The 60,948-nt window shown below is 39.2% G+C and overlaps 1 protein-coding gene across 2 annotated transcripts; it reads left to right on the forward strand.

The window, feature by feature from the left end:
- The first annotated feature begins 2,182 nt into the window (after positions 1-2,182).
- pdgfd (platelet derived growth factor d) lies at positions 2,183-56,685 on the forward strand. 2 transcript variants are annotated; one of them, XM_040009096.1, is made up of 7 exons: positions 2,183-2,867; positions 32,024-32,234; positions 35,177-35,354; positions 44,099-44,158; positions 45,721-45,937; positions 51,599-51,816; positions 54,913-56,685. In XM_040009096.1, exons 1-7 carry the CDS (start codon positions 2,750-2,752, stop codon positions 55,045-55,047), a joined length of 1,137 nt encoding a protein of 378 aa, XP_039865030.1. In that variant the 5' UTR covers positions 2,183-2,749; the 3' UTR covers positions 55,048-56,685. The 2 variants fall into 2 exon arrangements, with proteins under 2 accessions (XP_039865030.1, XP_039865031.1); XM_040009097.1 differs by having other exon boundaries at positions 2,184-2,867; positions 32,045-32,234.
- Positions 56,686-60,948: the final 4,263 nt, after the last annotated feature.

Consider the following 60,948-nt stretch of genomic DNA (forward strand, 5'->3'; position numbering starts at 1 on the left):
TATGTCTGGGATCCTGCCCTGAAAGTACATTCCCAACTCCCCTGGCCCACATGCTGAAGTATCCTTGGACAAGATGATGAACCTTATATTCCTCCCGATGCATCGATCTGTGCAGTTCCTCCATTCTGCCAGCAATCACAATCATCTACCCACATTCACAAAGAACTGCAACAGACATTTGGCCCCTGCATGACCCCATTATATACGTCAAGCCAAGCCCCAATCTGGGATTACATGACGAGACAGAAGCGCAGCCTTAATCTGCAGAGGAACTGTGGGAGAAGTCTACCCTTAAAAATATTTTGGTTCACATGTGATTTTGTTTTTGAAAATATTTATTTAACAGAAAATTAATAAGATAGAAATGTTTAAAATGATAAACTTAAAAATAGAGGCTCTAACATGCAAATATTACTAACTATAGTATTCCTAAATATATCTAAAATTTTCAGAAGGCTAATAGTGGATCACCTCTCTTGGACCAGTAACAAAACAGTGGCGTTCAATGGGTTATAATCATTCATTCATAAGTCATTCATTCCTGAGCCCAGTTTCATTTTGCTACCACTGAGGACATCCTGGTAAACCAAGGGTGAAATCAACATTCACTGTGGACCATCGAGATCACCCTTAAGCTAAAATCATTGTTTGGAATATTCAGACTTTAAGGCCGAAGTGTTGCTTCACCAGGCTCAGAACTATGCAGAGCTTTGCTCCAAGTAGCTTCCAAAGTTTCAACAGGCCTGTCAGTGCTTAAGATTAAATCAACAGATTAAGAGGATAGCCCACTGCACCCATAAACAAAGACACACAAGAGACATTAGTTCTACAGCACATCCATACAATGCATGCTTGCTTTAGCAAAAAAAAAATTTACTTAGGCTGACACTTAAAGCAGGCATGAAACACAAGTGAAAAGACAATACCTGCTACTGTAACTGCATTTTAATGTATGTTTGTAGTCTAGATAGAAACTAATGACACAGATTATCATTATTTTAAAATTCATGGTAATTCAGTTGCATCAACATGGCTAGTTGGTCTCAGCTGTCTATGTTTTTACATATGAGCAACTTATGTTCATTTAAGATCCAAATATTGCTACCATGTTATTACATTCTTGGCAGGTTAAAGTTTTAATACCATAAGAAGATTTCATGTCTGTGTGCGCATGTGTGCGTGTCCATACACATTGTGTATGACAACAACCGATCTCTACGTATACAGTACTTACAAATTCACTCCCGTGGTGCATATGCCTTTGAAGCTCAGCAGGGTAGTCTAATAGCTTTTAATTTTAATTAAATTTCTCTCCCTATTAATAACCTATATAATTCCCTAAGTGGTTTCAAGTTTTAGAGGTGCTGCATTAGTCATTAGCCAATTGCTCAGTAATGGGTAGACTTTCTGCTGACTCAGCAGAAACCTGAAGTTGGCAAGTTCATCTTATAAAGTCTAAATAACTCTGATAATTTTTGTGACTATGCACATGAACATGGTGCAAAAGAAATGAAAGCAAACATGACATGCTAACAGTATTTGTGTGACCAGGGAAAAAGTGATAAAAACAACAGTGAGTGGGAATTAGTCAAGTCAGAAACACACTCATATGATATTTTACGGTGGTGGTTAGATCACTGTTAGGGAGTGATTCCAAACAGTTCATTTCCAGATTTATCACATGTGCTGTGTTATCTTAGATGGGTCGCAACACCTCATTTTGAATTACAGAAAATATATGACATTAACGTCGCTCAGGCAGAGCAAAGTGATGTTGTCACTGCCAAGTGATGAAACGTTTCTCACACTGAAAAACACAACATAGATGCTCAGGTCCAGCTTTCCTTACCCAGATGATCATGCATGCATTGCACAATGCTGTCACTTACTGTGACTGCTTGGTTAAAACTTGTGTAACAGATCTCATCCCCTGGATTTACTTGTATCTCATATTTCGTCAGCATGATTCAACATTTAAGACCTGAGGCAAGTAAATTTCCCAGTAAGTCCTGGACAAGTTCATGACACGTTTCCTTTCATGTAACTGGTGACACCCCCCATTTCCTCTGGATTTTCTAAAAAAAAAGAAAGAAAAAAAATTGCGTTTGCTCATTTCCTCATTCCATTTTGCAAAGTGTGTTTTAACAATCAAGTACTTAATTACAATAATAATAAAAGATGGATCAATAGACCCGCACACCCACAGCAAGCTGGACGCTCACACACGGTGCGCACGCGCCACTCATTTGGCAAAGTTTGACGCCCCAACTTTAAAAGTGCAGATGCATTAGAAACTGGAAAACTATGCGGGATATTTCTCAGTGGCAGAATAGATTTTTTTAGTTGTTCCACAGAGATAAGACGTCCGGCGCCTACAGTCTCCAGTCTGACCGTGAGCGTGGCTATATTACCCTCCACCTGCGCTGAGCTATTTCAGAGTTTTGCACTTGGTACGCCTGTGCGCGCATAACTTTTTAAAGAAAGCAAAGACTTCCATATTTTTTGGCACTTTGGAACAAGACGGGGCATAGAGTGCGTCAGACTTCAAGCGTTGGAATCAACAAGTGATTCCAATTTACGGGTAAAGGAGAGAGCTACTCAAAGCTCGCAGTTATTGCAAACGTTAATGGAAAGCTTTAGATAACTTTTGAAGTACATCATTTTTCGCTTAAGCCACTAGAAGACGAAGAGGACATTTACTCATTTTTACCGCTGTCGTTTTTTTTAACGTAGCATCATTCTCAGCAACATGAGAGGAGCGGTGTTTTTCCACATGTGGACGGTTCTAATTTTGGGAACTTTAACAGGAGTCGTGAGGGCTCAGGTCTCTACGACCAAAGTGATGAGGGGCAACAACAGAAAAGACGGTGAGATCACCTTTTTTTTAAAACTTTCTTTAGCTTTAATATCGATGTAGCTGTAATAACATGTTTTGTGGTGCACAGTGTGTACGTGGATTTGTGTGCAAACGACTGAGTTGGTGGTGAAAGTTAAGTGATCTAAAAATAAGCGATGGAGAAACAGGAAGCGCATAAATTCCGTTGAATAACAATTGAAAATTTTGAAAATGAAATAAAGAACGGGCATCACTTTGTCCCACTGGGTGTTAAACACCTTTTGTAGCATAATTATCATGCATCTCTACATAATTTAAGATAAGGTCTTCATATTCTCAGAGTCTCGTGGCTGTATAAATTTCTGGATGTGTGCCATGCTTACTTTGCGCTCGTGCCTGAGGGCAAAGTCGTGGTGAAGTAGCGCTGAGTACCACGCGCGCGCACACCCAAACAGCTGCAGCGTTGCTTTTGGCTGGAAAGCATGAAAATACCTCTGTATTAGGTTCTGACCTGGATAGCTGCCCCTGAGGCCTGTTTGACTAAACTCTCTCCTGTGTGGGTGTAGAAAACACAAGGTTGCATGGGGAGCTCAGCCATGAATGAAAGTCTGACACAATAAAACCCTATTAGACACGTCTTAAACTATCTTTAGTTTATTATTATTATTATTATTATTATTGTTGTTGTTGTTGTTGTTGTTGTTGTTGTGGTTGTTGTTGTTGTTATTAGCTTTTTTCATCATTTCCAATTTTATGAATCATCTCAACCAAACAACAAAACGTCAGTATTTGAGTTTTATCATTTGAATCCAACAGTGTAACATCCACCCGAAGGACGTTTCATTGTACCCCGTTAGATAAATGCATGTATTTACGGCAAACATCACAATAGCCATTGCAGTGCTGTAGCAGCATTATGAGAACAAGCAGACGGAATAGAAAAGCGTGAGTGATGGAAGAAATGGTGCAGATTAAAAGTTGGTGCTTTAAAAAGACAGCAGCTGCATCAGATCTTTTTGGGCGAGGTTCAAAATAGCAGCAGGATGAAAAGTGTTTGTTCCCTCACAGAACAGGAAAAGAAACGGCATTAGCTGCAAAGATCAGAAGAAGGCAGCGTTAACACTGGAGTAAGTTTTCACAATACTGTTAAAATCTGCGTTTTTAATACGTGTTCCAACTTTTGTTTTTCTTTTTACAGCTCTGTAGAAAATCTCCCTTGGTGGTTGCTATTGTTGCTATTGTTTTCAAGTTTTATGTTACTGAAGTCTGTCTCAGACTGCAATTGTAAACACAGTTGTTCTACTCTTTTAGTATTCCAGACACAGTATTTAATAATAGTCTTTGACCTTCATGACCTCTAATAATATATTTACAGTTATTTTCTAACAAGCATTTATAACAGCTGATAAATGAAAATTAAAAAAATAAAGAAACAGGAGGAACACCCTCCAAACATACTATCAGCGTCAGCATATTTGTTGAAACACCACAAACACAAGAACGAGCTGATATGAGTTAAGTAGAACCTTGTGGTGACATTAAAACAAGATTATTTTTAAAATGCACTGTCATATTATCTCTGTAAGAGCATATGAATAAATTCACATACAAAATGTTACGGAAATCCTTTTCATCTGTTGAAAAGAAAAACAACATCATCCATTACATTGGATTTTTAAGTCACAAACGACTGGTAACACTATCAGTCTTAAAGTTCCTACATCAGTCGAACTCTAGACATCATTGTACAATATACTGTTATTTATGCTCTTGTCCTTCTTGAAATTATTTGACAATAACATAGCTAACCATTGAATGGTCTTGGGGAACTTTTCAGCTTTAATCCTTGTCCAGGGAGGTTTGCTGCAATACCTCAAGTTTCAAACACAGAAATTATGATACCAGCATATCATGTTTACAATAAAAGATTTTTCTTTTCTCTCTCAACTTTTGAGACACCTCACTTATATCTGCTTTAAAATGGGTTAATCAAGCAAATTCAGTGCTGCTTTAGAGATCCCTATATACTTTTTGCAACAGCTTTGTATTGTTGCAACTATTAAATGAACAAAGTCAGGATAAAAAGTTTGAAGCTTAAAAATCAGTCCCACAAGTCAACACATACAACACATGCATGCGAGATTATTCATAAATTGGTAAATTGTTTTTTTCTCCCACAAACTGGTTTTACTCTAACATTTAAAAAAAAGCTGTTATACTAGAGTCTCATTGTTTCCCATGTATTGTAATCCAAACTCCTTAGTCACTAAAACAACAGCGTCTTATCAGTCTAACTTTTTTACACACTCACACTCAATGAGATGAGGTCAGCCATTCGATAAGAGAGCCTCTTGACACAGTTGTCAAACCATCCATATTTTCTAATAATACCAAATCAGACCGATAAGATCAAAGTGAAGTCGAGTCATGTGGAACCGAAGCTGCTGTCCAGTCAGCCTGATTGCAAGATGCTTAGATTCAACAGCTCTTTAATCCATTGCAGAGTCTTAAAATAATACACTGCTACAAAGTTATCTTTACTTGTGTGTTTGTGTCTAGTTTTTGCCAAAACAACCAGCTTATGTGGAATATGAGAGCTTAGTTCTGTTATTTGATTGACTGTAGCTGATTAGAGTTGTTTCCAACCTAAAGCTGATAGGGCCTCCACAGCTTTCTTTCATCCATTAACCATTGCGAATCTGCTCATATGTGCGTATTTGTGTGTAAATGTTCTGACAGAATGTCTTAGCTCATTTCAAGGAATTCACGCCAAGGTTTTGTTTTATTTTCCTCCCGTGTTTGTTCAGCATTTTTCTCATTCTTTTTGCCTGCTATTGAAGTGAATCTACGTGTGCTTTAAAGGGGTTTGGGTGGTGTGGAGATGGGGGGGTGGGGGGGGTTAGCCAGGGAGACGGCGTCTTTGTGTAGAGAAGGAAACACAAAAATACACATGTAAACACATACAATAAAATAAACACTATTTGGCCTTTCTGCTCAGAGGAATTTGTCATCTCCACTGAAAAGACCAGATTACCCAAATACAATAAAAACTAATACACAAGCACAAACATATACACAGACTCGGCTACTACCATCGAAAACATCATAAAATATCACAGATGTTCAACTATTTCCCATACTGCTTATATTCTGTGAACCGCTCTAATATTGCTCAAGATATTTATTATTATAATAACAATTTACAACAACTTGTTAATATGCAGGACTAATAATACAGCGAAATGTTGAGCAACTGATGGTAAAGGTGACTGCTCTGCACTGGTTTTTAACAGAGGTATAACTTAACTAGGGGCGATTGTGGCTCAAGAGTTGGCCATTTGTCTTGTAATCGGAAGGTTGCCAGTTCGAGCCCCGGCTCCGACAGTCTCGGTCGTTGTGTCCTTGGGCAAGACACTTCACCCGTTCCCTACTGGTGGTCAGAGGGCCTGGTGGCGCCAGTGTCTGGCAGCTTCGCCTCTGTCAGTGTGTCCCAGGGCAGCTGTGGCTACAATGTAGCTTGCCATCAGCAGTGTGTGAATGGGTGGATGACTGAATGTAGTGTGAAGCGCTTTGGGGTCCTTAGAGATTAAGTAAAGCGCTATACAAATACAGGCCATTTACCATTTAATACAGTCAGAGTCACCTCAGTATTCATCTCAGAGAAATGATATCCTTAGGTATTGAGAATGCAGCAGATGGATGCAAAGCCCATCCGACATCACATAGAATTGCACATGATAGAATGGCATAGATTCAACAATGTATTGGAAGCATCCATCAGAGATTTTAGTCAATGTTGACGTGACAGCATCACACGATTTGTTGCCTGCAGATCCATGATGATCCCCTCCTGTTCCACCACATGCCAAAGGTGCTCTATTGGATTGAGATCTAGTGACTGTGGAGGTCGTTTGAGTACAGTGAACTTATTGTCACATTCAAGAAGCCAATTTGAGATTATTTAGGCTGATTCATATGGTGCGTTAACCTGCAGAATAGATACACTGTGGTCATAAATGGATGGACAGGGTCAGCAGCAGTACCCAGGTACGGTGTGTTACTCAGCTGGTACTGAGCAAAGTCCCCTAAGCGTGCCAAGAAAATATCCTCCACACCGTTACACCATTGATTGAAGGCAGGATGGATTCATGCTTTCATGTAGTTTATGTCAATTGCTGAACCCGTCGTCTGAATTGAGATTCATAATTTTTTCAATATCTTATTATCCTATTATTTAGTGAGCCCATGCAAATTGGAGCCTCATTTTCCAGTTGTAGCTGACAGGAGTGGCACCCTCTGTGGTCTTAAGTTGCTGTAGTTTATCGGCTGTAGTCCTTATGCTCTTCTGCATATATTGATTCCAATGAGTGGCTATCTAAGTAACTGTTGCCTTCCTATGAGTTCAAAGCAGCCGGGTTTTTCTCCTCAGACATCAACATGGTGTTTACTCCTAGAGAACCGCTGCTCACTGGATATTCTTTCTTTTTCAGATGTTTCTCTGTAAACCTTAGAGATGGTTGGGATGGAAAATCCCAGTAGATCAGCAGTTTTTGAGATACCCAGACCAACCCATCTGCCAGCAATAACTGTGCCACATTCAGAATAATTTCAAACACTTTTCCTCCCCATTTTGATTTTAACTTCAGCAGGTCGTCTAAATCATGTGTACATGGTGTGTGTGTGTAGATATGTTGTGTATATGTGGAAAAACAGAAAAAATGAGACGGACATTTGGTGAAATATTAATCTTTTTAATACACCATCAACAATCCTTGTGAGACTCCTCATATCATAGCCTAAAATTTATTTTCTGCGTAAAATAAAACTGCTGACGTCAGCTGTAATGAAAATGTCAAAATGGTAATTTTAAGTTATTTACTCCATATATATTATATTAAGATTTCTCCTTGTAATATTACATTTATTAGTGCAGCTGGGCTAATCTAAATGTACCATGGTGTGTTTAGCTACTTAGCATACTGAAGTCTAAGGCAGACAATATGTGACTTTGAGAGAATGCGGTAAAGTGAAATTCTCTAGCGATATAAGAGCACTGATGTCTTCTTTTTAACTGTTTGCTTCAGGATTAAAGTTACACTTTGGAGCTTAATATGATAGCATATTACATATTCAGGGGGCTTGTATTATACTGCATTTGTACACTCTTGTCCCTTTTGCTTGCGTGTAATCCTCAAAGGAGACAAAAAGGGCTTGAAAAGCACAGGCAGAGGCTATGATGGACACTTTTCCTTGTTTTTAACAGTCACTTTAGCTCTTTGTATGTTATACATGCAGCCAATTGAAAGACTAACGACAACAGAAGTGTGAGTTGCCCACAGATTGGTTGTTTGTAACACTGCCCCCTGGTGACACTAAACAGTTGTAACATGTGGATGATTTGCAAAGTTGTGCGTAGGCTCTGTGTAGGACCAAAGGACAACTGTGTTTGAGCCATTAGCACGAACGCTAACATGCACCACATACAGAGTTATACTTGGAGTATGAAAAATAGAGAGTAACCATAATTGCAGTTGGTCTCAGTGATAACCAGCTCTCTACTAGCAACAGGTTAGACATACAGGTTTCTGTGTTTTTGTCATAAAACCATCATTTAGTCATGGAGTGCAACGGGTCACTTTGCCGGACAGAGATTAGAAGTTACGCATCTTGTATTGAGCACAATATTTTTTTTATGAAGAGTCGTGGTGTATCCTTCTGAATCCTTCTCTTTCTTCCAATAATTCTTATCTTTGCCGTCCTCTCAGTGCCGTCTTATCAGTCTGTGCCTCGCTACATATCACTTCATCTCTGCAGATCCTCCTCTTTCAATCTCTCTCTTTCTCATGTCTGTCTCTATCGCTCAGCCTTCACCCATCTGTTTCAGCTGTTTTTAATCAAAAGCTATTTCACCCCGTTGGCTCTGTTGGCAAATACAATGTGACAAACAGTGTCACAGACAGGCATACTAAGACAAAACAGAGACACCTGCACAAGGATAACACATTTAGTCAAATGTATTCTATCAGACACTATGGATGCACTTGATAGACCTTTATTTACCTTTGTATACTGAAAAAAGGGCACAGATTATGAGAAAAAAGCAAAAAGCCACAAGCTGCACAGCAATTCATTTAGATATTTGTACAGATAATGTCCTCACCTGTTTGCATTATCAATAACTGTGATGTCCTGCGGGCCCTCAGTGTGTATGAGTGCTCAGTGTGGCCAGGGACACACAGAGGCACAATCACACCCCCATCAAAACAGTCTTGTGGATTGGTGCACCGCTGGACTTGTAATACACTCGTGGAAACCCTGTGAAGAACAGTTCAAAGTAGAGATTCATGTTTGACTAAACAATTTCACCTCTGTATCCGTTGGTAGATGTCTTGGAGCTTTTCCAAATGTTCACATTCTTATGGAACTGTGTATTCCATTTTCCATTTCCTAGACCACTTTTGGCTTCTTTTTACTCGTGTTGGCTTAAAAGTTGAGATGCAAAGTTTGTACATACTTGACCTTCTTAAGCATCACCTGTGAAAATATATCCTCTCTAGTGTTCATTTACTAGCTATTGTGGAACTTTACATTAATAAAGCTATTTGGCAATTAGACTCGGATCAGGAATAGGATAGGAAGTAGGACAGGAGTCTAAATGCTGGTGGTGGTGAAGATGAAGATAGAGATGTGAATGATTTCCCTTGTTGAATTTAGACAAATGCTTCACCAGGATAATGATGAAACCAAAATTCAGTGATTCTGTTTTGTGTGTTACATCACAATGTCACACCGACTTGTGATATCACACAAGCCTGGCGAAACTGAATAATGACAGGATGTAAATGGGTTCCAAATGTTTTTCTGGGACTATATTAAACACAGGGGTGACAGCAGGGAGGATTATGACTGAGGTTATTTGGAATTCATGAGTCACATTTAGGACACCCAACATGAAGCTACTCCCCACCCGCCCACCCAGGCTGAATCAAACACAATTACAGGATCTCCCTTTCAAGGGAATCCCCCAATAAACATCACGCACATACAAACACACGCATTCTTTGCCACACACTTTGCATGAGCCGAAGTTACCCCACCTCTAAATGTTTGGCAGACGGTCTTTTCCTCCCCTGCACAGAAAAAAAAATAGGGCGGTGACCACTTGGACAGTGTAGTGGGAGAGGAGTGTGTGCTGTTTGTGTGGCGAGAGAGAGAGAGTAAGGGAGAGAGAGAGAGAGGCAAAGGGTGAAATGATGGCTTGGAAATTGAGTGGGTCTAGGTGTAGAGCCATGTATGACATGGTGCTCATATTTTAGGAGGAGGAAGCGAGGGCGGTGGGAGAGAAGTGGTAGTTTTAAAGGAAGCTTAGAGGGCACAGAGGAGGAGAACGGGGAAAAGGTGTGTAGAGAGAGATATGCCAAGTTAAAAGACCTGTCCTTCTACTTTTCTGCCTCGTCAGCTTCCAAAGATATATAGTGAAACCAATTGCAAGCCAAATGGACAGAGAAGATGAAGGTAAGCAGAACTGATAGAGGAGGGAAAGATAAGCTATTTCTGACGAGGGAGGGGGGGTCAAGATCAAGAACAGTGCCAAACACCAGCAGATTATCTGATATCTCAGTATTTGATTAAAACTTGCATGATGCAACAAAAAAAAATTCCTTTCACCCCTTCTCTAAAATACTAATGTCTAAATAAGAACAATGAATTCCCCAATATTATCCAAAGTTTACAGGAGTTTACAGAAAGAAAGAAAAGAAGTAATGACAGGATCTAATACGCCCCATTAACCACAGCAATGTGAGAACTGTAAATTCATGATTTAAAAAAAAATTAACCGTGACCGTGTCATCTTGCAGAAATGTGATTATACTGTAACAATTTAGAAAAACGCGATGACAAAAAAGTGGTGATGAGGAAAGTTTTGCAGTAAATGTTACAGTTTTAGGAGCATGTTTATAATCTAATTCAGTCGAGTGAAATAGCTTGTTTGTATTTGTACCAATGCCAAGCTTAAACATTTTCATTTTAGCTTTATTTTTCTGATGTGATCATTTATCTTTATCTTTCTTGCACATGAACATATTACAGTGTTTGGGGAATCCCTGTACACAGTTGCAGACATTTTCTCGAAGGTTGCACACAAAAGAAGATCAGTTGTGTTCTTACTACTAAAAAATGCTCTGGATGGTTTAAGTGAGAGTGCTAGATGCATGGGAATTACCAAAATAATGAATATACATAATTTAAATTATGTGTTGGGTGTAACACATTACAATGCATTACTGTACTAAATCCAGTAATTAAATGACAGTTGCAACTATGTTATTACTTGCTTTAAAAAGGTGCTTACCAAGGTGTGGGGTGGATAGAAAAAAAACAAACCACAAAATTATGTGTCAATGCATTTAAAGTCATTTTACGGAGTAATCAAAATATAATGTAAAGAGTAGTGTAACAAATTAAAAATCCAGAAAATATACCGCATTACTATTACGAAGGTAACGATTAATGTGTAATAGATTACTATTTTGACTAACAACACTTCCATTTGAATATTTATATTCTGATGTTTTCCTTATCTTATCCCCCATAAGAGGTGATATATGTATGAGGAAAACAGTTGACATATTTAATGTTCCTCCAGCCAAAGTGAGCTGAAAACATAAACTCTAATGTGCGATCATGCCAAAAGTGGGATAATTCAAAAGTATTGGTAGAATTTTTTGTAATACTTTCTAGTCTATACTGTGTATAGACTTTGATTACTTAGGGTTCCCATAACTGGCAACTATGGCACTTGTTAATGCAAGCTTGTTATGAGTTGTGCAGAATCATTTATCTCTGTTGATGTGCATTGTCTTCCTTAGCTGTAATAACTGAATTTACAAGCCAGCAATGCACTTTTGAAAATGAGCTGAGTTGGGGACTCAGTAGAGGAGAATTAGAGAGCGAGGTAGAGAGAAAGGGAGACAGATGTTTAGTTCTTGTAGAGTGTCAGTCTTGGCAGCTGAGCCATCGGACTGCCAAATAGCAGGGTGCAAATAACAGAGGAGGGAAAGAGCAAGGAGGTGGAGGTGCACAGAAACAGAAAGCAGTTGGAATAGTGGGTGAAACAAAAGAACAGATTCAAATAAAAGACAGAGAAGATAATGAAGGTTGAATAAGATAAAGTGAAGGTAGCTAAACAAGGAAGAAGGGAAGCTAAACAAGTAGAAATGTATAACTATATAGAAGGTAAGAGGTTGACTGGGGTAAAACAAAGAGGAAAGGCTCAAAAAAGGGTGGTGAGAGATGCTGCATTCTGCCAGTGTGTTACAAAAACAGCTGACAAGCAGACGAAAGAGAGAGCTTGTGAAAGTAAGAGGGATAACTTCAGACAACAGAAACCGAGTGATTGATATGGAGAGAGACTGTAGAGGTGTGAAAAGAGTGATATAGAGTGCATGGCATCAAAAAGGAGAAGTATGAGTGGGAGAGGGTTGTGCTGAATAAGCAGTGAATGTGAGATAAACAAGAGATTGAGGGATAAGAAGAGGATAGGAGGAGACAAAAATTTGGAGAGAGAGGAGGGAGGGAGTCTCTGAACAAAGATTCACAGCACCCCCTCAACCTCAGAGAAACGCAGATGAATAAGAATGAGGAATATTAATAGGGAGAAAACATAGTGTGAAGAAATGGAAGTGTGTACTTTGAAGGTAGTAGATTAGTTGCATGGTGAGCTTCTCTCATGGCATTTAGTCTGCTCCAGTCCTTCACAAACAAAGCTAATGTGAGTCAACAGTTCATGCATGAGAAAACTTCTCATCTGTTTGTATGAGTGTGTTAAAGATACAAGAGAGGAGGACTGCATCTGTGTAGGTATGAGTCCAATAATACCTAATGGGCTCTAAAAGTTTTATTTATTGATCTAGATTTACATCCCTTCATTTTCCCTAAAGCTACTCACCTGTAAAACAGCATTTCAGCTCAAATGTTGTCTATAACATGTGGAAAAGTGAAGTTTACATGTTCAAAGCTTAAAGAGTAATTAAGTAACACGTGGAACAAAGTATTAAATGCAGTAAAATGAATAAATAAAAACATAAAATGCCTGCTTAAGGCGCCTGCCTTCCACGACCTGTCAGAACAGCTTCTGCTTCCTATTTACACAAACAAATGAACTCTAATTAACAACGCCACTGTAGTTGTACTTGCAGCAGGTGTGTTAATTACATCGATGTCCCTTGGTGCAAGGTGGTACTTTGAAACATGCTCTCTGAGGGGATGGAGGGTGCAATTAAAAGAGTCTGTTGTGCAGCTATTTGGCAGTCATTTGGAATTGAGTTGGAAAGCTGCTGATCTATATCACGCTGCAGATCATAGATGCATAAAACCAAAAGATGACAACATCCTCAGTTTGGCACAACAAGAACTGAAACCGAGTGAAAATGATTTCCTGCTGAGCTGCTTTGAAGCAAAATTTGACCTTGCCATCACAGACCTCTTCCCTTATGGCTCTGTAGGGTTTAATTATTGTATTTTAGGTAATATAAGGTGTACGTTTTTAGCATGAATGCATAAATGGTTAACTTGGGTCTTAAAAACTGCTCACAGTTGGGTCAAATTGCTTATTGCTTAATAAGTCATTTTATACATGGGATTAAGAATTAAAACATAATTTTTTTTTTTTTATCTTTCCTGAGTTATTTCCAAATCAAAGACTACAGCTATTGCACTATAACTAAGAAAGGGAAGACAACCATACAATGGTGAGTTATGTAGAATGGTTTCATGAAGTGCATAAATTGTACTGTATTGCATACTATCCATTAGAGATGTCACAGTAGCAGAAATTTAATAGTCAATACCAATATCAGTAGAATTGCACAACATTCACATGCAATATATTTATTTATTGAAAATAGTTTATAATACTGACATGGTGGTGACAGACTTTAAAAATGTTAACATATTTGACACACACACACACACACACTGAAATGATAGGATGGTTGTCAAGTAGCTTGCTAACGTTTTGTGGTTTTGAATCAGGAGCTGTTTCTTTCTCTTCATAATACTTTTCTATTCTCATAACTTTATCTTGGTTTCATGGAAAGAGTTTCGTGGAAAGAGTTTGTGACCTTCTTGTTGTTGAGTGTAACCAGTGGTTTGCAATTTGCTGTATTTATATTCAGCTGGGCAGTACACTATTTCTTTTTTTTTTATCTGATAGGTTTATTTTGTTTTTTAGGCCTAATAAAGGACTAATTTTACCACTGGACCTCAAATTTAGAATTTCAGCAGAAAACAAAGCTCCCAACTACAAGTTCAACATTTGGAATGAACTCCAGATCTTCTATCTTCTTAGGTTGTGACGAAATAGTGAAAGAGCAGGACTCACTTGGCAGTCCAACTACTTGTCGGTCAGTTGGCCAATTACTTCTCAGAACTGGGAAAGTCTGTGTATATAAATGGCTGCAATTACTAAACAGCTAATGCAATACCTTTTTGATAAACCCAGTAAATTAAAGCTGAAAATCTGCATTTCAGTCACATCTTGGTTGTTTGATATAAAAACCACTGTGGTGGCAACAGTACAAAAATAATGTGTTACTATCCTAAAGCTTTGCAAAGCCTATTTGCTACCATTTATCCACCTATTTCTCTTAAGGGCTGGGTTATCCTTGGGGAAAAATTATTCCCATCACTCCTCAATATCTGCTGTGCTGACCCTGAAGCATCCTTCAGTGGTTTAATGAGCTCAGTGCCTTAGGACCAATAATCAACTCAACATATCCTGTATTCTTAAAACAATCTGTGTCAAACTTACCAAGTTATCTTTTTTCAGACTTGTGTTCATACAAATCTTTACAATACAGTTTGCCAAAAAAAAAAAAAAAAACAGTGGGCAGCAAAAAGAATTTACTTCAAGCATCGTGTACAGTGAGAACTCATACAGGGTGCTGTGCAAAAATGATGCAGAATTTAGCATTCCAGTCATTAATCGTGTGTGAAGGGTTGCTTATGGGTCACGTTTGAGGGTGAAAGGTAGGTAAATGGTGGTTAGATTATTTTCTCAAACTACACAAAGGTATAAAGTCTTTCAGATGTTTTCAATGCCTGCTGAAACTTGAATGAGGGGGAGAACATGACAAATGTCAGAAGTGACACTGCAGAAAGATGAGAGCAGGAGCTGCTCTCACCCCAGGAGATTCGTCCCTGCTGAAGGAAAGAGATAAACACCCTGTGTATTTATGTTTCGTGCTTTTTATATATATGTGTGTTTGAGTGTGCGAAAGGGAAAGTGTGTTTGACAAATCCTCCAGTGCACTGTGAGAGCTATGTCTTTGTTACTCTGACAATGGCGCGCTGACACAAATGAAAAAGATTCCTTTTTTCCTCCTCTGTCAAACACTTTTATCCTTCCTTCCCCTACTGTCAGCGTTTCTGCCCCATATTCACTCTCTGTCTGATTCTCAGTTTGTGTATCTCAGCATTCCTCACACTGTCTCCTACCCTCTACCCCTGTCTTCCCTCTTCTTCATTAGCTTTCCTCCTCTGTTTTCATTTCATCATTAACTCTATGAATATTGGTATCTGAGCAGCAGAGAACGAAGAGAAGGGAGCCGCAAGTGTTGAGGGGGAGAAGCAGGGACTTATTAGTGCAGAGAAATGGGGATAGGGGACCTGGATAGGAGTAAAGGGAAATGGCATTGTTAGAGGGCTATCAAAGAGGGAAAATGAGAGAGAGTGGCAGAAAGATTAAGTTGAAAAAGAAAAGGAAAGAAGGAGAAACTAAGAAAGAAATGACAGGAGGATGGTACCGTGTGCTACTGTGGAGCCTGCAGAAGGATAAGTGATCCCAGTGGTAGATAGAAGGTCAGATACTCACTGACAGTGAGACCACTGTTTAACCCTGCACTAAGACCACACACACACGTGCACACACGTACGGCTTGTGCTTGCGCGCATGCTTTCTACAACAAACACGAATGCACATTTGCAGACACACACAGCTGACGTGAGGCGGACAGACTGAGAGCAGGATGGCTGTCAAAACATCAGCATCTGCTCAGGATCACACACAGCGCTCAGAGCAAACACACACACAAGCATACATCGAGCAAACAGCATCCAAGCCGCCCCTAGAGGGATCGAGTCTGATTTTTAATAAACTTGCGCTACTCCAGCTGGGGCATAACAAACACACATACACACACAGACACACACGGGAAGATAGTGCCACAGCCCAGCACTATGTCTCCTCATTTCTTTTTTCATACAGTAGAAAAGTTAGAGTGTTTTTTGGAACGGTGACGAAATTTCAAGATAAAAATGCTTTTTTTGCAAATAAAATTCATTAGATGTTGATCATGTTGTATATAATGTTGTTTATAATACAATACTGTATAAGGTGTGTTTAGATCAGTGCGCATCGGTATGCAACTATCACTGTGTGTGTATGTATGTGGGCAAATCAGGGCTAATTGATTGTCCTCGTCAGCCCTGCTGTTCAGACTGCAGTAGCTGTCAGCAGGAGCCAACTGCTTCTCTAACAAGCCTTACAAACACACACTTTTATATTCTCACAAGCTCACGCATTATCACATTACCTCTTAATGCAGAGATGCACAGACTTGTGATAAATGTAGAGTCACAGGACATACAAATCCATGCAGGCAGACAGCTTAAGAGGTCTATAAAAACCAGATGTCAGTCCTAATATTTACCATTTGTATTTGTATGACGGATTTTATCTTAAGAATCAGTTTTGAGCTGTTTACCTTCTATTTGCCTTCAAGGAACAGTAACCAACAGTTCACAATGTTACTTGTAAAGGTACCTCATCAAACAAAGTGAGTATAATGGAATATAATGAAAATGGCAAATAAAACTCTGTATCAAGACACACTCTCATATGGGGACGGTATTGCTGATGAGGGCTTAGTAAATGCTCTGCATCAAGGAGTTAGAGGCCACGTCGGGACGAGCCCCTCTCATCCCTCATCCTTCCCTTCTCCCTGTCCCGCCCCTCCCTCAGAACCTCCTTAAAATCTGTTGTTACAACTTGAGCTGACTCTCCTCACCTACCTGCTTTCTCCTCTCACTTTCTCTCCCGCTTGCAGGCACAGATTCCTCTCGTGTCTCACTCAGTCGTCAACCTTCCAACATTCTAGTTCTTTCCTCCTGTCAGTCTTACTTTTAACATAATTACAAGGAAATTTTTGCTTCATCTTCCTTATTTAGCAAGATGGGAAAAGATGTCAGACACCATGCTGTGATTCCCTCTCCATCCTTCACTTGGTGCCGCACTGTATTTGTGTATGGCACCACACAGCATGTACAACACTGTGGCCAGAAAAGGATTTATTCATGTTATGCATAAGCCACAATCTGTATTCAGCTTAGATGTCGGAGAAAAAAAACTTCTGACGGATATACCCACAAGTTTTAGTTTAGTTAGCTTGTTACACTTCTACGTTCTTGTAAAGTAAATGTAAAAGTTATAAAAATGTTTTTGGCTTTAGTAATGCTGCATTTTTGTGTTTATTTGAATTGTATTTAATAAAGGAGGCAAATATAATTGAAGTTACTGACATAAATTGGGCTCTAATATGTGTAGTTAGTATGCCACGATGTATTGGTGAAGTGGTTGGAATGTGTTGACTATGAAACATGCTTTAATCTGCATTGATTATGCATTTGAGCCCCATCTCCCTAATACGATCTCTGTGTTTATGTGAATATGTCGCGTCTGCTTATGCGGACTGCCTCTGCATTCATGTGTCGAGGCTGCCAGAGTCGCTAAACCACAGTGTCTCCGCTGACCTGTCCTCAGTGCTGATTCAGCGAGTGTTTCCCCCCACTGCATTATTCAGCGAGCTTAGCCAAGGTGTTAAACAGGAGCACATCACTGCAGAGGATGGGAGCATGCTAAGTGGACTGGCAGAAGGCGAGGAGAATGTAGAGATGTTAACTTAGTGCTATGGAGAGATTAGCTTATAGAAACAAGACTAAAGCTGTATCCTGTTTGGATTTACAGATGTTAAAAACCCACGGTAAATCAGCTTGGGTATTTAATTCAGATTAATACATTATCCTTCTATGTAATGCATAAGTAATGTGGGAGATTGTCACAGTCAAAATAAGATTCTCTAAGGGACTTAAAAACAAGTAATGTGTCTTTAAACGCCCGAAACACTGGCTTGTCTTGATTTTAGTTTGAAAAAGCGTGGAAATTGTTTGTGTGCAAATCAGGAGGAGCATGAAGACTGGAAATAACATTTTTCGCTGTTGATTTAATGCTACTTATTCAAGTTGTTTACAACTTAAAGGTGCTGTTCTCCACTGCTGAACAATGAGGCAGTTTTCACAAAGAGCCACTTGTAAGAGTGACCCAAAAGGAAATCAAAGCCTGTCCCATGACTCACACATTAAAATCCCATCTTAACAGTAGAAGTACAATAGTAGCAGCAATGACAAAGAAGCCATGTATCGAAGAAAGAAGTTAAGTTCTTTTTCATCTAGTTTTTTTAAAATTGTCTAAGGAGTTTGGAAAGAAAAGCGTCTGGACTTCTTTGAGTTGCTTGAAGACGTTTCACCTCTCATCCGAGAAGCTTCTTCAGTTCTAAGGTCAAATGGTGGGGAGTCCCAGATTTAAACCCAGTGGGAGTTTCCCCCCAAAGAGGGACAAAGGACCCCCTGATGATTCTCTACCTAATCACATGAGCCAAGGTTTGAAAGCGGGTGTGGGTCACAATCAGCCAGGTTGAGGTGAGCTCATTGTGAAACCTGGCCCCACCCTATCATGTGATTTCCTGAGGTCAGATGACCCAGGATGTGAGTGGGCATTAAGGCCTCTGGGAAGGGAACTCAAAACTGGATTATAGATGGCAGACAGGTTGGTGTCGTAAACCACCGCCTCTGTTCAAAGATGGTCGCTCACAGTGGGCATAGATGGCTTCTTTCACTCCTCTTTCAACCTATCTGTCCTCTCTGTCCAAAATGTGAACGTCGGCATCCTCGAAAGAGAGACCTTTGTCCTAAAGATGCAGATGGACTGCTGAGTCTTGTCCTGTGGAGGTGGCTCTTCTATGTTGTGCCATGTGCTTGTGAAGTGGCTGTTTGGTCTCTCCAATGTAGAGGTCTGGGCATTCCTCGCTGCACTGTACAGCATACACCACATTGTTAAGTTTGTGTTTTGGAGTTTTGTCTTTTGGGTGAACCAGTTTTTGTCTACCAGACAAAAACTGGTTCACTACGATGACCTGGATGACTGAGAACCTTTTAATTATAAGTAAGATTTCCTACATGTTACAGCAGCACACAGGACAACAAAGCAAATTAGAGATATATTAGAAAAATAAATAAGAAAAATAAATAAGAAAAGCAGTGCACAGATAAACTCATACATGCAGTAACCTACATACACAGAGATTTTTTATGTGCATAAAGTGCAGTTGAAGTGATACATGTATATTTTAGCAAGCATGTATTGTACCGTCCGACTGGAATGAAGTACCTATGATAGGGCTTGGTACTACATGCTGGCTGCATGGAGCTGTTTAGGGCCACTGCAGTCTCATGTAGCAGGTGAGAGGTGTTGTCCATAATGGAAATTAACTTGGCTGAGATCCTCCTTTCACCCACCTCCTCAGTTTAGGAGACTGGCCAGGACAGAGGTGGCCCTCTTTACCAGTCTACAAAGTCATTTCCTCCTCCTCTCTGTGCTGCCACCCCAGCAGACAACTACATAAATGATTGCAGAAGCCATCAATGTGTCATAAAAGGTTCTCAGTAATGTCCTGGACATCGCAAAAGACATAAGCATGCCCAGCAGCTGGCTTTGACTCTTGTACAGAAATGGGTGTTTTATTTAGAGATTGTAAAGGTGAAAAGCATTTTAGAATCCACTGATAAACAAAGGGTACTACAAAAAACACAAAACCTTATACATCCTAATAATTCATTTATTGTAGAAGAGTTTAAAATCAATTTTAGATCATGTGTTTAAAAGAATTACACAAAAACCTCATTCAAAATCGAATCCACGGGCAATCTTTTCACCTTCACATTGTGCTCCACTCCTGTTAATTAAAAAATCTTTGCTGGGAAATAACATGTTTAGTCACCTGACCTGATCTAGTAGAAATAAAATATAAAGTCTTTCATTCTTGATGGATGTGAATAACACTGTAGCAAAGCACTCCACAGCTGTGAGATCCCTCCACATTTTTCATTTATTTTGTGTACAGCGCTGGTTTCTGCTGCTTTAGAAAAAGTGCATTAGGGGCATGTTGGCTATTCTCCTGAAGCGATCGTTAGTCTCCGAGTTTAGTGGACACATATCTTTGAACAAACAGTATGTGATTGTGTTGGTGATTTCACTGCATCTTTGTGAGCTACAAGAATACACCAATGGGCTGTACAGACTCACATTTATGGATGTGTGAGTTGATGTTTGATGATTCACCTTAGCAACAACCACCGCATTGTTTTTCTTGTCCTTCACTGATTATACTTTTTATGGTGTGTTTTTTTAGATGGTTGAATAAGTTGCCTTTGCAGTGCTTTGGTTAACATCACAAAGTATTTCCAAACAACTGATGATGATCCGCTTTCAGGGACAAACTTTTTTTTGCCCTCTGCTTTGCCAGATGTTAGAGTTTTGCTTTAAGTCTGTCTCCTAATGTAGTTTGACTTGGCCAGGCTAGTCCAGGAAACCTAAAGCTACACAGAGAAGATGTGATCGGCACGGTGATTTAGGGAGCGCTTGATTGACTTTGTGTTCAATTGGCAGAGCACGCATTTTCAGTATCAGTCAGTTATGTTCCTTTTATTGTGGGGAGCCAAAATCACGATGGAGATTAAAATTTGATTAATTGTGCAGAAGGCATAAAAAACAACAAGTTCACTGTGAGACAGGTTGAACAGCTCACTGCCTACATTTTAAAATTGATCTCACAGTTGGATACAACAAAATATAAAAGAAAAAAATTATTGTAAAAGCAGAACAGAAAAAGTTTATCATCCACATCTGTCTCCTGATCACCAGACCTGAGGTCTCTCTCTCATCCACTGTTCCCTCTGCTCTGCTTTAGTCTGCAGCCCTCCTCAGTTCTGCTCCTCAGGCCTGACACATGTCCATCGGGCTGCCCTGCTTCAGATTTTCTTTATTATTAGTTCATATTAGTTTTCCACACCCTGGACTCTCTGCTCAGTTCAACTATAGCTCCCCTGCTGCTCTGCACAGCCAGCAATGTACCCAGTTCTCCACGTATCCAAATGTGTAAACAATTCGTATTTTTTCTTGAGCACAGCATTTTACATTGATTTCTATGGAGTCAAAAACATTATCAGTGGTTTTACAAAAGACCATTTTAGAAAAAAGTCACGTAATATCAGTTGATGGGCTTTATTTTAACACTAGAACTGGAGGGCAGTCAGTTTGACCCTGTCGGAAGGCATAAAAAACAACTACAGTCCCCTGTTTATTTTTTAATCAATCATATTCACCTAGCTTTGACTAATGTTATAGCAACAATCATATTGCTTGGAAATCCTGCAGTAGTGGTTTTAGATTCATTTCTATCAGGTCAAAATGACGTCCGCTGTGATTCTAGGTAAAATCTGTCATAATTGTTTTCTTCCAGACACCCCAAATTTCAGAATTTGGTAAATAAGTCTGATTTAGTAAAAGTTATGAGATGGTGGATTTAATTTTAACAGAGTTACAAGGTTTTTAACAGTGTTAACATGACTTTAAAATCCCAGTGGGTCAAAATGACATGTTGGTGGTTCTAGTGATATTATTAAAGAAGAAATAAAAAGGTTTTCAGCCTGGAAAACAAAAAAAAAACCAAACAAAAAAAACAAAATCAGCTTAGGACTCCCTTCTCTTTAAGGCAACTTTACAGAGTGATCTTTTAGATTGGAGTTTCAGTCAGGTGGGTACCCTTACTGCCAAAGCACCAAACTTTAACCTTAAAAGTGTCATCCACAGAATACTGGGTTATATGATGACTTTTTTGCAGTGTATAATACTTAACATCCTTTATCATACATATCAATAAACATCATTAAGACATTTTAACATATTATCTTTTCAACTCAAACTTAATCCCTGATTTCCACTCACTCAGGCACAAATCATTGAGAGCTGTTTGTCCCTTTTCTTTGTATCCATTAGACTAATTTGCCCTCATCAACAGGTGTTGAGTCATAGATGCCTGAGAGCCTCTTGGAAAAGTTAAGTGGATGCTAATGCTAATCAAAGGCCTAAAAGGATCATTGAAACTCACTGGTGAAGATGTGAGGGCCAGCTAAAAAGCTCCAGTACCGAAGGAAATTGCGTTGCGAGTCATGGCTTTGCATTGATGTTTTGTCTTTGTTTATGCCTTTGAAATAGATGAAAAAAACAAGATAATGATGAATTTGCACAAATCTGTGCACATCACAACAAAGCAAGTGGAACACTTACACAAACATACACACAGAGTCATATATATATGCACACATAATAATACATTTTTTGCATATTTATGAGCCCAACTCAGATATGCTCTTTTGTGTAACTTACACAGTTTTCATGTGTTGAGTTATCTTGGGGCTTCTCTTGTTGTTTTCGCTGCACAGTAGTCGTGGCCACTGCTCCATCTTTCCTTTTTTGTCCTGACCATCGTTTCCTCTTTTACTCTTGTTTTTCTCAACATCCCAGAGTTTCCCAGTTTTTCTCACACCCATTCCAGCTTTTTTCATCTCTACTCCATCTCTCTTATTGTTTTGCATCCCATATCTTTCTCTTCCCCACCCTACCGTCTTTCCCTGTGACGATGTCCACAAAGAGTTTTCTAGCTCAGTTAACAATATTTGATCACATCTGTTTGTCTAACCTCATCTGTCCGTGTCACAGGGCACGCCTTTGTTTCAGCTTCAAAGGGCCACGAAACTCTTTCTCACACATATTCACACGTGCACATCCCCTGAAATGAAAAAACAAAACAAAACTTCTAAATCCACCCTATAACTCACAAACTCTTTCTTATGCTCTGTTTCAAATGCTCATGCTGTCACCCTGAAAACATCCACCCACACAGACACTCACAGTGGGTGTAACTACTGCTGCGAGTGGAGAATGGAGAGAGGCGAACACCCTACAGTGTTTTGGAATTGCCCCCAGGCAGGAGGTTATAAGGATAAGTGCCCTGTCAGTTTGGTCATGATAAGTTTGGTCATGATAAGCATTTTCACAAGTGACAAGAAAAATGGATGGATCTGATACACACTGTAGTTTTACCTGCAGGAATCTGAAAAAAAGAGTGAGAGCGTGATGTTTGCATGTGAAAAGTTAAATATGCATGTAAATCAATGTATTTACAGCCCTGACACTGATATGACTCAGGCACCAAAAGCTTTGAAATACAAAGTTCTGCCTGATAATGTTGCCTAGCAACTAAGAGTTTTCTTAGCAAATGTTTCAAAAGTCAAACGTTAGTGTGTTGCACACATTTATAGACCAGACGAAGTATTTGCCTCACTTTTTACCTGAAAAGAATCAGAATGAAGGTATGATGATCTGGCAGGTATTGTACATAGTTTTGAGCAAAGTCACAGGAAAGCAGTTGAATGACAGGTTGTTGCAAGAGATGTTTAGTCGTCTTCCACAGCGTGTAACTACATCGTAAGCGAGTATATCTCAAGATATTTTCCCCTGTTTTCCAGCAAGTAGATGTAGCTCATGTTAAATATAAGCATTAACCTGTGGGCCTTAAAAATGAAGCCAATGTGGTGTAAAAATTGCAGCTTGAAACTGGCTTTAAGGGAACCAGTACCCATATGTGTTGAGGCTGTTACTCAAAATAATATATTACAACATTGTATTACTTTAGTTTTTTTGTTTTTAAGTGATGCATGACATTACTAAATTACTCATTTGACAAAGTAATTGTTGACTCTACATTGGACATTACTCTTACATTACTCAGTAACAGCTTTCATATAGTTACCAGTTAATAATAATAATAATAATGTTTATATATATATATATATATATATACATATAACTTTACAAAGTCCTTTTCAGAAACAATTAAAAAAAAGTACAAAAAAAGAAGAAAATTATAACTCAGCTATATTAGGCCAATAACATGAACATCAGTTCATCAGCAAACCTTATCATAATGAGGACAAACGGGATCTTTCTTTAAGTCTTTAAGTAAGTTATGAAGCCCAAAGAGCACTTCACAGTGATTCTTTTATAGATACAGGTCAGGGTAGAAATACGAGGTTATGGGCCTGTCTGCTCATCACTGCTGCTTGGTTACCTGCTGAAGATCACACTGGCTGCGTGATGGGGTCAGCATACTTATCTTTAATATCACTCTAGATTCTTCACTACTAGTTTTGTATTAGTGTGTTGTCTTTGTAGAGGCTTCAGAAGAGTCAGTGTTGTGATATCAGCAGCAGGTTGCTCTTTCTGACCTGGGCATAGTTTCCACATCATGTTCTCGTCCTTTTTTAGAAATAAAAATAATTTCTCCACTCCTCAAATGTTGTAGAATGCTCCTCTATTTTCCTCCTTCACTGAAGTTTGCATTAGCAAGTGTGAAGGAAAAAGGGCATGTTATTTTTCCCATCTGCCCATTGTGCAGACATCGTAACAATAGTTACAACAGTAAAAACAGTAATGCAATACTGTCATTACTGTGTTATAATTTTTTTTTTATGTCATTACAAAGTAAGACACTACACTTAAAATAGCCGGCATGTTTGCAGCTTGGTACAAACATTTTTTGGTCTTTTACCCTTAGGAAAAGCTGTGCAAGTGTGACTTTTTTATGATCATCTATTTATAGTTTTTTAATTCTGTAGTGACTGAACCGAACCTCTTAACTCCTTGGTAACTTTTAAAGCACTTTAAATGCAAATATTCTTATATATATTAATGCACATATTCTTTGGTGGTTTTTAATATGCAGTACATCTAAAGCTGGTTGATATACTTTCTCACCACAACTTGATTGCTTACAAATATGGCAGAAGCTCTGTTTTGTGTGAGATAATAAATGTAGTGTGTCCACGCTACATTTGCCTTGGCACATGCATGCCCATGTGGGCTGGTTAACACTACACCCTTCTATTAAACACATATTTTCATTCTTGATCATCTCACAGATTATATCAAATGATTGCCGTCTTTTCTCTCAGTCAATTCAATTCAATTCAACAACAGTCACCTCAAGGCGCTTTATATTGTAAGGTAGACCCTACAGTAATAGATATAGAGTAAAACCCAACAATCATATGACCCCTTCATGAGCAAGCACTTTGGGGACAGTGGGAAGGAAAAACTCCCTTTTAACAGAACGAAACCTCCGGCAGAACCAGGCTCAGGGAGGGGCGGCCATCTGCCTCGACTAAGAGCCGTTTCTCTTTGCCTCCTTCATAGTGCAATCAGTCCACACAAATATCCCAACACCACACACTTTGACAATGAATGCAGAGGGAATGCATCAATTTGAATAAAAGAAAATGGCACAGATTAATGTAGGCCAGTAATAATCGTAAAGAAAATGTAAAATATCAGAAAAAGATGTAATATAATGATTAATTATAGTTGGGTTTTTTTTAACTACATACACCACAGGTTTGACCTGGTCATGATTCATGAAATATTATTAAATGTTAAATATAAGACTTTACATTAGGCATCTATTACTAGGGAAACAAGGAAAAAGTGATTCATCGTGATTAGAAACAGAGTGAAACAGAGGAGATGGTGCAGAAATGAGCAAAGAGAAGAAGCCAAGAGGGAGTAGATATGTGGGGTAAGAACTGATGCTGACCAAAGCTGACACCCCTCGGCATGCACTGTTCACCCCAGGATATATATGTGTGTGTGGGTGGGTGTGTGTGAGTGTGTATGTGTGTGACTTTTTCATGCCTTTGTGCTTGTGTTTTGAGCATGACAGAGAAACAAAGGGGCATGTTTACAGCTGATTTGTCATGAGAAAGTGGTAAAACAATGAGCCTGCATAAGCATTACAGTGAAGCACACACATACACACACACACACACACATACATATATATATATATATATGTATATATATATATATATATATGTATGTATGTGTGTGTGTGTGTGTGTGTGTGTGTGTGTGTGTTTGTGTGTGTGTGTGTGTGTATGTATATATATACATACACACACACACACACACACACACACACATATATATATATATGTGTGTGTGTGTGTGTGTGTGTGTGTGTGTGTGTGTGTGTGTATATATATATACACACACACATATATATGCCTTGAGCATTTAGCCAGATGGAAAAGGCTTTGGTTATTTCTCATGGGTGGAAATACTCTGAGCATGTAAGTGCAGCTCTCACATCCACAAACAATAAACACTCACATGTACACAAACACAGAAACAGCGACCCATATATACCCCAGTTCCTAACAGATATGCCCATATGAACCTATTGCATACACATAAACAACTAATGATAAAAACGAATACACAGACGCACACATTTACACATGCTCGCTGTGTTTATCAGCAGTTTTGCTGTTAATGGGCAGTACACTCTGTTACCAAACACAGATGAATAAACAACTCAGCAGATAACGCAGATGGGTCTGTCGTCAAAATATTTTGGGGGGTTTTTAAGCTAATATTTGAAAGATCATATTTTTTATTCATACTATGACAAGTATTTTTGTCACCGTATGAATAAAGTTGGCCAAAGTGCTGCATACAAACTACTACGCAACATACTGAATGGTTTATTGTTAGTGTTTCCGTTTCTATACTTTTTGAGGCACATCTATCTAAACTGATCATTGAGTGCTTTCATGGTGCTGTCGTTATAATATCCTTGCTCTGTTTGCGTACTCAGTCCAGAAATAGTCCAGGGCTAGCATTACTCAATTCTACACACAGCTTTATTCTTATCTTTTTATGTTTTTCTAGACACCAAGGTGAGATGCTTCACCAAATTGAAGTGATGCATATATTACCTTTTCCAGACTAGCTGTTTCTCTCTGCTGTCAATAAACTAATCAGCTGCTGGCTGTAGTTTTAACAGACAGTGTATCACTATGTCATCTTAACTCTCCGATAGAAAGCAAGTAAAGCACATTTCCCCCCCCAAAAAAGTATTTTGACCTGTCCATTAAATACTTAACTGTGATTTTTGAAACATGCGTAAATACTTAGTTAATAATCGTGAAGCACATCAAAAGTAAACACCTGCTTTTTTTTTTTTATTAAAAAGAGTAATGCCACCTTGAATGAAAACAGGTAGATTTTCACAGCTGAAAGTGAATCCATTACGTGTGTCCTGCTCTCTTGTATATGTGTGTGTTTGTGTGTGAAAGTTATGAGAATTCATTGTTAGGAGATGAAAGTCAGACAGGATATGTTAGACAGGGGATGGCAGATGTAAGAAATGGGGTCGCCTTGTTATAGGTAATGTCCTCTGGGACTGTGTCTCTGTGTGGGAATTCATCATACAGTATGTAAACTGTCACTCAAGAAAAACAGAGTTTGCTTCACACAGAACAGACACTTGAACTAAAAAATAGATTTACTTTTTAATATTTACTCTTTGCACACCTGTGACTTCACCAAAATCTGATTTTAATTAAGAGAGAAATATAAAAGTTTCATATCTTAGCTTCAACATCAGATCCCTCCGAGCAACTTCTCTAAAGAGCTATTTTTCCTTCTGTGATGCATCATGTTGCTGGTGATTAGAGTGTGATTGGCACTGGGATCAGAAATAGATTTCAGCACCATGGAGAACATTACACTCTGACACTGGAGGTGGGAGAGTTAAATTTAATTAGGGAAAAATTAACCACATACATCCTTCAAGACATGCATGCATCCAAATACACACATGTATAGTCTGAACCTTTTTCTTGTAACCTGCCACATCCATAAACACACACAGCCATGTATCCATGACTTCAGAGGACATTGCATTAACTTCCATTCATCTGATAGAAACGTACCCTAAGCTTATCAAAACGCTAATGCTTTACTACAAACCCTAATCTAAAGCCAACTTTATAAAGAGCTCTTCATCTCAAAAGGGAAGGATTTAAATTTAAGGTACTTGTTTTTTTGTCTCATAAGGAAGACACAGACCCATAAAGTAGCAGGTTGTAGGTCCTCGCAAAATGATTAACACACACAGAAACTGACTGCCAATTAAACTCTCAGACTCCTGATCTGACACTTAAATAACTGTGACAATGATGCTGCGTGACTGTGTGGTGAGTTTGTGAGTGTGGAGCAGACGACAATGTGCGTGCGTGTTTGTGTGCGTGAGCAAGATGGTGGGGGTTGGAGGGGGTGGCTAAATGTAGGATTTGAGTCAGACAGTGATATTATCAGCACAATATCATTTTCTGTGACTGCAGAATGTTGACTTCCTGTCAAATACATATGCCCAATTTCATTTCATATAAATTATATGACTAGTTTAGATTAAAGATCCTATAATCAATAAGTTATAATGTGACTGAGGCTTATGTCTTGCAAAAATAGAAATAACAACAGCAAGGAATAATAATAATTAATGGCAGATGGGGTGGAGTGGACTATCACGTAGCAAGATGTTACAACTCCATCGCAGGACTAACACAAAGATCCCTATATACATTCACATTCCTACAGCCATAATCACTAATTAAATTATTAATATTGATATTTTAAATAATAATAATAATAATAATAATAATAATAATAATAGAACCTACACTGAACAAAGCCACGTCACCGTGGAAACAGATTGAAGTTAATCTTATCAGAAAATGAAAATTTTAAATATAAGTACAAACCTGTGAAAACCTGAGCTAAATCTGTCCCTGTCCTAATATTTCCAGACTGCACTGCATATCCATCTGTGCCCGCTGATATGTCTGCTGGTTTCCGGATTCTGCTTAGTCCGTGTGAGCCATTTACCGAAAATCCTCAGCAGTCTGATAAATTGCACCAGTTAGTTTCTCCCACTGTTGATTCTGTGGACTGGATCTTTAATAGAAATTTCCTTTCTAATCACTGTATCATTTGCATTAATTTGCAACAGTGTCACTGACATCACTGCATGATTTATATTAAGGTCATGATGTGACTGCAGAACATCATCCAGAAGAGCTCACTGCTTTTCAAGCACATTTGCATATTTCCTCATTTTAGTGTCTGCCCTCTTCTTACACACAGATAGACTCATACCTGTGCGCATGGACAGGTGCATTAATGGATGGGTGCATTAATTGGGTTGTGGTTTTACAGCAATTATGTGCTGGATTATTTCATGGTCAGAAGCACTGACTTCTATCTCTTGATGTATTTCAGTAGATAGATGCTTCATGGTGTGATAAAAAGTGGCGCTAACGTGTATTTACGGTTATATGTATTGGACATTGTAAGCAATGCGCACGCTGTGCTTGCGACCACTTGCAGTCACATGAGATTTAATGCAAATTCTTTATGAAAAGAACTGAAACAGACATACTCTGTTCACCAGGGATATAGTTAGGTTAGAGTTCCTCACATATAAGCACTTCTTTTGACTGAGTGGACTTACACAGCCAGGCTTCTGATCAGCAGAGTGGAAGAATTTCATTACAAATAAAATTGTGCCCCAGCACACGCATGCAGTCACATTTACACACATGCTCCAGACTAGAAGTACATGCTGCATTAATGCCCGCTGCCCATGATACACACTGGAGTGCTGTGTTAACTGTTGGAGCCGGAATTAGCAGACTGTTGAAAAGAGCAGAATGACCGGTGACTGAGGCGGAACTGCGGCACTGTAGAGAAGAGAAACACAGAGAGGAGGTGAAAGGTAAAGACGGGGCTGAGCAAGAGGGGGAATTAAGAGAAGCTCAGAGTGAAGAGGAGGAGGAGGCCAAAGCTTCATCATCACCATCAACTCCCAGGGGTGCAGGCTGTGCCTTGATTATGCATTCAGTGCTCTAAAAAACACACACCACTCAGAAAATACAGCCCTGTCAGCCTACTTCAGCACACAGCCTGACCTTAGGGAGTGTGTGTGTAAGAGCTTTTTTTTTTCCCCTCTTGAATTTTCAGGAACTCGGGAATAGATTTAGATTCGTGAGGCCAATTAATGATTATTGTTATCAAATGTCAAAAATAGATTTATGATTGCATTGATTAGTTGGGGCAGCATTTTGAGTGGTTGTAATTTCAGGTTCACCACCAATGAGCAGCCGTTTTACTTAAAGCATAACTTTAGAACCTACCCATACAGCTTCTGTACATATAAAGTTGTTACCTATATATAAACATGAAGCAAGAATATTTCTTCCAGATACTTTAAGTATTTTTGTTACAATAGATTGATGTGTTCACACAGATAATACTCCTCACCTAGAAGGCGCCCAGGAGGCAGCTTAGTCAGATACCGAACCACCCCAACTGGTTCCTTTCGATGTGGAGGAGCAACATCTCTACTCTGAGCCTCTCCCGATTGTCCCGAACTCCTCGCCTTATCTCTAAGGGAGAGGCCAGCCACCCTTTGGAGAAAGCTAATTTTTGCTTGTGTCCACGATCTCATTCTTTCTGTCACTATCCAGAGATCGTGATCATAGGTGAGGGTAGGGATGTAGACCGACCGGGAAATTGAGCGCTTTGCTTTTACGCTCAGTTCTCTCTTCACCACGACAGACCGGTACAGCGTCCGCATCATGGCTGCCAGGGCACAGACCCTGACGGTTCGGTCCCCGGCTACCAAAACTAGCAATGACTCTTGGTTCCAAGAGAATTATTCTGAATGATTTTGGTGGGGGACCAGTTATTGTTGATATTCATGACCTTCAGGGAATGCATGTGAATATTTTTTGACCTTTTCTGCAGAATAATAATAGCAAGCCAAATTTAGTTAGTGACAAATGTTTACTTGAACTGAAATATTCAAATGTAATCGGTGTGAAAAGGTCAGACAATAATATTGTTATTTGATGGACACCAGTATATAAATACATGTTTGATAGAAACACAACCAAGTCTTTGCCCTATCTGAAAGATATCAGACTTTTTTCATACTAAAACCCACATGTTATATTATACACACTCATTGTACACTTGTTAGACATTTATTAAGTCCACAGTATTAAGTATTAAGTTCCACCTTACATGGAACTCAAAGCATTTGTAGAAATGGTTGAGACAACCTCCTGAAGTTCATCTTGTTGGAATAATATTTTCTTGGCACACTTTGGGCCCTTTAGTACTAACTGAGCACTGTTTAATTATCATGTCCTGACTATGTGCACCACTGTATGACCACAGTATACCATCTTCATTTGGCTGTTTTCAGCAGAATAATGCATCATGTCACAAAACTCAGATGATCTTTTACTGGTTTCTTGAACATGACGATGAGTTTGCTGCACTAAACGGCCTCCACTGTCAACTGATCAGTATTAGCGTAGCGCAGTATGAGCATATGTCATAATTAGGTTTCGTAGACATAAAATATCTTGACATCAAAATGATGCATTGCTTGTAAAAAGGGTTAATAGGATGCAAAAATGGTAAAGATGGTTCACTTTTGCCATCAGCAGGTGGTTTCTCAACAACATGATGATGTCACAATATTTGATGTAGATACGAACCTTCAGGGGCCAAGACGTACCCGTGTGCTAAGTGTACCCACTGAAGTGTGGTCTCTTTATCATGTATGAGAAAATCGCGGGCAGACAGACATTTGATGTATTATAGTTGGCTAGTCTTTGGGTAATAGTATATATGTGGGCTGATTAGTAGATACAACTGCAGTATGGAGGCGCCTGTTTAAAGATTTCAGATACAAAGAGTGGGGAGAAGTTTCGAACTGTGAAATGGCCTGCTGGGTAACTACCGCAGTCTCACTTAGAAAACAAAGATAAAGATAAACCCAAACAAATCTACGTGATCCATTTCAATATGTGTGCTCGGCACGCTCTTATTTAAATTAGTCTTTCGTTCTTTGCTGAGGATTGTTTCTGTATGAGCTGTTGTTTATATGTTTTGTGCTCCTCTTTTGCATGTCTTTGTGGGTGCCGACGTCTAAAAAAGTTTTTCTCTTGGGTGTGAAATTGCATCTGTGAACAATCTGCTTTGCTTCTTCTTCTATTATTAAATTGACTAACTAACTGATTAGCTGTAACCACTAACAGACAGCAATCGCCTCACCACAGACTTGTACCGCAAGGAGGAAAACATCACAGTAACGCCACAGGGTGGAGTCATCCACAGCCCACGCTACCCCAACGCTTACCCTCGCAACCTGCTGTTGTCATGGAAACTGCTGTCACCACCAGGGAGCCACATACACCTGGAGTTTGACGGACACTTTGGACTGGAGGAGGCTGAGAATGGAATGTGCAGGTAAAACTTGACACAATACAGCACGCGATCTAGAGAAGTAAGGAGGGCGACGTGAAACCCATTCAGGAAAAAAAAGACAAGAGTAGTAGAAAAAGTAGAATACCGGAAACAAGGATTAAGGCAGTGAACAAAAAGAAGAGAGAACACTGATCATTTCTGAGCAGCTGTAAAGGAGAAACATCAGATGAAGGAAGAGTGATTTAGAAACCCGAGCAGGAGATAGACTGATGGAGAAGTGTGACAGGGAGGACAGGAAAGTGTATTGTGTAAAAGCCTCGAGTCTGAACAATAGCAACGGTAAAATATGTGTGAATTATTTGGTACTGTAGTCACATGGCCCCACAATAAATTGGAATTTAAATGAACTGAGAGAAAATAATATTAAAAGGTATAAGGTGCTGGAATCACTGTAGGAGAGATGGATAGCTGAAGTTTGCTTTCTTGGCAAGAACTATAAGAAGTTTGTCCTTGAGGGCTGCAGGGAGAAAATAGACTTTTTAATCCCCATATGCAACTCAGCCGTCTTTGTAAGCACTTTCCTGAAAAGACAAGGGGGAGCAGCAGGGGGGGGGGGGGTTGAGAGGAGGAGGAGACAATTGAAAAGGTAGTAAGAAGGAGAGAGAGCTTTGCCCAGTCTTTCAAATCTTGTTTGTCACATTGATTATGTGTGTGTATCTTTGTGGGCTTATTATCATGCAGTTTATGGTGATGGTCTGCTTGGCCGAGAACTCATCATAAACTTCTATCATAACAAGTCTGATTACTCAAAGTGCCTCATAACCCTAAAAGTTACCTGAACCATTACAGAGATGGAAGTGTCCATAAAGAAAAATTAGGCTTTATTCCAAAGTTGGTGTTATTTGTCATGCTCTGCATTCAGTCTAGCCATCTATCTACCAGCTGTTTGTGAGATTGGCACAAAATTGGAACAGAATTTCATGGTTGGCGTCAGTGACTCGTTTAAAATTGCTTCATCAGCCTTTATGTCATGAAAATATTCAAAGTCTAGCTTTGCCCGTGAGGCTAGTTATAGCCATGGTGATGTCATATAGACAGTCATATATCAGGATATGATAAATAAAAAAAACATCTAGTCATTTGAAGGAGTTAAAAATGTATTTAACATAAACTAAGCCAAAATGTAGAAGCAGTGAGTGAAAAACGGCAGCTTGTAGGTCCGGAGCATCTAGGTGTGTGTTAACGAAAAGTCAAGGAGGAAAGACACCAGCAGTGACCTTACAGGAGCAAGTACTGCTGCCTTTCAGTCTAGGAAGGTTTATATGGTCATTTCCAAACAGCTTATAGTCAATCATTCTACAGTGAGAAAGATTATTCCCAAGTGGAAAACATTCGAGATAGTTGCCAGCCGTTCCAGGAGTGAATGTCCCATCAAATTCACGCCAAGGTCAGACTTTTAAATCTTCAGACAAACTACAGCGAAAACCAAACAGCTATATCTCAGACTCTGCAGACACATGACAGTAAAAGACTGCCAACTATGACTTGTTTGAAAGGTTTGTCAGGAGAAAGCCTCTTCTCTCTAAACAGGGTTAGCACTTGAACAACCACAAGACTTACCAAACAATGTCCTTTTGACTGATGAACCAAATTGGAGATGACCATCACTACAACTACTGCAGCCCTAGGATCTGGCCAACTCGCAATCACGGAGTCAATCACGAGCTCTATATACCGAAATGTGAGGCCATCTGTCTGACAGCTAAAGCTTGTCCACAATTGGGTAATACAGCAGGGCAATGGTCCCAATGGACCAAACTCCAGACCTTAACCCGACTGAAGACTGTGGTAGAACTTTAAAGGAGCTGTGCATAAACAAATGCCCACAAATCTTAATGAACTGAAGCAAGAGTGAGCCAGGGTTCCTGGCTATAACGACTGAATCAGGAGGTGTTTTGTTTTCACACATTGCTTCAGCATTTTGGTTTCGTTTTTATAAAATAAATAATGACATGATGTGATATGTCAAGTTTTTTGTTAGTCTCAGGTTGTATTTATCTAATTCTAAGTCCTGGTAAGGAGTTGATCATTTTTAATGTCCTTATATGCAAAACCTTAGAAGTGACAGAATTGTTATTGTGGCCACGCGTGCTGTGCTAGCAAAAATGGAGCATCAATTCTGCCACAAATCACTGAACTTTTAGCATTGCAGCGAATAATTAGCTTTGTTTTTTAATCTTTGGGCATATTTATTTTGGCTATTGTCATGCCATAGCATGTTATTTAAAATGAACAGAATCAGAATCATCTTTATTTGTCCATCTTTATAAAAAACAAGTTACAGAAATTCTGATGTAACAGTATAAAAGATGGACGTAGCTACCGTAACCCAGTCCCAGTTCGAAGCCTTGAGATGAGCGTTTCTGTCATCGTCATCTTGGTTAGAAAAACCTAGATGTGACGAGGAATAACACGTTTGACTATAAAACTGCACGTTCTTGTGATTGATCGTAAGTCAATCTTTAGTTTCATACCACTAAATAATCCTAATTTCAAAAACATAATACAGTCAAGATTTACAAAATAGACTTATTTATTTATTCAGTATGACTCAAAACGAGTGACTGAGCTGATAAACTCAGCAGGAAAGTGTTGACAGAGGCCAAGAGTTAACTGAAATTTTGACAGTAGTAATCCTCGTCCCTGCAGGAGAAAATACAAGAATATTATATGAAGATAAATTGGTTTATAAACTGTGATGGCTGTTTACTGTTTTCCAGCTCTCTGGCTGCTTAATCATGACCTTAGCAAGAATGCTTTTTTTGTTTCCAGAAATAATGTGCAAAAAAGCACCAAAAATCTAACTACTTGTGCTTAACTTGAACATAGTTTTTTTGTGTGTGTGTACAGTTTTAATCCTCAGCCAGTCTCTCTTATTTCCTACGTATTAACATACCTCTATGTTGTTCTCACTCACACTGCAGGTATGACTTTGTTGAAGTGGAGGACCAATCGGAGAGCAGCACTATAATTTGGGGTCGGTGGTGCGGGCAGAAGGCACCACCCAGTCTAAACTCGAAAACCAACAAGCTCAAAGTCACCTTCAAGTCTGATGATTACTTTGTTGCAAGGCCAGGATTTAAAATCTACTACTCACCACTGGTAAGGGGCACACACACACACACACACACACACACACGGCTGATGACGAATTATTGGCTGTTATTTGAAACACAACATAAAGTCCTTCATTCAAGTGTGTTTTTGTTTTTAAATCCGATCAGTGTCAGACTCAGTACCACAGCAGTGCCCTAGGTAAAATGCCTCTTTGACCATTTTACTTGTGGCGGCAATAAAGAAAAGGCATGAGATGGAGATAAATAGATAGGAGAGGCAGGAGCAACAGAAAAAACACAGGATCTTGTAACGCTGTCAGTAGACTGCCAACATGTGTAAGCCAACCGTGCTTTTCTCACATGTCCATTCAACAAAAGAGGAGAGATGAAGGGATAGGTGAAGGAGGGCAGGACGGTTGGGGGGAAAAGATGAGAACATGTTCTCTCAAAGGCTGTCAAACAAATTGATAAGGAGATTAGCTTTGTCATTCTGTCGGCAAGAGGAAAGAAGAAAGTGAGGGAATCCGATATGAAATGTTCACCCACCCTATTATCAGAGGGGAAAGGGGAAGAGAAAGATCAGTGGAGAGACGCACAGACATTTAAAGATGTTCCCAGACTTCCTCATTTATGACAGAGAGAGGAAGAGACACAGCATCACAGACAGGGTTGAACTGGTGGCACTGCTTATTATCCGAGAAAAAAGAGAGAGAAAAAAGTGGTGCGAGCACAGAAGGAATAAAGGTCTTAGCGGGCAGAGAGAGGAGAAGATAGATATCGTATTTATTGAAGATCCTTCCCTTTCCTAGTGCCATTTTCATATTACTTTTATTTACTCTTGCTGTTATTACAGTTTGTACTCTCCATAAACTGTATAGGGTGTTTAGGTTAAATTAGCCCTTAACTACCTCGACTGCAAACACTACACAGCAATGTCATTCAACCTAATGTAATGACAATGAAGTAAAAGCACTTCATAATAGAGCACTTGCCTAAATGTATCTACTTACTTCCTACCACTGGCGTAAACCACAAACTGCTCTCTTATCTCTCCCTCTCAGACTCTCATTGCATTTCGCTGCCATCCCTCCCTCCTCAGTCTTTGTTATTTCTCCTCTGGTCAAATAATCACCCCTCTGTACGTTTAAAGCAGAATCCAGCTCCAGAGGCTTATCTCATTTAATCAGTTTTACCCATTTTTCAAAGCGCTCCCATGTTTGAGTGTGTGTTTGTCTCTTTCCGTCTTTCACACATACACACACACACACATGCGCACATAAACACAGTTTCCCTCCAGCTAGACTGGAGCTTTGTGTGTGGCTTAATTTAGCAGGTCTAATTTGTTCTCTCCAGACCTGTCGAACAGATAAGAAGGAGGAGGAGAAGAGGCAGAGGGAGGAAAGGAGGAAGTGAGAGGCAGGGAGAGGCAGGCAGAGAACGAGGAGAAGCAGCAGTGGAAGGAGAGAACAGGTGTCTGAGATGGTATCGGCATGTCAGCTAATGACTAAAACAACCTGAACTGAGAGAGACAAAGAGAGAGAGAGAGACTCTTGTGAAGAAGTAAGTTATATGAAGTGGACTAAGGTGGATTAGATAAAAGAAAAACATTAGGGAAAGTGAAACAGTCGGTATAATTGGGGGAAGGTAAAGCAGAGTCACACAAGGAAGCAAACAAAGAAAAAAAGTTAAATTCTTGCTGTGTTGACACCTAAAACACTTTATATCCAAACCTACTTTAATCTCAGTTTGTTTGATAAAAAGCCTTCCTTGGTCCTAATGTCTTAGATACGAAGACCCAACTTTGGGCAAGCTGCATGCAAGCAGAGCAGCAGACTCAGTCCTCCATAAGTGTGACTACTTTGGAGGAGTTGTGGAAGGATAACGAACCATAGCTTTAGCTTTAGCATAAATTTAGCTGAATATTTGGTGTTGATCCATTGCCACATCTTAGGTTTACAGATCTATCGAAGTAGATTGCTGCAAACTCACTTGCAATTCTGCTTGTGTGTACGTCACAATATGAACCCAAGAAAAATGTGTTCTTTAAAGCAAAATGAAAATTCTTAAACAGTGACATGTGGGGAAAATGGCACATCGCTGCTCATAATGAGCCTATATGGCTGCTCATTAATTAGTTAGGCTTCATGTTCTCCTTCTTTAAACTAGCTTTCTGGTGCTTATTTGAACCATCAGTATGTCAAATGCTGATCTAAATGAGGTAGTGCTGCACAAAATAGCACAAGTCAAACAAAAAGTTGGATATCTTGCTAATGTTTGTCCAAGGGGGGTATTTATGTGGCTAGATATAAACAGAAGTACATGGAAATGTATTTCTACTCTATTCTTAAAATTGAAACAGCAATTGTAAGTGCAGTTCCATCATTTGGGTCAAATTTCAGTTGGTATGCGAATGTGTGAGTATGTGTGTCTTTATTTCACATCTGCTAAACCACCCAAACGAGAGACAGACAAATAAAACCCTGTAGGCATCACTGCAGTCAGAGGTCTAACTTGTTATTCATGTCAGTCACTGTTTCCTCCTAAAACATTGTTTTAAACTGGTGTTACTCACCACCTGCACTGCAGAATTACATGAAGCAAAGGGTGCATTTCATTGCACAAGAGAATCTTTTTATAAAGGCCCGAAAAATGTCTTTGAGCATCTAAATATGCCATCTATTTACTGTGAAGGGAAGCTTTTCTTTGTTTATGTTTGTAAGAATATTATTGATTTTCTTTTTTTTTTTTCATTGTTTTTCATAGTGTTCCTAGTAAGTGCTGGTACGTCAAGCACAGAGAGTATCAGTTGCAAAACTTTGTGTCTTTTCTTTTCAGCCATGCTTGGGATCATTGTCCTGGTACATAACCCAATTGAGACCGAGCTTTAGATTTCAGACGGCCTCACATCTGACTCTAGAGTAATTTGGTATACAGAGGGGTTTAGAGTCAACTCAGTGGCTGCATGGTGCCTGGGTCATGTGGCTGCAAACCCAGTTGAAGTCATCACCCCTCCACCACTTTGTTGACAGTTGTTATGAGGTGTTTGTGCAGCTAATATGCTGGGTTTGGTTTTCACCAAACGTAGTGCTGGGCGTTATGGCCTAAGAGCTCTATTTTGGTTTTCTCTTATGCTAACAGAGTCTCAGATGCAACTCTTTATTTTTTGGGAGTTTCTCTGAACATTGGATGGTCCAACCTTGGGCTAAATTTGCTTGTAGCACACATCTAAATGCTTCAGACCACCAAGTTGCTAAAACGTCTGCTTTTATCGAGGTGCTCACACTTGCTGATAATCAGTTAATCAAGTGCATTTGATTATCAGCACCTGGCTGCTACTTACCCTTTTAAATCCTACAGAAACAGTAAGGAGCCACTGCATAGAGTCATATGACAGGACATATGTTTTGCATACTGACTAAACTCCTGTAATCCATTAAGTATGAGCCTGAATTATTCCTAGATCAGGAGTGACACCAGAGGGTCCAATCTGGCCCACTGAATGTTTTTGCCAAGTAGAAAAATTGCAGTAAAAGTGAGTGGGTTTTTTGAACTGCAAATTTCATTTGAGTCAGAGGTGTGAGTCATCATTGCTGACAAAGGCATTACCTGTGGGTTGCCATGCCACACAGAAGCCAGGTGGTAAAGCCAAAGAGCTTTGCCCATGTTAATTTGCTTTGCAACAATATCTTTTCTGGTAAACAAAATACTGAATGTGGAAAATCTGAGACGTGTTGTTGGAATTGCACTTATTTCCTTTGAGGCTTCTCGGACAACACATCACCTGTTTGTTATGTATAATCTTTCGTGAAGAGTTTTAATCACTTCAGATCTAAACAGGCCGTGTGGGGTCCATGGACTAAAATTTCCTGCCACTGATCCACAAACCAAACCTCCATTGACACAGCCTCAGAAATAACTGCTATAGTTTCTGGTTGAATATGTGTTACAAAAAAAAAGAGAAATAAATAAATACAAATTAAACAAGGAACTGTAACAGTAAGTCTTGTCAGTTCTCTAAGCTGAACATTAGCTCACGACTCAAACATAGATGAGACAGCATAAAATGTGGTCAGTGTGATTTAACTTCTAACTTAAATGTCCTCTGGCTGTGAGGGAGATAGCTGCTCATGCAGGGTAAAAGTCGACAGAAAAATGCTCTCTCCCTCCTCACCATCTACTGCTCACTTAATCCTCAGCTGCTCCACTGTCCAACTGTACAAAATGGAGGTTGAAAAGGGCAGCTCCCTGATGTCCCTGCCCTGGGCTGCTACTGTAAATAAGACTGCATCCTCTCAACATTAGAAAATGTGGTAGAGTGCCTTGAAATATTAACGTTGCTTCCATGATTAGCATTACTTTGTTGTTGGAAAATGAGATTCTCCTCTCTGTGTGTCCTGTAGAATTGAAACTTTTCTCTTGACTTTTACTTCCTCTTCTCTGCTTTATTCACGTGATATTTACAAAGAATCTTATTTAGATCTGCTAACATATATTGTTCAGGGCACATTGCAGAACTTTAATCAGTTAATCTGAAGATAATGACCTGGCCTGCTTTTATGTTAATCACTTAGGCTTGTCTAATGTTATAAAAAAATACGGTGCTGAAAAATAAAGCAGGATTTTCTGATAAAGCGTGACTTAAACATTTGTGAAGCATCCATCTTTTCATCCATTTTTGATCTACTAATCCAATTCACAGTCACTGAGGGTTTGGGACCTATTCCAGCTGTCACTGGGCAAGAGGTGGTGTACACTCTGGACTGAATTGTAGCAACAATTCAAAATCTGTTTTAGTGAATAAGTTCTTCCCACCATATGAACATAGCAGCAATCTGCTCTTAATGCTCCCATTTCCAGAAAAAGGGTGTTTAATCCAATATGAGAACTTTAGAGAATGAAATATCCTCTGGACCTGATGAGTTTGGTAGTGAATTTGGATTATTTAATCATTCATTACTGCAGATGCATCATTTTGTTGCTACAGTTCACAAATTAATGATATCTTTTCAGTATCATCCAGGCATTCCCTCCTACCCTCGTGAGACCGAACCTATTCATTATGTCCTCTGCAGTGGACAAAAAAAAGAAAGTTACACTGAAAGATGTCTGTGTAGGTTCTCAGTCATCCAGATCATGGTGAACTTCTTCTTCAAGAAGTCCAGTCCTTCTCTTTTCAAACTCCTTAGATTAAACTGAAAGACACTGTTTCCTCTCAGGAAAAGAGACAGGTTGATGATTTAGTGCTCTCTTTGGATGCTGAGAAAGCTGTTGACCAAGGTGAATGGTCTTTTTAATTCACTGCTTTAACAAATTTGGTTTTGAGGACAATTATACAGGGAGTGCAGAATTATTAGGCAAATGAGTATTTTATCCACATCATCCTCTTCATGCATGTTGTCTTACTCCAAGCTGTATAGGCTCCAAAGCCTACTACCAATTAAGCATATTAGGTGATGTGCATCTCTGTAATGAGAAGGGGTGTGGTCTAATGACATCAACACCCTATATCAGGTGTGCATAATTATTAGGCAACGTCCTTTCCTTTGGCAAAATGGGTCAAAAGAAGGACTTGACAGGCTCAGAAAGTCAAAAATAGTGAGATATCTTGCAGAGGGATGCAGCAGTCTCAAAATTGCAAAGCTTCTGAAGCGTGATCATCGAACAATCAAGCGTTTCATTCAAAATAGTCAACAGGGTCGCAAGAAGCGTGTGGAAAAACCAAGGCGCAAAATAACTGCCCATGAACTGAGAAAAGTCAAGCGTGCAGCTGCCAAGATGCCACTTGCCATCAGTTTGGCCATATTTCAGAGCTGCAACATCACTGGAGTGCCCAAAAGCACTAAGTGTGCAATACTCAGAGACATGGCCAAAGTAAGAAAGGCTGAAAGACGACCACCACTGAACAAGACACACAAGCTGAAACGTCAAGACTGGGCCAAGAAATATCTCAAGACTGGTTTTTCTAAGGTTTTATGGACTGATGAAATGAGAGTGAGTCTTGATGGGCCAGATGGATGGGCCCGTGGCTGGATTGGTAAAGGGCAGAGAGCTCCAGTCCGACTCAGACGCCAGCAAGGTGGAGGTGGAGTACTGGTTTGGGCTGGTATCATCAAAGATGAGCTTGTGGGGCCTTTTCGGGTTGAGGATGGAGTCAAGCTCAACTCCCAGTCCTACTGCCAGTTTCTGGAAGACACCTTCTTCAAGCAGTGGTACAGGAAGAAGTCTGCATCCTTCAAGAAAAACATGATTTTCATGCAGGACAATGCTCCATCACACGCGTCCAAGTACTCCACAGCGTGGCTGGCAAGAAAGGGTATAAAAGAAGAAAAACTAATGACATGGCCATCCTTGTTCACCTGATCTGAACCCCATTGAGAACCTGTGGTCCATCATCAAATGTGAGATTTACAAAGAGGGAAAACAGTACACCTCTCTGAACAGTGTCTGGGAGGCTGTGGTTGCTGCTGCACGCAATGTTGATGGTGAACAGATCAAAACACTGACAGAATCCATGGATGGCAGGCTTTTGAGTGTCCTTGCAAAGAAAGGTGGCTATATTGGTCGCTGATTTGTTTTTGTTTTGTTTTTGAATGTCAGAAATGTATATTTGTGAATGTGGAGATGTTATATTGGTTTCACTGGTGAAAATAACTAATTTAAATGGGTATATATTTGTTTTTTGTTAAGTTGCCTAATAATTATGCACAGTAATAGTCACCTGCACACACAGATATCCACCTAAAATAGCTCAAACTAAAAACAAACTAAAAACTACTTCCAAAAACATTCAGCTTTGATATTAATGAGTTTTTTGGGTTCATTGAGAACATGGTTGTTGTTCAATAATAAAATTATTCCTCAAAAATACAACTTGCCTAATAATTCTGCACTCCCTGTAGTGGATGGCTTAAGATCCTGTATGAGGCCACTATTCTTGTTAATGGTCTTAGATCAGATAGCTTCCCAGTGCATCAAATGTACTGAGACTCATACTGGTGAAAGGGCTAGACAATAAAAGAAAATACCAAATAGATAAATAAATAATGAAACATTAATAATGAAGCAAGCATTCTGCATTAATATGACATTGACCTCGAGTTGAGTTGAAAAAATTCTGTTTTTCATCTTTTTACTTTTTACTAGTACTGAAAATTTGTTTCCATTGCACGAGAACACATTTTTAAAAAGAATTATCTCTGTCCATGCCCTGTGATGAGTCAAGTCTCTTTATTCAATCCTATTAAGGTTGACATGAAGCTTTTGATCTTAAAAGGAAACGGGACTAGGCGTCTATAAACATGCATTTACTCAAGCACACAGGCGTGTTTTTATCACTGCAGAGGACATTGCATCAACGTACACTCATTTCCTGTTGTCTGTTAACCAGGCGTTAGGTAACCAAACATGACATAAACCTTACCTTACCCTAACCTTACCATGAGAATTTCATAGTATGAGTCCTCATAACATGAGTAATATGAGTGCAAACACACACATGCTCTTACACGAAACCTTCTGACCTCATTCACAGCTGGTTTGGGTGTGCAGTTATTTGTATGAGTACATTTATCCAAAGGCCACATGGAAGAATCTGTTAAACAAAAAACCTTTGCACACCGACTATCTTTGATGTCAACTCTATTACTAGCACACACTAAGACAAAGCGAGGGCGCTGTGTGTTTGAAGTCCAGTCGAGACAGATTTACTGTTCCACATTGACTGGGGATGGTATTTAAGACTCTTCAAGGAGAGGGATTCGATAGCTAGAGAGATTTTATGTGTGTGTAAAAAGTGTGATCTCTCAGACATTGTGTGTGTGTTTGTCTGTGTGAAAACAAAAGGGCAAAAAAGACAAGGAATGTGTGAATGAGTGCCAAATAATTCAGTCAGATGAGCGTTTCGCGTCAAAAAATGCTTTGACCAGAGTCTGATTACGTTCCCAGACAGATGCACATACAAAGGCATGCTGTGACCGGCTTCATTGAAAATTCTTTCAGGATTTCACTGACACACTGACAGTTTACCATCTGGACAGGCAGATACCTGAATGTCTTGGAAAACATGCGAACGCTCCACCCCGTATCCTGCAAGTTGACTTCAAGGGCAGCGACTTGAAAAGTAAAAATGTGAGAGCATTGAATTGATAGATGGAAGCATTTACCTTTAGCAAGCAGAGTTTCCATTCTCACTCATCTTCACAGTCCTCTCCTAACCTTTACCTAGGATTTTATTTGCCTGACTTCAAATCCAATCATCACTTACAATAACTGTAGTTTCGCTGATATGTGAAGAAAAACACAGTTTGAGAAGATGTGGAAATATGTGCAGTATGACTGTGATGTCTGAGAGATTTAAGAGAAAAGGTCACTTAGGTGGCATTATCACTACACTGAAATACATACCAATAGTGGTTATAGGTCAGTCATTCACCTCATGGAGCAGATACACTTAGGTTTCTTCACATAGCAAACCATGCATTAGAGGCGTATGCTGCAAAAGGTCACAGGGGATGATGCTGTGACTGGGTGGGCTTAGAAAATGTTACCAAATGTTACAGACTTTGCCAATAAAGAAAATGTTTAATGTCCTCTTAAGCAGCATTTAAAGGTAATTCATCTCATCCCCACAATCTTAACCTCAACTTACTCAGTTGTATCCACATTTCTGCATTGTCAGTCACCTTTGATGTGTCACGTGTCATATCCATGTAGCCTCTGTGTGCAGACTTTTTAGGAGCTTATTCAGCCATAAGCAATAACACCAGTTATTTCCATTTTCTTTTTCTGCAGTATGAGTCTCCTTTGCCTGCATCGAACACCAACTGGGAGGCTGTCACCGTGCCCATGTCGGTAAGCCATTCTCACGCAAACTTTATTCATGAGTTATGAGTATAAAAGCCTGCCTTCCAACATTTCCAACCCGTGCATAAATGCATTTGTAAGCACACCAGGAACAATGACTTGTAATTGTAACATATGGACCATTTGCATAGGCCAACACTCACCCACACAGAATACATTATTGCATGCATGTACTGTATTTAATATGCATGAACCTTACAGTGTCAAATGACTTGCTTCCTTAAACTAATGTTTAAAGTACGTTCCGGAAATCAGTGTAATTTCTGTAAGAGTATGTTCTTTGACTTATCTGATCATAATAATTAATAATAAGTGGGCTTCTGGCTGTGAGGAAATTTTAATACATATGGGTTGGTAATATAAGTATGTGGGTGCACGTTTTACACTGGTACATATACTCTTATACTCTTACAAGGATTAGATAATCCAAAAAGAAAAGCTAATACAAATGGTAACAGATGACAATGTCTTTATTTAAACAACAATGCAAAGGGGCTTTAAACATTTTATTTCAATATTCAGTTGAGCTCTTGTGAACATTTATTTTATATGAGCTTGTTTCACATTTTGATAGGAAGATTTACTGATACTGAAATTATCATTTTTATAGGATACTTATTAAGCCACTTTATTTAAGAGCTTACAATAAATCTTAACAAATCTCAGCGGCTCTTGCCTGTTTCTACATTGGATGAATCCACGTTTCCCCCTTAAATTGCTGAAGCCTCATGTCCTCTGACCTTAATGAAAGTCATTGCTGATTAGGGCAGTCAGTGTCATACCTATAATGTCCAACATGTCATAATAATTATACTCCTAGAGTAGTGGTCATCCAAATATCTTTTGTTTAATCTGGTGCTATGTTTTGTGCACCCCTGTCCTGACTATTGTTGGGAAGAACTGACAAGAAGGAGATTGTGATTTCAAGAGTGTATGTTCGATATAAGAACATGTTTTTAAATAGCAGAAATTCTGTGTTTAATGTTTTTCCCCATATGTGTATATCTCAGACAGTAGGTTGACATATGCACAAACAGGTGACATATAGCTAAAAAGCATTGTTGCAAAGATTTTGGCATTAACAATATTCACATGACATAGAATTATGGAGTGATTGCAGGTTTAATAGGGTGTATTGTATTGTTAATATGTGCAATATATGCTGTAATGCTCATGTTCAACCATGTGATGACTGGTAGCATTTTCAAGTTTGATACAAGGTCAGCCTCACACTCAAGATTGCTCACAGGCCTGGATGCAGTCATTCATTTGAGCAGAAGCGCTGTGTGTGTAAAGAGTGAGCATTTACATTATAGTAAATGGAGTTTCTTAAAATCCAGATTTTGCTAAGTTTATAAATGTGATGTTTATTCAGATTTTTCAGAACAGAGATAGATGTACAGAATTCTGATCAGAAACAAACAACAGCTCCAAAGTTATGGCTATTGCTTCAGCTGTAATCCTTTAACTGTGGAAATTTAGGATAAACTGTGGAATTTAGGATAATTTAAATAGAATTAAAGAACTAGTTTTACTTTTGACCTTTGCAGGACAGTGGTGGCGGGAAGGTGTCAGCGGCGGTCACAGAGCAGGCACCTTTTTCACTCGATGATTTAGACAGAACCATAGCTGCCTTTGACACTGTGGAGCAGCTTCTCAGATCCCTCAACCCAAACACATGGAGACAGGACCTGGACAGCATCTACACTCAAACACACATACATTATAGATCCAGGGCCTATCACCTGGCAGGCAGACATAATAAAGGTAAGTTTTACATTTTATGAAAGTTTGACCTTATCTGACCTTAAAGAAGAGGTCAGATGCCCAAATTAAGATTATATTTATAATCCCCATATATAATTCTCTATATGCCTATATGCTGTCAATATAAACAGTGGCAGTAAAAACATAATTGTGAATACTCTGTATAGCATTATTATCATTTTGACCTTGAAATCAATCTGTTGACCTTGAAGGAGAGGTCAGAGGTCAAATGTGACATGATATTTTAAATCTTTATATGTACTTTCTATAAGTTGACAATACAAACCACACCTGTAAAAATCATAGTTTCTAAGTTATAAGCTTATTATCTTTTACAAATAAATCATTAAGGTGACCTTGAACACCTCTATGCTTGTTATCAGTGTTGGGCAAATGACTTTGAAAAAGTAATTAATTATAGTTACTAGTTACTTCTTCAAAAAAGTAACTGAGTTAGTAACTGAGTTACAAGATTCTAAAAGTATTTAATTACTTGAAAAGTAACTATTGCATTACTTTAAAAAAAATGTTTAACCCTCTGGGGTCCAGGGTATAATTGGCATAAATAATTGGTATAAATGTTTAATGAATCATATTTCATAACTTTAAATGCAAATATAAATTGTCAATTTTAAAATCATATGCACAAGTTTCGCAAACAACAACGTTATTTGCAGCCATTTACCTTTTACCCTATTTAAAAAACAAAAACAAATTCAAACTATTTACAGAACAATCAGCTGTTCTGCATTCAATAAGATGCCACACAAATTATTTGTGCCACTCCAAAAAATAATTTCTGTCCACTGTAAAGAAGAACATCACAGCCTGATACCTGCAGGTCTGACAGCAGGTGTATCACTCCTTTTTCTACCTGGAGACAGCAGTCGCCTCATTGTTCTGACACACAACGCAAAACTATCCACAACACCACACACTATCTACACAAGACAGTAGCCGTTATTCCCACCACTGCTCGTTATATAGTGTCTTTGTAGACTTACGTGTTGTAATGAGACCAACTAACTAGTAGTAATATTGAACTAGTTTATCTTCAGTCAGACAGTCAGCACACAAGTGGATGCTGGGGTGGTGGAGGGGTTGAAAGAGCAGACAAATGTGGCGCTGACATGTCAGAAACAGAGATGGGAAATCTTGCAGCTGAAACAGGGCATCTGGTATATGACACGAGGACGACGAGGCTTTTTAATGTGCTGTGTGACGCAGTGCAGTTCCTGAACCACCTCGCAGGCTTCGCTTCATTTGATGCCGTAGGATGAAAGCCCCTTTTATTGTTCTGCAGATGGTGATCCTCAAAATCTCTGCTGCGTGCACAGTATTTCTCCTCGTGCCGCTGCGTAGCTTGAAGGGGAGGGGAAGAGCGTGAAGCCTTGTGCTGACCCAGACAGACCCAAACAGCAGGAGGCCCATTCTAACATACCGAGCTATACATAAAACTCAGTGCTACACCACTGCAGAAGAAGTCTGCTGCTGTAATTTGAAGGAAATTAGTCATGTAATAACTTTGATGGAGCAAAATTGTTGCTGGATGTTCAAATATAGCGCAGATGACAGCCAAAGACAACCCATGAAAAGGTGTATTAGCCAGCCTCTGTCACTTAAGAAAGAGATCTGTTGTAACATTAGGCTTTCTAGTAGGTGAGTGCATTAATACTTAATTTGGCTTTTAGGAAGGAATATATAACAGCAGGAGAAACACGCACATGCACTTCCAGCATAGTGATCAAAGTAACGGTGACAACTGAGAGAAGTCTGATTGACTATGATTGAAAAAGGAAACTTTAAAATATTTTTTCTGTTAATACCAGAGATCTTTTTTTTCGGGGGGGTGCTCCATTTTATGTGCAAAAGTATTGCCGTAAGTTGTTGCATCATCGAATTGCCCTTTGGGAGGGTTTATAGTGAGTCAGTGACAAGTTTAAGGCGAGACAGAACAACGCAGCTCTTTACTGTGAAGTCAATGCCAGCGACCTGCAGTCATTCAAGCAGCAGATTTTATCCTTGGGGATACAGACTGCAGATGTCTTTGACTAGATATGAAAATTAATATGCTTATTCCATACACAATAGAAAGGGAGTGTTTGTGTGTGCATGTCTGTAAAAAAATGTTCAAGCTTGCAGCATTTGCAGTGCTTTTGAGCCATCTCTCTCCTGTTTGAGGCTTTCTACCCGAGGGCTGTCCTGTTCCTTAGTAAATATTTGTACTTGACAGCAAATCTATCTCATTTATTAGTGCACGTGTGCGTGCGCATGCTGGGTTGGCACAAGGACGAGGCTCTGTGTAGGGGCAGTTAGTGCATTTTGCAGGACTACCTAGAGCTGCATAGATGCTGCAGGTCTTCGATACACCAGTATAGCTCTCTCTAATTGGGAATTCAACCTGTGCAGTGGAGCAGAAATCTGCCACAGTCAGCAGCTTGGCTTTGCTTTCATTAAGACACACACACAAAGACACCCACCTCTGTTCTCATGAAAGACAGCGAGCCAGATGATAATATTAATTGGGTCGGCTCCAGGTCCGTAAAGTAACTCACACATATTCAGCCTCAAACATAAATAATTTCAAATGAAGTCGTCGTAATGCTAATACAAATAAACTAATCTTCAAAGAAACTGAGGGGTAAACACTGGAGCAGAATATGTTTTATGATTTTCCACACGTGCTCAGACGCTATGATGTGTTCACGTTGATACTGTGTGAGTGACACAGTCATTCTTGGAGTGTTGCTTGCTCATCTGTCTCTGTGTTCTTTCCCTCCCCTTTCCACACCAGTGCCTTTCTGGGATTATACTCATTCTCCTTAAACAGACACAAGCTCAGCCCTGCAAGTCTCACACATACACACCTGCAAGCTCACGGCATAAAAAAGAACCCCGTGCCTTCACCGTCAACCGTAAAAGCATGTGCCTTACCCCCAAAGTACACAAACACACTTACCGGTTACTGGGTTTGCTCATTAGAGGCAATGCAGTAGCATAAGTCTGAATGTGCTGCTGTCACATTGTAAAATCTAAAGAAACATTACCTCACAATTCTGTCACCAGACATGAAATTATCCCTTGCTGCAAATGTGTCTTTTTTTATCTTTAGTAAAATCGCAGACTACTTACATGATGGGTTCACTGTCATTTGCAAGCATGGAAAAGGAATAAAAGCTATAATATGGTTGTAAATGTAGATACATTTAGTTCAGCTGTATCCACACTTGACCATTCTCCAATTCAGGGTTGTGGGTGGGAGGCTAGATCCTATCCACTTGTCATAGGGGGAAATAGACAGGATACGCCATGGATAGTTCATCACAGGGCTAATACGGACTGACAGATAACCTGATTCCCTCCCATCCACAATCTAGGGCCAATTTAGAATCACCAGTTAACCTGACAAGCATGTTCGAGCACCGGGGACCACCCAGAGGAAACCCATAAAGACACACAAAAGACCCCATCCAACCAGATGGTTCAAACCAGGAGTCTTTTTGTTGCGAGGTGCCAGGCTCCACATGGCAGTTCTTTCCCTTGTTAGAAAGAATTTGAGTAGCAAATGATCATTATTCTTAATTTCCTGACATTTTTATATGTATAATAAGATTTATTCAAATGAGCAGATAGCTTTAAACTGATTTCACACTATCTTCTCTACTTATCCAATATTGTCACACAGTTGTCCTCATTTAACCTGCTAATGCTCACACAAACGCTGACATTATCCACTTTTCATTTAGTCTGACGCAGATGTGCAAATATCAGCTGCCTGTAAGACAGAAATCGAGGATTTTAAAGGAAGGGGCAAACGTGTGCAGCACCTCAACTAGAGATAGCTTTCATTTGATGCATTTCTTTTCTATATAACTCATAAGTCTGTTCTTAATTTCTTATGACCATTTTACTGAAAAAGGAGGCCTAAAACAACCATCATCAGTGTTGTAAATGCAATATGTATAGAGCACAATCTGCCTTCACTTCTCCTTCTCTCTGCACTGCCAAAGGAAATGATAAAATCTTTCCTCGCATTTCTCTCCTAATGCTGTCTTGCTGCCAGTGTTTTTTTGGTTTTTTGGGGGGGGGGGGTTACAGCACTACCTGAACTGCTAATGAAGCTCTGCTAATGCTGACAGTTTTACCTTTAAATTGTTTCAAGTACATATATATGGACAAAAGCTCTGCTAAGGTTTGAGTGCTTAAGCCACGACTGTACTTGATTAGTTTAGGGCTTTCTCCTTGTACTCAGGGAGGACAGTTGCTTTCTACTATAAAGGTGAACGTACAGCAGTATCTTCTTGTTATGTTGCTTTTGCGAAGCTCCGACTCAGTCATGCGTCCCTGAAGTGGTTTCTGCAGGCGGTGGAACATCGGACTGTGGTATAATAAGTGCTGAAGCCATGGTACTCGAGTATGACTCCAGCAAACTCTAGGAGACCACTGAATAAACATTTACAACTTTTACATCTACTTTTATCAATGCGATAAGTAAATCAAAGTGAACTGTGTATTAATTTCTTTAAAAAATAAAAAAAAACTTGTGTTCTTATCCACTTTATGATTTCTATGCCGCGTGTGTTGTAAAGATTCACTGCCCTTGGTATGGACAGTGCAATGATTATTATTCTGCTGATGACCACAATCAGTGAGCAATCAAACCACCACTGATTGTTGCTCTGCTTCTGCTGTCTTTCTTCTATTCTTCCTCTTATCTTTTTGCCTTCAATCTGCCTGTGGTCTCTCTGAATTGCTCCCAGATTAAATTAAAACACTCGTGCTGTTTTTCACAGACAAAACAGCACGAGTGTTGGTTTCATTTCTCTCATTTGTCTGTACATAACTGAGATAACTGTTGTAGTTCTCTGCTTAACCACATTACAAATCAATCTTTTCATCACAGTCGTTTGTTGGCATCAGAACAAATATTCACCATCCACATTTTCACCGAGCAGACTTATGTGAATAATAAACGTATAAAGATTCTAGTCGAGCTCCTGGATCTGAATCTTTAGCAACAAGTGCTTTAATGAATTATTTTCTGTCCACCTGTCAAATAATTCCCTTAATTCCCTCAAAATGAGTTTTGAGCCATTGCAGCAGGTCCAGTGTGTGCTAACTAGGTGATTTTTCTTCAAAGTGATGACACAAAGAAAGGCTGTGATCTTCAATCAATGAATGCTCCCTGCTTTTTTTACTGTCCCCCTTTCTTCATCTTTGCGTCTCTTTCAATCCTCTCTCCATCTCTACAGTCACTTGTCATTGAAGTTGTCCCCATAAGTAATAGTGTCTCCACCCCTCAACCATTTTCACTCAGTCAATATTAAGGATATTTTCAATGTAAATCACTCCCGTCCTTCCACGCCATTCTTCATTCTGTGCCTCCACTGTCCCAAACATTTGTCTTTATCACCACATAAAGCAATAACTGACCTGTCTCTTTCAATCTTAGTGTTAAAGGGAACTTTGCAGTGTAACACAGTATAGAAAGAGCTATTTTCCTTAGTGTATTTCTGTCATACCATAAAACACAACAGATTAAAAAAAGAGAAGGTAATTTGCTATTGTAAAAATTAGTAAGTCTTGATAAAAAGCACAAAGCGAGAGGGAAAAAAAATGTGATCGTTTATTAATTTGATACTTTTCTGCATTATTGTCAAGTTGATCTGAACCGGCTTCACAACGATGTCAAGTGGTACAGCTGTACTCCTCGCAACTACTCTGTGAACTTGCGAGAAGAGCTGAAGACCACCAACGCCGTCTTTTTCCCTCGATGTCTGCTGGTGAAACGCTGCGGGGGCAACTGTGGCTGTGGCACTACTAACTGGAATAATGGTTGTACCTGTCAGGCCTCCAAAACAACGCTCAAACTGCACGAGGTAGGTTTAGCACCATGGAGGCACTCACACAGAGTTCAGATAATTACAGATTTCCAGACCACACAGCATCACAAAGAAAGAAAGAAAAGACATGCAAGCTATACAGACACCCACACAGGCACACTAAGATATTTGGATCTCACAATAAACCAGCAGAAATCTTTTTTATATGGGGAAAAAGAGCAGAAAAATTAGAGGGTGTGAAAGGGAAATTTGCTAAATATTCCCTCTACTGCATCTATCTGGTGAGCAATGCCTTTCAAAGATGTTTTCCATAATGGCTCATGTGATATTTGAGACTTTTGGTGTAAGAGATGGTTTTGCTGCTGTTACTGTTGAACTATGATGGAACTAGATGAGTCCACCAGAAGAAGCAAATTGTAACAACCTATTACACTGTTTGTTAGTAAAGCCGTTGTTTTCAATACATTCTGTTTCAAAAGAAAAAAAAGTTTCTTGTCCATAAAAACAATAGTTCAAATCATAAACAGTTTAATGGGGTAAAGTAAGATATCTACTCAATATTTTTCTATGTATGTTTGTGCATATTGCAGCTGTAATTATGCAGCAGTACATGGGATCGTTAAGGGTTCTTAAAAAGTCTGAAAATGAATTCAGCAAAAAATCGCCCTAAAATGTCTCACACTTCACAAACTTTTCCTGTCTTCATTAAATACGAACAGTGTGTTACTCCACTCATCCGTCTTAACCGCTTCTCAGACTTGCATGTTCAAAGTGAGAGCTCACTTTGAACATGAGAGGGAGCAACAAATCATATTAACCTTGGTCACACATGGCGATGAATGAGTCAATGGACAGAATGTATAATTACAAATGTACTGTAATATTCACAAAGTCCAGTAATACAAACGGCATACACACATATATATATATATATATATATATATATATATATATATATATATATATATACATATATGTATATATATGTATATATATATATGTATATATATATGTGTGTATATATATGTATATATGTATATATATATATACATATATGTATATATATGTGTGTGTATATATATGTATATATGTATATGTGTATATATATGTGTATATATATATGTATATACATATATATATATATATATATATATACATATATATATATATATATATATATATATTTGTTTTTTTGTGAAATATTGAGTATTGATCTGTTATTAGTTTTATTGTTTGCCGTTTATAGATTTGTGATTTCAAAAGAAAAAAAAGTTTCTTGTCCATAAAAACAATAGTTCAAATCATATATATATATATATATATATATATATATATATACACATGTAATAGTAGGATACTTTTTTTTTCTTTACTTTTTTTACTCAGATATATGAAAATCCTCAGATAAATAGCAACATTTTAAGCCCAGTGAAATGCTGAGCTGGCATTACACTAATAGGACTTTTTATTATTTATTTTTTTTATAATTATTGTTTATCAGCACTCCCAAATCCAAACAAAAAAACATCAATTAGGCCATAAAAATCATTAATTTAGGTTTGTTTTTTGTGTGGTGCAGCGAGTCTGGTTACAGAAATGTTACAGAAAGGTGAAGCAGATTTATTCAAGCACGAGAACGACATTTAAAAGTTCCACTACGTGCTAGGTACATGATGCTGCGGAAGGAAGAGAGTGAGCGAATGAAAGAGGGACTGAGAGGACTGAGAGGAAGTGATTTAGATGCAGAGTGAGGGACAAGCAGGGAGAAATTGGGCGAGTAGTAGCGAGGGCTGCATCAACAATGAAACAGCAATGCACCATCAGTCTCGCGCTTTCTCCCCACTTCTCTTCTCAGTGCTTTGTATGCCGCCTCTGTCTTTCTCTTTCTAATCTCTCCATATCTCCATGCATTGTAAGCATTCTGTCTCTCCCTTCCTCTCTCTCTCTCCGGGTTTCCATCATCCTTTCATTCTACCCAATTCCCATTTTCAATTTATCCCTTTGCAATCCACCATTCTTGTTCTTTAAGCCTGCCATTCATTCTTCTCTGTCACTTCCCTCCATCTCTTTGTGTCTTTGTTCTTGCATAGCATCATTATTGAAACATAGTCCATAGGGCTCTCTCTCACTGTCTCTCTTTCTCTCACTGTTAAAAATCATACAATGACAGTTTAGACAAAAGTGGGATTTGGGGTTGTAATGGTGCTATGTGTGTGAAAAGGAAAAAAAAGTGTATTGTGTCGGTACACATTGCACTGCAGAGTACAGAACCACTGCAGTTTGGGTTCTCATTAGTGTGTTTGTGTGTCTAAGAGAGAGTAGGGTACAGAGACTGTGACTTCCTTTGTTCACTCTTCTCCTTGCCGGTAATCACGGACCTGTAGCTGGTTCCTTCAGTGACTTAACTTCTCTAGAAACACGTTATTACTCACACTAACGTTTCACTTCTGGGAAGTCCTGACATTAATCATTGGTCGCGTCTCTTTCATTGAGCTTTGGAAAACAAATTTGCTGCATCATTTGTGGAACACTTTGTACCTTTGCTGTATTTTTACATTAACAGGAAATGCAGCAAATGGTGACTAAATCAAATTATGATTTCAGTGCTATGTATTTCCCAGTAAACATTTCTTTTGGTAACTTGTGTTTTCCTTATTACCTGATAATGGGAAAAGCTCCTGCTCCCAAAGACTCTGAACACAAATAAGAAGACAGGTTAAGACATGAACAGATTTTTAGTGTAGCCACTTACAATAAACAGGGAGAACAGAAACTCCCGAAAAGCCAGGAGAAGATGATTTTCCATGACTACCCCATCATCATTGACTTTGTAATCTACATTTTTGACCTGCCCCACTTGCTTCAAAGCCAAGTTTTCTGACATATTCAAATCCTCTCAGGTAGCAGTTCCTCTTTTTTGTTGTTGTTGTTGAACTCCTGTATTGTTTTGTCACGACTGGTGTGCTTCCTCTTGATATTTCCTCTTTTATATTCAAACAGGATTCAACAAATACAATCACTTGACAACACAAAACAACGTCTGACAACGAGACGGAAAACAAGAAATAATTTGTGCCCATTTTCATTCCCATTCTGCGTCCTTACCATTTTTTCCCTCTGTGCCTCTTCTAGGTGCTGAAGTACGCTCCAGACCCCATTCGGTATCAGCGCCATCAGAGTCCAAAGGTTCGCTGGGTCATTGATGAAATTTTCCTCTCACATCATGAACAGTGTGAGTGCGCGTGTCCCTCCCAGCCCCCTCGCTGAGACGGGCACATCTGGAACTGTTAGACGAGTTGTCCTTTCTATCTATTTTGCAATGGACTTCATATAATAATAGCACCGCTGACAAACATGCAGCAAAGAAGAAGGTAACAATTGACTTGTAAACTGCAGCTCGCGTCATGACTTACCTTTCCTCTGTCTATGGGCCAAACCTGTAAATCCTGTAAACGCAACTCCCATCCCAACGTTTGCTATTTACCATTCCTGCAACTTGGTATTTCTGTCTTCACTGTTCGTGCTGCATTTAAACATTACATGTATGGTATGAGTGTTAACGTCTTCCAAAGAAATCCCCATTAAACTCAGTCCAATTTCTTTCCTCCGAAATTTTAAAACCGTCGTTGTTGTAAACTTAAATTTACATTTTGATGAAAGGATTTTAAGGGAGGCCAGCCTGATTGAACTGAACCTGAATTTTTCTCCAAGCCCTAGAAAAGAAGTCTTTTACTTTTATTTCACATGTTTTATTGCATTTTTTGTTTTAAATAAGACTGTTTCTAGAAACTTCAGGCAACTGCCAGGAGCATGCTGAGATGAGTGAGTGTGAAACAGAAGGGGAGAGGGGGGGAGAGAGGGGGGATGGGTTGAAGGAAGTTTACACAAAAATAACACTTTATATGATATGAACTACAACCTCCAGGCTAACTACAGCCCTCCACATTAACACATTTACATGCACACACATCCACTCCAGGCTTCCAAAACCCAAAAAACTGTAGTTATTTATACAGGATCCTGAGGCTTCTTCTACTTTGTCTGGATATCACGCTCCTCGTTATCTGTCCGTCCATCCACACAGCTCATGCGTCTTTCTTTTCTTTTTCTCTCACTGCCTCCGAGTCGAACACATCAAAGAAAATGTCAGATCCGGCTCCTGCCCCGTGCCCAATTTTCCAAGCATTCCTGGCATTCCAGCTGCTAAGCGGAATTCTGCTAACGCGGATAAAACCGCGACACTTAGACCCTGAACGCACAGCAAAGGAAAGAGAGAGGGAAACAGGAAGTTTATAGGAGAGGAAGCTGATGGAAAAGGGGAAATCGAGCCTTCTATTTGTAGATCACCAGCACGTCGGGATAAGAGGAGCGCGATGCTTTTATGATAAATTCCAATTTTTTCTTGAATTTTCTAAATGCTCGTGTGTGTCATAGTCTCACACGCTGCCCTGTAAGTTTGCAGAGATCTGTGGGAATTACCGTGAGCGATGTTCTTGATCTCTGCACATAACACAAGCAGCACTTGAGTGTGTGTATGCGTGTCAGTCCCCCTGTAGCAGCGCAGGAAGAGGTCCTTTTGTTTAAAGGGTGGAGGGTTACCAACAGTCTGTAAGAGCTGGCAGCGGATCCAAGCATGTGAATGCTCAGCATGTGACTGTGTGTGCATGTGTGTGTAGCTGTCGGTTTAATGGAGAGTCAAAGCAGCAAAGCTAGAAAATAAATGAAACGCTCACATTGTAACACTGAATTATTATTAATAGATGACAAATCTGGGTAAGTTTAGGTAAAATGACAGATTTCTGAGGCGCTCTGCTGGAAAAGTGTACAGGTGTATGTAGAAGGGACTAGAAGGGACTACAGATACTTTACAGAACAAACATCTAAACGTAAATTATGATTTTTCTTTAAACAAAAGCCAAATCATCTCTGAATCGCTAATATATATTTTTTAATTTCTATGTGTTATTTCATTGTTAGACTTTTGGTACACTCAGAAAATTGTTTTTCTTATCGATTCTCATTGGGTTCTCATTGACTCTGCTTAGAGTCATCACCATCACTAATCAGCATATCAGAGACATCACATTCTGCAAGTTAAATTCATGCTGTGTGGTCAACACACAATGACTCAAGTCATTTATGTTGTTTCAACAAAATGCTGTGTTTTGCCAGGTCAACATTTTAGGCTAAAACGTTTTTAAATGCATAGTATTGTGTTGAAGTAACACAAGTGACTCAAGTTAACTTTCTCCAATAAATCCAACTTAAGCAGAATCTTTAAAACCAACAGTAGTGAGGTTTGTTTTTTAGAGCGCATAAGGACATCGGCTGCTGCAGTTTCTGGACCATGCATATAACATAAAGGAATAGTTTTTACATGCAAATTGATGTATTATAAAAGTAGCAGGACCTGTGGTTGTGCACCCGTGTGTGTGTGTGTGTGTGTGTAGGTGTGTGTGTGTGTGTGTGTGTGTATGTATGTAAGCGTGTGCATCCTGTGTCTGCCAGTTTGCTGCTGTTATCAGCACATTCCACTGTTGCATGCACCAGTGACATGCTCTTTTTTCCATGTAGCTGTTTTGTTTTCTCCTGCAGCTCTTGAATATGAGATCACATGTATCTCAGCGTAAAACTTTAACTAGTTTCTTAGATCAAACACAAACAGAGGGCCTTTGGGAACATTTGAGATTATCGTACCTTTCAAAGAGATTTGTTTCAGTTTCCCTTCCCAGAATTTCAACAGGTGGCTAAGTAGTTTTAACTCAGAGAAAAGCTGTTGATGTCTGTTTTAACGAACAAAAGTCAACCTCTGTTGCTCCATTCAAAATATATTAAAGACAAAACTGTATGCTTTACCTAAATAATTTATTGTCTTTTTCTGTTGTTTTATTAAAAAAAATCAGTCTGTTGGTTTTGATAAATAAAATATTTCAAGCATTATTGGCTCGAATGCTTTGTGTTTTGTTATTTTTCCCAAGCCAAAAAATGATTTTATCAGGTCTTTGCCCAGGTTTGATATGATATGGAACAATGACTTGTTTGATCACCTGTGCAAAGCAATGGCAAATCTGTGGCAGGTTTTTTTTTTTTTGTTTGTTCTTTGTTTTGTAGTGGATACCTCACACCCGATGTAGAGAAACACTGAGAACTGCAAAGAGCGAACGCAAACATAAGAAGAAGCTGTCAGATACCTTCTTACACACAGGACACAGGTCGCACAGGTCACCACTGAAACCGCAAATGCAATTTTTAAGAACAATGTAACACTAGTAGGTTCAGGAGGGGCTAAATAATTGAGCCAATCGAGTGTTTATTAGTTTTCCACAATCGCTTTTCAGGACCGCCTCCACTTTGCTCTGAGCTGGTGATTCAGCTGCAGTCCAGCAACTTGGGAAAGATTTGGACAGCTGGATAATCGGACTGAGCTTTTATTTTTTTCCCACTTCGTCATTCACTCTGGGGAAAAATAAAAATAGAAAAACAAAATCTCTTCATTGCAGCTTTATTTCCTGTAGCTGAGGGACAGATGTTGCGTTGAATTCACAATGATGCATATTTTGTCATAATAATGCATTTTGTAATTTAACTGCATCAGTTTCATCAACACTTCTCGTAACGCTGGCACAAATTACTTTGCAATGTTGTCTGTGTGGTTGTTTTTCCAACATAATATGCTCACAGTTACATTATGGACATGTTAGTTTACTTTAGTTTGCTACTATCATAACAAGTATTAGTTAGAACTAACCAGGAAGTCAACTTGAACTTCAGAAAATATTAAAAAGATGTTGGGGATATAAACCAAATCTAATGCTGCTCAAACTTCTATATTAAAAGGCACATTCACACATTGCTTTAAGTGTTATTATTTTTAAACATCTATCACAGTGGTAGTTTAACCAAAAACCATTTGTCATGTGAACTATAGAAGCTTGAGAATTGAACCGCTGACGTCCTCTCTATGCTACTACCTGAATCATGGTAAACACACCAGCTAAGCATAATCTTTCATCATGCAGGATTAATGTGTTAAAAGGAAATGTTATGACCAAAACCTCCAAGACTGTTTTTGCTGCCTGACCTCTTAGCAGTCTCTTCATGACTAATTTCTTTGCTACCATCACTCCCAGCTGAGGATCGTTAAACAGCTGCTGTTAAACTGAAGTGCGTTCTGCAAACGCAGGTCACGCTTCAGTTTGAGGTCAGGTCTCTGGTCCGGCCAATTCGTCCACACTGTGCAGTGGTGCACAGTCATGTAGAAACAGGAAGGGGCCATTCCCAAACTGAACTTTGCAGTTGGCACAATGCAGTCAGACACGGTGTCAGATTTTACATGGCCCACCACTTTGTAGTTAAGTTCCTGTTGTTCCTTATCGCTTCCACGTTGTTATAATACCACTAACAGATTACTGTGGAATATTTAGTATTTAATTTCACAACTGAACTTGCACAGGTGGCGTCCTATCACTGTACCCCGCTGGAATTCACTGAGCTCCAGAGAGCGACCCATTCTTTCACAAATGATTGTAGAAGCAGTCTGCATGTCAAGGTGCCCGATTTTATACACATGCGGACATGAAAGTGACTGGAACACCTGAATTCAATGATTTTGATGGGTGAGAGATTACTTTTGGTATTATAGTGTAACATTAGTGGGCTATGACCCTTATTAGGTGCCGTGGTAATCACACAGAGCAGATTAAAGCGAATCGGCTGTGTGTGATGTTATACAGGTCAACCTCACAACAACAAAGTAGAATGCTTAGGTCATCAGTAACAAGGGCTACCAGCTAATGTGACCATGGCACTGTCACTGCCACTACAAGGCTAAACATGCACACTGTTTGCTGGATTCATCTGTAGAAAAGAGTTCGCTGTTTCAAGTCGTAATACTGCTACCCTTCCCATTTTATCCGAGTCTTTTTTACATATCTTAAGGCTGTTTCCTGTCCCAGTTGTTGCTGTGGCAACCCTTCCTGTGCTCTTATCGTTAAACAGCAGTCTCCCCTTATACAGCCCGACAGTCACATCCCAGTACAAACAGCCAGACATTTGTCCATCCATCCACCATACATCCATCCATAACTGAGTAGTTTTTGAGTTACCCAAAGAGAGAGAAAAAATCCAACAAAGTACACTGCTCTGAGTCCCTATGGACACGGAAAAGACTGAATATGAAACATAGAGCGAGATAAACAAGAGTGACCAGAATTAAGATTGAGCTTTAAAAAAGTGAAGTAAACAGAGAGAGACTGTAGGGAAAGGCAGATCAATCAGAAAAGAGAGAGAGAGAAGGTCAGAGAGAGACGGGGCATGTTGTTTGTTTGAGCCCATCATTCCTACACGGCTATTTTCGAGCCTGTCAGCAGCTTCTTATCTTTTCCTTGTGGGCAAACACACACAAAATGTCAACTCACTTTGTCTTACAGATTAGGCTGCCCTCGGGCTATTTTCATTTTTTCTTAAACATGCATACATTTAAATGACTGTCGTGCAGCCCCAGTAGTGAGGCTTTCTCATTCTTGACCTGATTCTCTGCTTCCTCATCTGTGCCTTAACCCTCCACTCAGTCTCTACTCCACTCGCTCACACTCGTTTAGCACTTTCCTTTAGATCGAGGTGTGTTTCACGCGGTCTTTCTGTTATTTCCTTCTTATTCGCATTGGCTCAGTCTCCCCTCTCTGTGGCGTAATGATTTCTGTCTTTCTCACAGCATCAGGAGGAATCATCACCCAGCGGTTAACTGAGAAACCAGGAAATTAAACCTGGAGGGAAACATTCAAGGACCTTCATTCAAACCTCTGTTATGATATTGCTCTCCTGCCACTTCTTGTATATTTTATATTCCTTTTGTCATCTCCCTTTCTCTAATGGCGTTTAAGTGTACTTCTGGAAGCAATGGTAAGGAGGCTGTCAATTTTCAATCTTTTTTTGTGATTTATTAATAATAGAGTTAGTATCTTACGATCATAATACCTCCCCGTGCTTGTGCTCTAACTGATTTTTATATATATCTCCTTCTCAGCTGACTGGTGGTAATCCTAGATGATTTAATCTGGAAGATCTGAGGAGTCTGACAAAAGCAGAGGCAATGTTACAGATTAAACTGCTGCTCTCCCGCCTTATTTCACAAGACTTGAAGTTATTCATTCCATGTGTTTGTGTAAT

This window comes from Simochromis diagramma, unplaced genomic scaffold (genome assembly GCF_900408965.1).
Source record: "Simochromis diagramma unplaced genomic scaffold, fSimDia1.1 OVJJ01000344.1, whole genome shotgun sequence".
In the NCBI taxonomy this organism is placed as follows: domain Eukaryota; kingdom Metazoa; phylum Chordata; class Actinopteri; order Cichliformes; family Cichlidae; genus Simochromis; species Simochromis diagramma.

Excerpts from the sequence above, each read along its gene's own strand:
- pdgfd (XM_040009096.1), top strand. The coding sequence starts at position 2,750 with ATGAGAGGAGCGGTGTTTTTCCACATGTGGACGGTTCTAATTTTGGGA. Across the intron at positions 2,868-32,023 it reads GGGCAACAACAGAAAAGACG|ACAGCAATCGCCTCACCACA; the intron begins GTGAGATCACCT and ends AACCACTAACAG. Across the intron at positions 45,938-51,598 it reads GGCAGGCAGACATAATAAAG|TTGATCTGAACCGGCTTCAC; the intron begins GTAAGTTTTACA and ends ATTATTGTCAAG.